General features: G+C 38.1%; 1 protein-coding gene across 1 annotated transcript; it reads right to left on the bottom strand.

Moving 5' to 3' along the window:
- Window positions 1-22,205: 22,205 nt before the first annotated feature.
- On the bottom strand, window positions 22,206-49,684 carry cybb.L (cytochrome b-245, beta polypeptide L homeolog). The gene is given in 13 exon segments (NM_001092455.1): window positions 22,206-22,456; window positions 22,761-22,885; window positions 25,019-25,165; window positions 29,397-29,559; window positions 30,605-30,858; window positions 31,547-31,639; window positions 32,650-32,779; window positions 33,965-34,155; window positions 34,358-34,503; window positions 37,861-37,945; window positions 45,279-45,389; window positions 47,808-47,903; window positions 49,613-49,684. Coding segments are annotated over 13 exon segments (1,713 nt in total). The 5' UTR covers window positions 49,658-49,684; the 3' UTR covers window positions 22,206-22,329.
- Window positions 49,685-72,089: the final 22,405 nt, after the last annotated feature.

Here is a 72,089-nt window from a genome sequence, read left to right as displayed (position 1 = left end):
GTTCTGAAGTAAGGTTTATCTTATAGATACTGTACCTCACATTGAAGAATGCATTATGTCTGTTTCAAATGTGCTTGTGTTCTGAGCTTCTTTTCTTGGTAGAGACACTTTATACATTATGCATTTGTTAATAAATGTCAACTTTTTACAAAAATTGAAGGGATATATGTCCTTTCCTTAACCTTATTGACATACAAAGTTTGCTATTAGTTTTTCTGTATATATTCTCTTTTCATGGATAGTATGCTGAGATGTGTCTCAGCGGATAGTTAGTTATGGTTAAACCTTTAGATTGAAGCAGATTGAGGATTATGACAATGACACAAACAGCTTTGTGGGTGTTTTGTCAAGCAGGCAAACCCTGAAGATAAAAATGATGGAATACTTTAAAATACTGTATAATGGTCAACAGGACCGGAACTAGGGGTAGGCAGAAGAGGCACCTGCCTAGGGTGCAATGATGTAGGCTTGCTGGGCAGGTTCAAAAGTCTTCTGCCTACTCGTAGTCTGGTTGGTTCACTCCCCTGCTGCTCTCGCCTCCCTCCGTCCTTTCTCCTCCCCTCTATCACTCTCTCTCCACCCTCCACCACTCCCTCCCATGTCCTTCCTCTTTGTTACTCTCCCCTCCCTTTTCTTCTTCTGGTGCATGCACACACACACACACACTCGCTCGCATAGGTGCATTCATGAGCGGGAACATGGGGGGGTTCAGGGGTAGTTGACCGGGGTGCCCTGTCCGCTTGGCCCGGCCCTGATGATCAGGGAAGCTTTTAAGCACTGGCCATGTTTGGGGATCACTTTAAAGTAAAGTGATCCCCAAACATGGCCACTAGATGTTGACAGACCTCATCTTTAAGAACAATTGACTGCGACAAAGGATAACATTAGTTTGAAACGCATACGTTAGCCTGTGCACTACAAAATAGCTTACATTATGCAATGTTGTTATTCTTTTTCTCTAATTATGAATTATTATTATTTTGTAGAGTTATCTTTGGGCCCATGGGGAAACAATAAGCATCCAAGATGTGAACCTTGTGATATATTTATTAAATTGGAAACCAAGTGGTCTGCATTCTTGAATAAGAGCTCCTACCTGGTTTAGAGGTACATTGTTCAACATTGAATATAATACTGGCTATCCAACTGGGCCAATTGTACTGCTACCCTGTGCCTCTGCCTTTCCTGGAGCTTCCTCCAACATAAATAACTAAGAGCACTGCCATTACACTTTTATAAGACTGAGTAGTGACCAGGTTAAGGTTTGTTCGTCAAGGCACGAGACTGTCCAAATTTGACAGTACTGAAAATGAAAAAATTATTATACACTACCCTAATATAGTGGTGTGATAGATGTATCCTCTCCAATGTTATCTGAGAAAATGGTTTTATTTGAAATAAGCAGCAGGTAAAATTGATTCTAGCTGTTTTTATACCAGTTTATGATTTTACTGTTTAAATTAAAAAAGCTGACAAAGCTCGAAACTCATATTTTAAATTATCATTCATCAACCTGGATGTCTCACTAACATCACCATTACACCTTAACATTGAGACCTGCATGGCATCTCTTGCATGTGTTTACAATTTGATTTATGGCAAATAACCAAATAAAAAGCAGTCTTAAAATATTTAACAGATATTCTTTGATGAACTCAAAAATGATTTATTACAGAAGAAAGTGAATATTTCTCCCGCTAAAGTAAAATGGTACTTGTATATTTTCGTGCTGTCTCTTAGGTACATGACAATTTCCATAATAAAAACGCCATGGATAAGAACTTCATACAAGCCACATCTGCAAACTGAGGTTTCCCAGGAATTGGGCTCTATCTCTTGTAGAACATGTCCTCGTTTCATTTAGTTGTTTAGTAATGCAAATCAATGTGCCGCTGTCCAGGGGAATAAACTTTTTTTCTTAGGCTAAAAATGAGCAAAGTTTTTTAGACAAATAACTCATTAGGTTGAATTACGGAGGAATGATTCAAATTAACGCATTCACCTGTTTGGAAGACATACAGAGAATAATCTAATATATTGAAATAATGGCGCTAGGTCGCATGTGCTATTTCATACAAGTACATGGACAGTCACGCCACCAGTCTGTGAGCAATATCATGGTGCTCAGTGTGCCACTAGCCTACGCACATCTGGTGGGTGTGGCTATGTTTTTGGTTTCTATGGAGTTTGGGGCTATGCTTTAATGTATGTGGAACACTTGTCTTGCCTTTGAATCTCTGCAGAGTCACAGAGTTACACTTCCCTATGTGGCCAGCTGGAGACGCAGTAAATATTGTAGTACCTGCACAACTGTCACCAGAAAATGCTTCTGTCTTGAAGCAGTTTGTACAGAGAGCCTTACTTGTAGGTCATTGAAGTTTTCCACAATAGGAAGGGATTGGAAAATAGAGCAATAGCTTTGTCAGCAATATGTCTTCTCAAGAAATTACATGATTATAAACACTGATCTCATGGTGTCCCTTTACCCTTACTTGATGCACTGGGGCAAATGTATCTACTCTGTAAATGATACTGTACTTCAAAGAAACTGTAATAAGACAAGAGGCGTAATAGCCAAGTAGTATAAAGCATTCAGTAGGCTCTGGCCTATTTTGTGGAGCTGTCATCTCAAGTAGTGTGCAGTGTACAAAGGCAGAATATAGTAACCTGACACTGCTTTTGCTCTGATGCAGGACTCCTGTTGGTCCCTTTTTGTGCCATCATTATGCCAGATGATTATGGTTAATCATCTGGCATTAATCTGATGGGTGTATGCATCAGGTCCTTTTTACTGGCATATAAACATAATTTTGGGGCAGATTCACTAACCAGCGAAAAGTCGTCAGCGACTTTTCGCTAGTGTTACCTCAGCAGTTCGAACAATTCAAAGCGAAGATCCACTAGTGTTCATTTGTGCCTAGCGCAAATTCGCTAGAGGTCTTGCGCTCAGGTTCATTTGTATACGGCAGGAAATTTAAAGTTGAATGGACGTCTTTATGTTATATGTTGCAGCAAATACATTATGGGGCCGATTCATGAAGCTCGAGTGAAGGATTCGAATTAAAAAAACGTCGAATTTCGAAGTGTTTTTTGGGCTACTTCGACCATCGAATGGGCTACTTCGACCTTCGACTATGACTACGAATCGAACGATTCGAACTAAAAATCGTTCGACTATTCGACCATTCGATAGTCGAAGTACTGCCTCTTTAAAAAAAACTTCGACCCCCTACTTCGGCAGCTAAAAGCTACCGAAGTCAATGTTAGCCTATGGGGAAGGTCCCCATAGGCTTGCCTAAGTTTTTTTGATCAAAGGATATTCCTTCGATCGTTGGATTAAAATCCTTCGATTCGAAGGATTTAATCGTTCGATCGAAGGAATAATCCTTCGATCGTACGATCGTAGGATTTGCGCTTAATCCTTCGACTTCGAATATCGAATTTAGTTCCTAGTCGAATATCGAGGGTTAATTAACCCTCGATATTCGACCCTTAATTACACATGTCCAGGGAACCTTAATAAAGACATTAGAGTTGTTATAATGCCCTACACATAAGGTCACTGTGTAGTTAATATTCCATATGTTAGAAAATGTATGGGGGAAACCGGTTACCCAAAAAAAAATGTTAAGGACTTTTGCAGGCAATCACTTATCCTCATTTTAGTGAATCTGCGGAGTAACGTCCATTCGCCAGATCGAATTGTCACCTGGCGATAGAGTGCGAATCTCTTTCGATACGAATTGGCTCCTGTGCCCATTAGTAAATCGGCAATGTCTCTGCGGGCAGTAACACTGGAGAATTGTCACCAGCATTTGCCACTTCGCCCTTTATTAAATCTGCCCTAGTGATGGTATAAATCTTGCCTTAAAGGAGAACGAAAGCTTACCCAATAATCTTTGCTGAAATAAAAGTTCACAACATAGTGTACTGAGTCGCTAAGTTAATTCAGTGTTAAAGGCATTTGGAGAGTTTAAATCTACACTCCTAAATGTCTTAGTTCCATTTATCATATGGCGACACCAGGGTAACCTGTTGCTCATGCGTGAAAATTCCTCCAACCGTGACTCTTTACAGCAATATCCCCATAGGCTTTCTAACAAATTTTTGGTCGAAGGAAAATCGTTTGATCGATGGATTAAGTTTGAACGAACTGCGGTAAATCCTTTGACTTCGATATTCGAAATCAAAGGATTTAACTTCAACAGTCGAATATCGGGGTTTAATTAACCCTCGATATTCGACCCTAAGTAAATGTGCCCCTTAATATCAACCTTTCCTTGTCGTTTAATGACAACTTCATCAATAGAGTGCCTGACTGCTTGCTGGGATCATGGCTCATGGTTTTAGTGTTTATTAAAAGTAATGTTTATTTTGTTCAATTAACAGTTTGGAAAAGGAGCTAGAATTGTTTAATAAATTGAAAAGTCCCAGGGCTGGCGCTCCTCTTCAGTGAAGTGCACTGGTCCTGGTCATTTTTCTTGGGAGTACTGCACCGCTATTTTGACTCAGCTTCCCATGGATTCCTTCAGGGCCGCATTTGCTATATAGGCAGCTGAATGCTATGGGGTATTTTATTCACTATATAATTTACAGGATATGGTTTGTATTATAGAAATGTAATAAATACAACGTTTGGTGTATTGTGAAAAGGATGGGATAGCTCCCATGGTTAATGTGAGGCACTGATCACTGACAGAATTGACCCCACTGCCAAAGCAATGTAAACTGTTGTCACCTCGTCCCACCTATATTGCCTTTTTATCAAAAAAAATATGATGGGCGGTTGAGTGTTATTGAAGTCAGGCCTGAACTGGCAATCTGTGGGTTCTGGCAAATGCCATAGGGGCTGCTGTAAGGTGCCATAGAAAGTCACTATTTAGTGGGCTGGTGGGGGCTGATTGGGCCTCTGTGTACCTGAAATGCCAGGGCTTATTTTAATTCTCAGTCCAGACCTGATTGAAGTGTTTACGTTGGGATGCTTCACAAGAGCTTTTCACTAATAAACTCGGAGATAAGACCTCATATTATCAAATGTGGTATTGCATGCTCTTTGAAAGGTAAATTCATGAACTGAGTTTAGCTGACATTGGATAACATCGTTTCTTCAGCTTATCGTGAGTCATGGAGCATTTAACACAGAAACCCAAGTGGCTTCATTAGTAACCGTGCAGCTGATGAGCATTGTATGTCACCACAGTGAGTTGTCACTTTGCTGGAGAAGAAGTTATATATCTGATCTTCCTCACAGACAGTTACTATATGATGAAATCCTTCCTTCCTTATCTATAAACTTGAGACAGACAAGTATATTTATGATTGCTAAACACAGCATTTGATGGGTACAGAAATGCACTTTATGTTGAATTGTACTGCACAGAACTTTTAACACTGCTGGCACAACTACACACAAATTCGGGGTACAAACCAGGGCTTGGGAGCTGGGTACGAGTGGCTTATGGGCACAATATTTTTAAATCTGAAAACCACTGTAATATCCTATCCCTTGTATTATATATTGACCTTGAGATCAAATGATTGTTCATTTGTTCACCACTATTGCAGAAGCTACCCACAGAACATTATTATTTTTTGTTTCCTTTGCTGTGTAGATGGCTCAGCCTTTATGTTCATCCAGTAAATTGTGAATGAAAGGTGTCATTTTTTCTTGTAGTTGCGCCAATACTTAATTCAAAATTTTAACGGACAATCCTATTTTCTGTTAATCTATAATAGTAACCACAAAGCAGATTTAAGGCGTGATCAGATCTACTTTCTTTGCTGAAGTGCATACACTATTAATGGAACTAGCGGACAACACAGAGACAGACGCTTGGCCATAAATATCATATCCAACGTTGGCTCTGAACTGGTGGCAGTGGAAGGGCAGCCAAGGATATATCATGTTTTCTGTTATTATCTTCTGGTCACTATAACAAATGTATATGAAAGGTGAGAGTGTTCTCACTAACTGTCTCAGTAGGGTGTAGTTTGTAAATATGACCTATTACCTGTACAAGGCTGATACAATTATTGTGTTTAAAGGGATACTGTCATGGGAAAAATGTTTTATTTCAAAACGCATCAGTTAATAGTGCTGCTCCAGCAGAATTCTGCACTGAATCTGTTTCTCAAAAGAGCAAACAGATTTTTTTATATTTCATTTTAATATCTCACATTGGGCTAGACATTGTCAGTTTCCCAGCTGCCCCCAGTTATGAGACTTGTGCTCTGATAAGCTTCAGTCACTCTTTAGTGCTGTACTGCAAGTTGGAGTGATATCACCCTCTCACTCCCCCCCCCCAGCCTAACAACAGAACAATGGGAAGGTAATAGATAGCAGCTCCCTAACACAAGTTAACAGCTGCCTGGTAGACATTCAGTTACATTGAGTAGGAGAAACAACAGCCTGCCAGGAAGCAGTTCCATCCTAAAGTGCTGGCTCTTTCTGAAAGCACATGACCAGGCAAATGACCTGAGATAGCTGCCTACACACCAATATTACAACTAAAAAAAAAAAAACTTGCTGGTTCAGTATAATTTAGAAATAAAAACTACATCATAAAAATCATGACAAAATCCCTCTAAATAGTAAGAGTAGTAGGTCCTATAATTGGCAATGATGATGCATAAACTAACTAAACTGTTTGTTAAACGCAAGCAATTGCCACAGAGAACAGCGCAGACAACAAACAGTAACAAAAAGACAAAATTATTATTTGCTATAATGATATAGTAAGGAGATGAACCAGTGGTGGAACTAGATGATACTGTGCCCCACAGCAAATTGATTTTAGGGCCCCCATCCTATCCAGAGGTTGACCCGTTTTACCAATATACGTTGAAATTGCTCATTATTTAGGGGCTCATGGGGCCCCCTTTACTTCCTGGACACCCCTGGAGCCACAGGGTCTGCTTCCTCTGTAGTTACACCCCTGAGATGAACAGTAGACAGTAGTAGTGATGTAGATTTGAATAAACTCCCAGGGGAACATCCCAAGCTGAAGCATTATGAGACTGATGCTGTCCAGGGTCCTGCAAATCTCCAATTTGGAGAATATCAGGGATAACAAAAACTATTTATTATTAGGGTTTAGTTTCCAAACTTTTTCCTTCAAAAAAGTATACACAAGTGACCCTTATGTATTCTCTTTAGACACTGGTTCCTAATTCATTTCAAAGTCTTACAAGTCGACTACAGTAGAAGAAATGTGGTGTAACACAATCTGACAAAAAAAGGTAAGGCAGGCACTATTTTTTATTTATTTTTTAGCAGGATTTTTTATTTTATTTTGAAAATATTTTATTTGATTTTCATGTTAAACAAATGATAACAGTATGACAGCAAATATTATGCAGATGAAGAAAGACAAGTTATAATCAATACAATGGCATAGTATTAAGGCAGGCACTCTTATAAAGAAAAATACTTTTTCACAAAAAAACAACTTTTGGAATAGTCCAATACATACCTTAGTAAATTTAGCACACTATGATATTATTCACATTTTTGCACATAGTGTCTGCTTTAACATATTAGCTAATATGCATTGTGAACTCTGTTGGTAGGTATATGCTATTGTTTGTAATGGAGATGTATTGTTGTATACACATTTTATATATATATTAAAGTGTATTTTTAACTTTTGAATATACCATGGTGTGCTACATTTATTATGGTGTGCATTGGGCTATTCCAGAGACAGAGAAACCATTTAGTTATCCACTTGGCACTTGTTAAACCAAGGCTTCACTAAGGCAAGTAAAACTCGCTTTACTTGCCTGTTCCTAGGTATATTTTTAGCTCCTAACTATCTCCTCATCAGCAATATCAGTTTAGCTTTCTCCCCATAGGACAGTGGCTTCCTAAATGTGGGTCTTGCCCCAATAGATGGACCTGAAGCAGTGTTTGGGGGAGTCCACCCTAAAGGGCAGTTAGATTGAGATTTTTAGATGAGAATGCATATTTTCCCTCCTATATAATCAGAAAACCCAGCTATGGTCTTCAGGACTGGAACTAGGGGCAGGCAGAGTAGGCGCCCGCCTAGGGCACAATCATGAGGGGGGGCGCACTTTTAAGGGGATTTTTTTTTAAACTCTGTTTTGCTTGGCATTTAATTGTTTTTCAATTTTATAAACCGCCTGTTCCAACACCCTCCTGTCCGTGATTCGTACTGTGTGAAGAAACACTCCCCACCTCCCTCTTGGCAGCTGCTGACACAGGTACATATTCGTGGACAATATCTTAGCTGCTGCTTGTGCAGGTAAACAGATGATTAGGGCCAATATGATGGATTTTTGGCAGCTGCTGGCATAGGTATGGATTGGGGGTAATATGATGGATTTTTGGCAGCTGCTGGCATAGATATGGATTGGGTGTAATATGATGGATTTTTGGCAGCAGCTGCAGGTACACAGATGTTTAGGACAATATGATGGATTTTTGGCTCCTAATGGCACAGGTACAAATTAGGGGCAATATGATGGATTTTTTTGGCTGCCACTGGCATAGGTGAGAATTAGGGGTAATATGATGGATATTTGTTGTTATGCTGGCACAGATACAGATTTGGAACTTGGTGGCAATTTGAGGGATTGACTGCCTTTGGCACAGGTACAAATGGGGGCAATATAATAGGTGCTGGCACAGTTACATAGGGCAACATGATGGCTGCTGGCACAAGTACAGGGGACAATATGAATAGTAAGGTGGGAAATGGTAACGCAGGACCAGGTGGTGTGGAGCACTGATTGAAGCCCTTGCCTAGGGTGCCTAAATACCTTGGCCCGGCCCTGATGATCTTGATTTACATTCCTTTATGGCATGGCTTCTTGTTTTTTTGGTACTACTGTGATTATTAATTTGCAGGTAGCTCCATTTCCAGGATTTGGTGGATGCTTAAGCTTGAAGTTCAGCAACAGCTGGTTTCAGGTTAGAGATTTGTGCCTTACTTAATAAGAAATACGTTCTCCAGGTCCAGCCCTTCATATTATTAACCAGTTTGGGGTTTCTGCTGCAAGATTGTGACCCAATAGTAACACATAAGACTCTGATCTGAGTTGTAGAGCACGACAAATAAACTAAACTAAAAAAAAACTGTAAAACGATAATTTGTTTCCCCCTAGTGGCAAATATAGTGATTGTATTGACCAGCAGTAGTTATGATGTGCATACAGTATATCTTTTTTACCATGCCTTAATCAATTTCAATTTTATTTGACGTTGCAAAATTCATTAAACTGAAATCTGCAATTGATTAAAGGTTATTATTATTTAACAGGTAGAGGCTACAGATGTCCAGTACCTTACTGCAACTAATTATTTTATGAATCTAACCCCAGATCCTAGATCAGTACAAGCTGACTGGTGATTAGATGATTAACGATTACTGGCCCAGGACTAAACTGTAGTTGCAATACTGTACAAGCATGAAGTACATGTGTGTTGGGACTAAGGACCACTTCATTGTTTTTATGATGATGTAGATTCACACTGATTCCCAGTTACCCTTTCACTGAAATGTAAATTAAAGAGAAACTGTGATTGATACAATACTGAATGGTACTACTATACAATTTCCAGAAAAAATGCAGTTTTAATTTTTTTTGAAAAGGGAACCATTGCTGTTGTAATTACAACATACTGTAAAATGTATAATCTGACCATTTTGTATCTTCTGACGTTCTCCAGGAAAAACTCTCCAGCGTATTTGTTCAGTGGGCTAGTAACCAGCGTGTTCTTTGTTCTTGGCATGCTTTAACCCATGTTTCTTGCTATGGAAAAAGCTATTTAAGGAAAAGAATGTTGCAAATAGCTGACAGATTCTGTCATTCAGTACATCTGATATTTTCTGGACCAGCAGACTAGCACAAAGGGTGCACATGTAAACACCAGTTAGTTTGATATTTGAACAGCTTAATTAGCACATCGTTGAGGACTGATGTACCAATGACAGTGCCGCAGCAGTGGAGTTTCCCACAACAACAAATCAAATCTTTCTTTATATTTAAGGTAGGACTACATGGACACTTTCTGCGCGATCCGATGCACTGCGCAAAAATGCAGGCGTCACGTCGGATGCAACAGAAATAAGGTAAGTAATGGAAATGTCGGATTAAGTTGCAGCGTTGATCCGACGCGACACGACTGTAGGATGTAGACGCAGCGTCCATATAGTCCTACCCTTAACTCGTAGTAGAAAATAAAATACATTTCTAAATAGTTGTTTTGGCTAACTGTACTGGTGCAATGTAAAACCAAATTCTTTTCTTTTTCTTGTACCCTATATCAGGAAATCAGCAGGTAGCATTTCCTAGTCTGTTGTTTGTCAATCTATCAACTAGAACCCCATTGCAAAGTAGCCCCTGTCATTACGAAACTCCATCAGTGTCTTGTATAGTGTGAAAATTCTTAATGCACAGGTTTTAAAAAATTATAACATTTTTAGATGAAATTTCCCAGTAGGTAAATTTATATATAGAGTTACCCCTATGTAATAAAAGCCGCAAAGTTTACCCAGGAGCAGTAACCTATAGCAATCAATCAGTAGGTAGGATTTACAGATCACCTGTTTAAAAACATTTTATTCTTTTCTATAGGTTACTGCACTTAACTTTGTATATTTTATTAAATAAGGAGGTTAAACTTCTGAAGTGTGTGTATATATATTTATATATATATATATATATATATATATATATATATATATATATATATATATATATATATATATATATATATAAAATCCAAAAAGATAAGGTGGTTTCAAATCGAAAATAATGCATTGCACCCCCTAGAAGAGGGGGCGATAGATCCAAAATGCTTCTCCAGAGAGAAGTGTTTTGAATTAAAAAACTGAATACTATGGTACCGACAGGGTTAAATGAGCACTGCTCCTTCTTATGTTTTTTGAAACAAAGATAAAAACAAGATAAGATTAACATTGGTATATGACTTAAGGTTATCCTGCTGATTCTGCAACATCCTTGCTTGTACATTATATGCTACATTTGTTGCAACTATGTAAATAATGATGAAAGTGTTTCTTTATGTTTTCTTCCTTTTTTATATGGTTCAGGTGGTGTTTGGTTTAACCCCCGGCTGGGGTGGAACTTGCATCACATGTCCCATGGGGCTGCACGGGATTGGGTGAGTGTTAATTGGCTTTACTTATTTATGGATACAATGTTTTTAAGTGTGTTATTGGTCTTGATAATGGTCTTAGGAACAGACCGAAACGTTGACCTCTTTTTAACATGTATTTAATAAGATTTACTTCTACAAAGGATCCCAGTGTGCACCTTATCTTTTTGGATTTTGTATGCAGCTGTAATTGGTAGCACCTGGGTCGATTTTCTCTAGTGGTGTGCTGAACTATTTGGATTGTATATATAGTGAATAAAGTACCCCCTCTTGTAAAATATAAGGATATTATAAGTTACCGAGGAGTTTCATGACCATATAAAAACACGAGGCCGAAGGCCGAGTGTTTTTATACAGGTCATGGAACTCCGAGGTAACTTCTAATATCCTCATATTTTGCAACTGGGGGTACTTTATTTATTATAATACACAAATTTTAGTGAGTCATGTGACAGAAATGACATCAGAACTCACCGTTTATAACTGATGACATCAGAACTCACCGTTTATAAGGATATAATTTACAAGATATTCATGGCTTTTGTGTATTATATAGATATATATATAGTGGATAATGTACCCCCTACTGTAATTTATAAAGATATTATGTTACCGAGGAGTTATGTGACCATATAAAAGCACGAGGCCGAAGGCCGAGTGCTTTTATACAGGTCACATAACTCCGAGGTGACTTCTAATATCTTTATAAATTATAGCAGGGGGTACATTATGCATTATAATCTACAATTTCTAGGTGCAGTGTCGTGATTCCTAAAGATGTCTGGCTTTGCTTTATGAACTACAAAATGAGTCTGTTTTGCATCTGTCCCACTTGCTGTTCGACAGTACCTGTAGCTGAATTCCTAGTTTTTTCTCCCCTTGCCTTCTTGCCTGCCATGGGTAACATCATAGGCGTAAGGCCAGGGTTAGGAGGGAGATTGAAGGTGGGAGGGGGAACAAGGGTTGAGAGAGAGACGGGGAGAGAGAGAAGTTATGCAAAAACTGGGAGGGTCGGTGGAAAAGAGGGGAGGCAAGAACAGAGAGAGACCATGTGAGGGGAAGGGAGATCGAAGAGGGGGCCTAGATAGAGTGAAAATGGAAAGGCAGGTAGTGAAACTTGAGACGGGGTGCGAGAGAGATAATGGGAAGGGGAAAGGGAGAGCAGACATGGATGTGCTGGGGGGGGGTGAGATATGACTGAGACCGAAGCAATGAGGGCCAGTATCTGAGGAGTGACAAAGGTTCCATTCCTAGGGGGATAGAGGGCTGAGTTTTGTTCACTTCCATCTATTCTGCGAGATCCCCTCAATCTCAGCCTATCGCAAATGTGCCCAGGAACAACCTCTGCGCTGATCATTCCCCCAATTATTTTCTTTTGGAGCACAAGCCTTTCTGCTGCTGCTCTTAGAGAGCCTGCCCTACCTGCGTTGCCTTTGCATTAGAAGCAGCAGCAGGGCTACTTGGCAGCCCGAGCACTGTGTCAGGCTGCAGCAGTCACTCAGCACTAACAGGAGGGGGAGGGAATCGGTGCCATATAAGGTCAAAACTCCGCCTCCTTAGACGTCACGTCTGACAGTGCAGCTCCCCGTGGCTTAGAGTTTTGTCTCCCAGGAAAGGAGGAGTGTTCCATGCTGCGTGTGCTGCGTAAGGTACATTTAATCATTTAATCTTGGCAGTCAGATGGGCGGAGGGGCAAGAGCAGAGGTAAAGCTGCAGGGAGACGGAAGTACTGAGCAGCGTGGCGGAAGTGCTGACTCAAATAAACGGCGCGTTCTGACGTCAGAACGCGCCGTTTATAGGGATATAATTTACAGTCTGGTCCCATAGGGAAATGACCAGACTGTAGATTATATAGTGAATAAAGTACCCACTCTTGTAAAATATAAGGACATTACAAGTTACATAGGCGTTCCATGACCATATATATATAAAAACATGAGGCCTAACACAGAAATGACATCACTAAGCTCTGATTATAACCAATGACATCACTAAGCACTGTTAATTTATAATAGTCTTTTATTTTACAAAAAGGGGTACTTTTTTCACTATATAACTGTGATGACAATAAAATCAAGCAGTCAGTATTTCTGAATGTAATTATTTGCTAGAGAATAATTTTGTACATGCAAAAATGTAAACATGAATAAAGCACTTGCAGCAATGCGTTATGCACAGAGAGCAGGGTCAACAGGTATAAGGGAGACCTGAATATAACCTGGCACCTAGTGTCCCTTGGCACCCATGCCTATGTGAATACATTTTACATTATATAAAGTAACACTGTAAAACATACCCTCTGCTTGATTGTAATTAAGCTGCATAAATTCATACATAACTAAATCCATAGGTAAAAAAAAACCTATTGGATTTTTTAATGTTTTAGTAGCCCTAAAAGGGTTGTTCACCTTTAAATTAACTTTTAGTATGTTGTAGAGAGTGATATTCTGAGACAATTTGCAATTGGATTTAATTTTTTATTTTTTGTGATTTTTGAGTTATTTAGCTTTTTATTCAGAAGCTCTTCAATTTAATATTTCAACAATCTGGTTGCTAGGGTCCAAATTACCCTTGTGACCATACACTGATTTTAATAAGAGACTGGAATATGAATAGGAGAGGTCCTGGAGAGAAAGATGAGTATAAAAATTTACAATAACAATACATGTGTAACCTCACAGAGCATTTGTTTTAAATGGGGTCAGTGACCCCCATTTGAAAGCTGGAAAGCAGCAGCAGAAGCAGGCAAATAATGCAAAAACTATCAAAAAGAAAAAGTGAAGACCAATTGAAAAAATGCTTAGAATTGGCCATTCTATTTCATACTAAAAGTTAAATTAAAGGTGAACCACCCCTTTAAGATATGGTGCTCCATATATTGGAAAGAAGACATATAGAGAAATCACTCGGTCACAAGTAATCCGAGTAGTGATTTAATACCTGTAGTTGTCGCAATTTAGCTATCAGACCTTAAGGTTATCTTTTATAGAATTTTTTTTACACTTAACTAACTGGTCAGTAATTAAGTACTTGAGTCCCTTTACTGTGAATCTCTACATTTACAGTATGTTGGCTTGACCAGCCATGGTTTTTATATGTATGTTATAGGATGGTTCTTCTTTTTTGATTTTTTATACTTTTTAAATGAATTGCCTTTGTCTTCTGACTCTTTCCAACTTTCAGATGGGGGTCACTGACCCCATCTAAAAACAAATGCTCTGTAAGGCTACAAAATTTATTGTTAGTGCTCATCTTTCTTTTCAGATCCTCTCCTATTCATATCCCAGTCTCTTATTCAAATCAGTTCAAGGCTGCTAGAGTAATTTGGACCCTAGCAAACAGATTGCTGAAATTGCAAGCTTAAAGGAAAATTATACCCCCCCCCAAACAATGTAGGTCTCTATAAAAAGATATTGCATAAAACAGCTCATATGTAAAACCCTGCTTCATGTAAATAAACCATTTTCATAATAATATACTTATGTAGTAGTATGTGCCATTGGGATATCATGAATAGAAAACTGGCATTTTAAAAAATAAGGGCCGCCCCTTGGGATCGTAGGATTCACGGTGCACACAAACAAACCAAACAAACCATACATGTTAGGTCACATGAGCCAATTAACAGACAGAGTTCTGTCTTTTGCTTCCACACTTCTTCCTGTTACAGTTAGAGTTGTAGTATTTCTGGTCAGGTGATCTCTGAGGCAGCACACAGACCATCATGAAATGGTGGTTCAAGGCAACAGATGTAAAAGGGCAATATTTACTTAAATATATATTCCAGTTTGGTAAGACCCATTAATATGCTGCTTAATTTGACAAAAACTCTGTTCCTTAAATATTCATTTTGGGGGTATAGTTTTCCTTTAAGAGAGCTGCTGAATAAAAAGCTAAATAACTCAAGAACCACAAGTAATGAAAAATGAAAACCAATTACAAATTGTCTCACTCTCTTCATCATACTTGGGGGCATATTTATCAAGGGTCGAACATCGAAGTGTAAAAAATTCACTTCGACCCTTAGTAAATGTGCCCCTAAAAGTTAACTCAAAGGTCAACAACCCCTGTAACTGTCGTAATTCAGAATATGCTAAATTCCAAGTGATATTTATAGATTATAGCATGTCCTCCTAAGAAAACAGATTCTCTTATTGAAATTCATGTCATATTTACTGTAAGGAGTTATTTTTCTATTTGGCTTTCAGTTGGGTCACATTAGTCCAGACAATATTTGTAGAGAGCTGGGTGATTGTATCTGGCCTGACTGTGTCTCAATATCAAAGCATGACTCACAGTGTTCAATCATTTTAATTTAGTCGGGTTATATACTCAGGACTAGAAGTGTTCTTCAGCAATAGAACTGCATCTTGTAACCATGGAAACCTTATTTAACCAACTGGAGTGAGTCATCTCGCTCTAGGTTTGAGTAATGGAATCAGTAAAACAGTAAAAACAATGAAACAAAGTTTTATCATGCGATTTATTTTCTTTTATTTCCATTCAATTAATTTCACTTCCTGAAGATGTACAATTGTTTTTTCTCTCCATTTACTAATTTTTCTTTAATGACTATTTTTGTACAATTCTTCGCTGGCTCTCTTTTTCTTTGTAGTATCAAAATTGGACAGATTCATCCTTATTGCGTTTCATGCAGTGCAACCAATAAATGAAAATTATATTCACTGTTCTTTTATTTGTATTTTATAATCTTAAATTATGGGTTGGTACAGTTTAGATATGTACAGTATGTACACTAGGGGGGTTATTTATCAAACTCCGATTTTTATCTCAACATTTTCTGCTACAAACTCCGATCAAATCTACTCTGGTTTTTTACTCTTTTTTATTATTACATTTTCCCGAAAATTTGCTTTGCCTGAAAAAATCTGATTTTCCCGATTTTTTCGGATTTTATGCTTTTTGCCCGAAAACTCAGAAAACTGACTTATATGCAACCTCGACAGGTCTGAGATGCCGGATTTTCTGATATGGACTTATCTATCCTCAGGGTTTAATAAATTAAGAAAAATTTGTGATTTTTTTAAAAGTCAGATTTTATAAAAAAAAATCACAATCTTTTTGGGATTTTTGCATTCGAAGTTCAATAAAAAATTACCCCCTAGGTGAGCATTAACTGCTGGAATGATTAAAATGCAACACATGGGGGCCTATTTATCAACAGTCCTATTTTCATGGATTTTGTGGTTTTTGAAACCACAACTAAACTCACAAACTCTAAAACTAGAATGTCATGCGATTTATTAAAAGATCCGAATATAAAAACTATGAATGGAAAATTATGCTGAACTCTGTGCTAAAAAATACAAATGCCTCAAAAACCTCAAGTTTTACAGACAATTCCATAAAAATGCGAAAACCTCCTGATGGAAATTCTTTCTCCCTACATGCAAGATTCATGCCAAAGTCAGATATTTTAATGGATTTTGTTTGTGCTAGTGTTGGTTATTATTTCTAATTCATCTGCTAGGAAAGGGAATCCTCCAAAATATGCATTAGACCGACTTGACTTCTGCATGAAGAGAGAATGAAGAGACACATGCTAAGCATGAAGAGTAACTTGATTATTTCAGAAACTGCACTGAATTTTTAATAGAATTTATTTAGAAGGTTTTATATTTCCATGAGATAATGTGTAGGCAGATATGGAATCTGTTATCCAGAAACCTCTGATTTATGGGATGGCCATCTCCCGTAGACTCCATTTTAATCAAATAATTCACACTTAAGGTATGGAGATCCAAATTAAGGAAAGACAACTTATCCGGTTAACTCCAAGTCCCAAGTATTCTGGATAACAGGTACCATAGCTGTATTATATGTTCAATTTTGGATAGTTCTCCCTTAAGAAATGTTTCTTTGGTGTTCCTTGCTTTGTATGTCAGTTTTACCCTGTTCATTAGTTTTAACCAGGGTAAAGTAGGTTCTATCAATTAATGATATATAATTTGGGCATAACAATGGATCATTGGTGTGGTACCTTTGGTTGGTATCATGCCAGGCAGATAGAGTGCAGGGGTTAGAGTCTTTGGAAGACCCAAGTTATTGTCTAAAAAGCTCCATAATGAAAAACCAACGTGTGGCTGAATGAGATCCACATCTAGGCGGCTGGATAAGTATGCAGTCTTAAAGGGGTGTGGGATGGCTACCTGCAAATCTTTAAATACTTCTGAAATTAGATTAGTGTGCAGCATGTGTTCAGAAGTGCAATGTTTTGATTTTTGAGTGACCTAATAAACACAAGGAGTTTGTCCCCTGTTTGAAATTTCGAGTACTGGTACCTGCTGTCTTCAAAAGTGAAGATTATGTTATTATATTTAGTTATGAATGAGGGGTTTGAAGCCAGAGTTGATAATATTGATATGGAAGTAGTTTAATGGATTACTATTTTTGTTCCACTAGGGCATATGTTGGGAAAGACAACTCCTGGATTAGATCATCTACACAGTTTATCTCCTACCTACATCAAAAGAAAAACAATTGAATACCTCTGATATTCTAGTAAAGGAATTGCCCAAGGGAAGCAGATATCGAGAGAAATGCAAAGGTTTTCGTTTTAAGAATTTTTAGCTGCCTGGTGCCATACCTAAGGGTAAACATTCTCTTCTTAATTTACTTTTACATAGAGAGGGTATAAGACCCAAGCAGTAGGTGCATGATTGTGCCAAGTTTAACATATTTGATTTTTTTTTTTATTTGCAGTTTTTTTGCCTGAATTGAAAGACTCACTTACCTTTATTAAACCTTACATCAGGGGGCACATTTACTAAGAGTCAAAGTGAATTTTCAAATGTAAAAACTTCGAATTTCGAACTAATTTTTGGGTACTTCCACCATCGAATAGGCCTAAATTCGACTTTGATTCGAAGTGAAAAAGTTAGACTTCGAAAATCGAAGTACTGTCTCTTTAAAAATTTCGACTTCGCCACCTTAAACCTGCCAAATTGCTATGTTAGCCTATGGGGACCTCCTAGAACCTATAGCCAACGTTTGGCTATGTTTTTAGAAGTTGAAGTAAAATCGTTCGATCCAAAGGATTTCATCGTACGATCGAACGATTTTACTTTGACCGAATATGGCCAAATTTGATAAAAACCTTCGACTTCGAATATCGAAGTAATGCCATTCAATGGTCGAATTTTGAGTTTTTTTAGACTACGGGGCAGATTTACTAAGCTCGAGTGAATAATTCGAATGAAAAAATATTCTAATTTTAAAGTAATTTTTTGGGTACTTCGACCATCGAATTGGTCAAATTCAATCGAATGATTCGAACGATTTGAAGTAAAAATCGTTCGACCATGCGATAATCGAAGTACTGTCTCTTTTAAAAAAACTTCGACTTCATACTTCGCCACTTTAAACCTACCAAAGTCCAATGTTAGCCTATGGGGACCTTCCGCAGCACTTTTCTAAGTTTTTTTGGGTCGAATAAAAATCCTTCGCTTAAAATCGTTCGGATCATTTGATCATTCGATATAAGCTTTTGCGCTAAAATCCTTCTAATTCGATATTTGAATTCGAAGGATTTTACTTTGAGGGTTTTTTTCAACCCTCGAAATTCGACCCTTGATAAATCTGCCCCCAGGTATCCAACAAATTTTTTTTTGTACATTCTTCACTCCCTCTTATGTTTATTTGTATTATCATGGGCCTCTATGACCTCTATTGCTTTCATTGTCTTCCATTTTCTCTTTTCCATGCCTTCTATCTTCTCTCCTCTTAAAGTGCTTCTTCTCTCCTTATGTCTTTCATCTCCTCTCCTTTCTCACACTTCTACTATCTTGTTTTCCCCCCCTGACATTTTCTCATTTCCCTTTCTCCTGCTTTCTCTACACATTTTCTCTCTCATACCCAAAGTAATCTCAATAGCACAAGCATACCATACCATGTCATACCATGCAAGCATGCATCAAGGGAATATATTATGGCTTTCATTGCCAATGGTTTGCATTTTGAAACATAAGACCTTGTTGTTTGTACGTGTCTGTTGTACTTTGCACCCCACATTGCCTATAATATATGAGCCCTTGTATTTTTAGTAGTTTATGGGAAGATTATGAATTACTCTTACAAAACTAAGCCATAGTCTAGTTGTTATTTCAGAAAGGAAACATCTGCTACATGTGAATGGGAAGTGGGCCATTACTATTTCTCTGTTTGTGTCAAAACCTCTGTATACAGTCTCACAAAACTACGATACTAGTTAAGCTCAATTCTTTAATGTGGTGTACCACCTTAATGAAGTGAAACCAGCCTGTGTCAAGCGTTGTAAGGGTCTCATTGCTTATGTGAAGGTGTTGCAAAACTTAACTGAAGTTTCTGCTCTTTAGTTTATAAAACCAGCAATACATTTTTCTATTTAATTTTTCCAATCACTATGACTTGTGAATGGATATGAATGTAATACGTCAAGTAAAGTAGATAAAAAGGTATGTCGCTTTTCTAACCTTACTTATAAGGTAGCTACAGTTTTATGTTTAAGCAATAAGTAAAAGGCATTGAAAAAAATGAAACATTGCAGGTGAAAAGATTTCCTGAAAAGAAAAGATGATGTACTGTACTCTACTAAAAGTGAAAAGATTATTATGGTCCTGTTGTTCATTGCTTGGTATCAGTGCTATTAAGTTTCACTTGGCATGTCGGCAAATAAGATTACTCCATGCAGGCTCCAGCAATAAAGAAACTCTTCAGCACTGCAGGCTCTGGCATGTTTTTTGTTTCAGTATTTATGATTAAGAAAGACAATGGTCTTTGAAACATGGGGCAAATGTATTCACGTACAATATAATCAAGTCTTTTAGGGTTTATAAGCACATAATGATTGTTTAAATAAGTACATAATGAAAACATCTACTGTATCTGGATGAAAATATAGATTATCTGCCAGTCATTATGAAAATATTTGAATAATGTAAAGATAAACATCTGCCATTCAATTCCATTTAGTGTTTGTCTTATACATGTTAGTGTATCCGAATAAATTTTAAGATGTGTTTGGCTGTCCTACAATTAAAGGGTATGAGTATATTAGTAACTCCCCCCTCTCCCATCCCAAACATGATACAAATAAATAAGTCAATCTTTGTTTGCAGGCTGTTCTTAAGTTGGGACTTTATAGTATTGATATTGTCTACAATTATTATCTAAAAGCGTCTTTTGGTTGTCTACTGCGGCCTTTCTATCACTGAATATTCAGGACGTAAACTTTTCACAAGTGACTACAGTGTTCTGCCTTGGCTCTAGGGTCTTTATACTAATAGAGCAGAAGGTCTAGTTGCTACCTGGTATTGGGTTTTGGAACTCTATCAAAAGCTCTAGGAGGGGTTGATGTTTGGATGATCATTCCCACAAATGTAAATACCAAATAGCATTTCATGGGTGGGTCTCCCCATACTTCTGGCCTGCACATACATACATACATATATATATATATATATATATATATATATATATATATATATATATATATATATATATATATATATATATATATACACACACACCCAATGGCCCATGTCTAGAGTGGTAGCTTTAGGGGGAGGCCCTTGGGTGCTAATATAGTAGTTATTGTTAAGAAACAATTATCTCCCCAGCTGCCACCGGATTTACAGACAGTCTGTGGGGGGGAAGGAGTTTCCATGTACATTTTTTTTAGCAACATCACATACAAAGAAAGTGATGTCAAATGCAAACCAAGATTCAAATCTTGGGATTCAGGTGTTAATTTCTTTATACATTTCTCAAAAAAGAAATGTGTGTCATCCTGCTGTATTATATATTAATTCAACATTTAATACAACAGGCAAATGAAAAGTAAAACCTATTCTTGTTGTTACAAAATGATTTCCAGAATAAATGTATATAAGTGTATAAGTATATATAGTGAATAAAGTACCCCCTCTTGTAAAATATAAGGATATTATTAGTTACCGAGGAGTTTCATGACCATATAAAAACACGAGGCCGAAGGCCGAGTGTTTTTATACAGGTCATGGAACTCCGAGGTAACTTCTAATATCCTCATATTTTACAACTGGGGGTACTTTATTAATTATAATACACAAATTTTAGTGAGTCATGTGACAGAAATGACATCACTACTCACCGTTTATAACTGATGACATCACTACTCACCGTTTATAAGGATATAATTTACAGGATATTCATGGCTTTTGTGTATTATAAATGTATAAGTGTATAACAATGCAAATTAATCAGTTGTGCTCTAAATTTGTGTAAATGATAGTCTATAATGTTATAGTTTGGGCATTAGACATTTTCTTCAGTTATAATAATGCTGTTTAATTATGTAGAAAATGCTTATATTAAGGCACACAAACTTATTTGACATGATGTTTTGCAAAGAAACAACTTCATAATGTTTCTTCCAGATCATGTCATGAAGGAATTCATATTTCTAAATATATTTCTTTGATTATTTTGTGTGTGTGTCATTCAGTATGGAATCAGTGGCTGGCAAATTTATGGAAGTTCATAAAATAATTTTGACCTCATTTTAGATCTGGTTAAATCATTTCAGTTATCTGTAATTCTTTCTGTATGTGAAAATATGTGTAAATGTATCTGTATGTGTAGATGTTGTTGTTATTTTAGCTGCAGGTTTCTTAGCGACAGACATATGGCATCTCACCAGGAATTGATATTGAAAAGAATAAATGGTAATATCAGTATCTTAAAAAACAATTAGATTTTTTATTCACTGCTTGAGTACAAGATCTCTTTTTCTAAACTGCCACAGGCAGAGGTATCCCTGAACCACAAGGGACATGTTACCCTTTTTATAGCAAAACTGACCTCTTTGTTTGGAATGTAGAAACCTGGTGTTCCATCTTGTTTGCCTGTGTATTGCAGCTCTGTACAACCCTGCAAATCCTTGTGTTCCTTATAAATAAATAATAATAAAAGTAGCTGAACTGCTGTGTTTTGTGTCCACACGTAGACCTGTTTGTTTACAAGCTGTGTTATTTAAGCTAACAATTTTCATTTTGTCAGAAGAGATTTTAACCTAGAAAATGAATAATACATCCAGATCATTTATTTACAAATGGTAAATGTTCAAGAGAAACAACAGGGCAAAGCAAAAACTATGACAAAGCAGAAAATAAATGTGGAATATATATTGAAGTATTTGGTTTCCAAAGTTAGAAGTTCTCTTTGTTGAAGATGAAATGAACTCCTCTGGGGTCCACACTGGAGTTTGCAATAGACTGCTTGCTCAGAGTCTCAGCAAGGCTTTCCGGGCCGCAGAGGAAAACACCGACTCTGGAACTATAAATGTAAGAACGTAAGTAAAAACATAATATGTACAAATTTCAGTATACTGCTAATCCATAACTCCTTGTCTTTAGACTAGAATTTAGCTTCCAAATATGAATATTTATTGAATCAATTAAACAGGCCTCTCAGCTCAATTGAGTATCAGTTCATAAAAAATCCCATCAAATTGAAATCTCTGCAACATTCCCAGATCAAACTTTAATAAATCAGCCCTGAAGACTGGCGGCATTAAATATTTAGGGAACGTATAAGGCAAAATAAAGGCATATTTCCAAGATATTACACACTTGCTTACCTTTGGTGTTGATTAGCAATGGTTTTAAACTCATTTTCCCAGTTTGGTCTGCCATACAAGGTTTTTTGCTTAAGACCTGTAATCACATCTTTCTCTTCGTCATGGTGCAAAGAGAAGGCAGTGGCCTAAAACAAATAGGGTATAAAACATTTACAAACACAGCCAAATTAGGGATTTAGCAAATCTTTTAAACCACCTTTTCTTGTGGATATAGTATATGCACTAAGTATGGGATTGCTCTTATTCCCTGGCTTTACTTGGAGCCTTCCCTCAAGGTGATGGCTAAATGCAATTGCTTGTCTATACTGTAGGTGGAACTGAAGATAAAGCGTGTGGTATATTGTGCTTTGTCAGGCTTTTTTTAACAGATTTATAAACAAGACAAAATAGCAATGATGCACAAGAACTAAATCCTACAGCAGCTGTCTACCATCTTGCATATGTGTTCTGCCACTTTTGTATTCTTCTGTTCCAGCTGCGCCACAGATTGTGTCACACATTACAATAGTTTCTGATAATGAAGAAGGGTGCAACAAGAATTGATTCTACATTAAATCAAATGTTTTCCTCCCTCTGCATACTGAATGCTTATATTCTAATGAAATGAATAATACACCATAATGACATATGATGAGAGAGAGAGAGAGTGAGAGAGAGAGAGAGAGAGAGAGAGAGAGAGAGAGAGAGAAAGAGAGAGAGCATACTACTATGTGATGGAATAAATGTGAATATATTTTCAGAAAGGGAGTGTTGGTCTTGTCACATTGTTTTGCTCTATCTATCTATATATCTGTCTGTCTGTTTGTCTATCTCAATTCCCACAATGCCATCAGAAGTCTTTTAATCAGCTGGTTTCTGCTATATTGTATAATGATCCAACAATGTAGAAACAACTTTCAATTTCAAATATAATTATGGATAATGTTTATGCCATCAAAGGTGTTTTTCACCTTCAAGTTAACTTTTATTATATGCAGAAAATTTACAATTGGTTTTCATATGTTATTATTTGTTGTTTGAGTTATTTAGCTTTTTATTCCACAGCTCTTCAGTTTGCAATCTCGGCAATCCTGTTGCTATGGTCCAAATTATTCTAGCAACCATGAACAGATTTGAATCAGAGACTGGAATATGAATAGGAGAGATGAGTAATAAAAAGTAGCAATAAAAATACATTTGTAGTCTTAAGGTGGCCATAGACTCAAAGATCCGCTCGTTTGGAGACATCGCCAAACGAGCGGATCTTTCCCCGATATGCCACTAACGGCATGGCTATATTGGGGGCAATTCGAACGTTCGGCCGTATGGCCGAACAATCGAATTACGATGCGCCAAGGGGCTCCGATGGGTCGGTTGGTTTAAAATCAAACCTTCCCGATCGATATCGTGGCCAGATATCGATCGGGAAGACCCGTCGGAAGCCCCGTCGGAAGCCCCCATACACGGGCAGATAAGCTGTCAAATCAGTCCAAACGACCGATATCGGCAGCTTTATCTGCCCGTGTATGGCCACCTTTACAGATCTTTTGTTTTTTTAGATGGGGTCAGTGACCCACATTTGAAAGCTGAAAAGAGTCAGAAGAAGAAGGCAAATAATTCAAAAACTATAAAACCAATTGAAAAGTTGCTTAGAACTGGCTATTCTATAACATAATAAAAAGATGGACCACCTCTTTAAAAACTGGTTACAAAATTGGCTCAGAATAACATTTTTGCATTTGCGTTTTATTTTTTGGCCTACAATTTTCTTTTTGGCTTTCAATTTCTTTTTGGGGAAATTACAGAATTGATAGAGTGTTATAGCTACTACTGAACTAACATCCTATAAGATAACACTGATTTTGAAAGCAATTGAGTCATTTCTAACACTTTCAAAAGAGCCAAAAAGGCTTTGACATCAAAGTGTAAAGAATGGTAAAAAAAATGATTTCAGAATTTAATATAATATACAGAGTAAGTTCCTCATCTTTTATGCTATGGTACCTATGATGTTGGTAAACAGTTTTTAACAACAGCTCTTCAACTCTGCAGCCCGGTTTTGTGGATATTCATCAACTATAAATATATTTTTTGCTCAGCAGCTCAAAGTTTGATATAGAAACACATTCAAATTGCTATTTGATTTCCTTGGGTTACCTATATAGCTATGAACATGACAAATAGATGATAGGAGATAGATAATTAGATAAATAGATGATAGATAGACAGACACATAGCTTGCAAACAAATAAGATAATAAAAAATGTGGACTTTCGTGCCTGTGACTCATCCCAGCCAGTGAGGTAGATGTTATAGACAAGGAAATTAGCATTATCTCTCTCTTGCATTTGGGTTTCCAGAGACTGAAGTAAATCCGCAAACCACTCGAAAGCTTGTGTATCTCTGCACAGCCAGTAGAAGTAGATCTGAAACAAGATTGTAAATAAATATAAGTGTATAAAGCAACCTCAATAGCAAGAAATGTCTGAATGGCCATTCATTTGCAGACACATTGGCATTTAAAGCTTTTTCCAGTAGTTTCACATATAAAAGTGGCCAAACATTATAAGATCCACTTGTTTGAAAAGGTCGCCAAACCAGCAGACCTTGATCCGCTAGGGCCAAATGATCTGATTATAACAATGGGAATAGGAACTGTTGGGACAAGGATTCCATCAAAGAGCAGATCCAGCCCTCAATCCAAAGTGAAAATTAAAACTGCTCGGTTGACAGATAGACAAGTGCCTGATTTTGGGCCACATATCAGTCAGGTAATTCCATCAGAGGGCCCTATACACGGGCAGATAAGCTGCTGACTCAGTCTAAAGGACTCAAATCAGCAGTTTAAATCTGCCTGTGTATGGCAGACTTAAGACAGATATAAGCCAGACATAAGACAAACATAAAGACCAAAGCTGTAGAGGTACTTTTGTACAATGCAGATTATTGCTGCAATAAACTAAAGAGGAGGGGTGCAGATACTGACGTTGCATCCTTAGATGGCCATAGATGTAGAGATCCACACGTTGGCGATGTTGCCAAATGAGTGGATCTCTCCACATTGAAGTGGGCGATATCAGCTGATCCCTAGGGCCCAATGATTGGATCATAATGGATCCGATACAAGTGGTCGGATCGCGGGACACTCATCATAGACACACAGATGCGGCCGCAATCCGACAGGATATTTTAACCTGCCCGATCGAGATCTGGCCGACTTCCGGACAGATATCAATCGGGAAAGCCAGACTCGATCTGTTGGCAGCTTTTATTGGACCGTGTATTGGGACCTTAACAGTGTCTCAGCAAATTGGCCTCAGTGTAAGCTGAACCCAGGTTTTCTACACACAATAAACATTATGTTCAGCTCTTTGCACTAGAGTTGGTAATTGCTCTGTAAGGGGTCATTTATTTATCCTGGATGCAATTACAGTATAAGAGACCTAAGGGGTCATGGAAACAGTGCTGCCAAATGCAGGTAGTGTTGTATTCTTTAGAAAATTGCTTTCTTGAACTCCAATCTGGAGAGCAAGTACCCACAACAGGGCAAAGCGTGAATAACATAGTAGCTTAAGCCTGTTTCTTTAACTTTGTGTCTCTGAGCTCTGTAGTAAGCAGTGTCATTTTGCCTTTGTGTAAAATATAAACTTAAAGGGATACTGTCATGGGAAAAAAAATTTTTTTCAAAATGAATCAGTTAATAGTGCTGCTCCAGCAGAATTCTGCACTGAAAACCATTTCTCAAAAGAGCAAACAGATTTTTTTATATTCAATTTTGAAATCTGACATGGGGCTAGACATATTGCCACTTTCCCAGCTGCCCCAAGTCATGTGACTTCTGCTCTGATAAACTTCAATCACTCTTTACTGCTGTACTGCAAGTTGGAGTGATTTCACCCCCCTCCCTTTTCCCCCCCAGCAGCCAAACAAAATAACAATGGGAAGGTAACCAGATAATAGCTCCCTAACACAAGATAACAGCTGCCTGGTAGATCTAAGAACAACACTCAATAGTAAAAACCCATGTCCCACTGAGACACATTCAGTTACATTGATATGGAAAAACAGCAGCCTGCCAGAAAGCATTTGTCTCCTAAAGTGCAGGCACAAGTCACATAACCAGGGGCAGCTGGGAAATTGACAAAATGTCGAGCCCCATGTCAGATTTCAAAATTGAATATAAAAAAATCTGTTTGCTCTTTTGAGAAATGGATTTCAGTGCAGAATTCTGCTGGAGCAGCACTATTAACTGGTTCATTTTGAAAAAAATTTTTCCCCCATGACAGTATCCCTTTAAGAGCCAAAAGACATGACAGATATTTGTACGTTATTTTTCTATATTCTAAATTTACCCATGACTTTTTATGCTATTATTGTCATATATTCAATGTCAAATTACATTTAAATCACTAAATAAACAATGAAAACCTAGAATTGAGGAAGAGGAACTAAAGTTACACGGGTAACTGAAGGTCATGCAACAAAAACTGTTTAAGGAACATCTGCACATGAACACAGATCAATTTGTCAGAATGCTTTTTCTGCTTATTGATCTGTCTCTTTTATATGAGGAACTTGTATTGAAGAGTTAGTCAAAGAGTGGAGCTGGGGACACCTGCTCTCCCGTCTGACCTACATATAGCCTTCTAGACTAAAGTAAGTGAAGTGCACCTTCCACTGTTCAATGGAACAAAATACAATGCCATGTCCATGCCCATTATGTTAAGATCCTGATCCAAAATTATATATTAAATGCATCATGACAGAAAAATCTGCACATTTGTTTTTAGATAAGCATCAAGTAGGTATGGTTACCACAACTGACAGCTCGGAGACAGATAGAAAATTGAGGATAGATAGATAGATAGATAGTCTAGAGTGGCCCAGTGCTCCTATCAGCAGAAAACTGCACCAATCCAGGGTTTTGCCAGCAAGCACCATGGAGATTCTTCATTTTTTCAAATTTATTGGGGCAAACACATGCGCAGTAGACTTTTTCATTAAAGTTCGGCTTTGAACTCTACTGCGAAGAAGAAAGAAGCAGGAATAGGATCGCTCCAAGGTGTTCGCTAGAAGACCCCCGTGCTAGTGCAGTTTTCTGCTGATAGGAGCACCTGCCCAGGTTGCCAGGTAAGTAAATGCGATCACTTGGGGGTGCCTAACTTTTGGCACCCCCAAGCACAAAAAAACATTCTTTCTCCTATAATATTTCCTTCTGTTCCTAAATCCCAGTGCCTAGGTGGGCTATTATTCCTCATTGGCCTAGGGACTTTATGACTACTTCCTGCTACACTTTAATTTAGTGGTTGGGAAGCCCTTGGTCTTCTCTTTGGTCTCTATCTTCGGAACAACGTAGATGTCTGCTGGGGAGCCTGGGATCAACAAGGCCCCAGTAAAGAGTTCAGGCCCTAAGGTTACCAACTCCTTACAGAAGTTGGGGGACAGGGACCCCATGAACAAAGTTTAGACAGCAATAGGAAATCATTGTCATAGCATGTTATAGGATCATGAATTAGACAGTTAAGCCAGTAAGAGCAGCTTTGTGCTCCAATTTAGGACTGGTAGCTGGAGGTAACTCTCCCTTAAGCTTAACTGGCCTTAAAGGGAAGGGACCACAGTAAGAATAGGGATTCAGACTAGTATTTCTGCGGGAGTTGATCTGGACCACTGAATGGTAGTCTTAAAGGTACATCTTGCAACAATTGTACACACTTGTCATGTACAAAGCAGTAGAAGAATAGAATATGCATACAGGTCTTTCATCCCATAAATACAGACAGAGTTCTCTCTTTGAACAATTGCTAGTGCTCCTGGTGCGGACTGACTAAAACTGTTACACAAACACATAATAAGGTTTCAGGGGGATATCTTTCTAGAATAAATAGAAGTTGCTTATGTATCAGGCTGTAAAGACCCATCTAAAAGTATAATTGTATTGCTTTTATTTATACCTTGATCGAGCCCAAAATCTTCATTTATCACATCTTTACCCAAAGTACAGTAAGTATCAAATGGGAAAGATGTTTTGATGTACTATAACTAGTAGCGAAAGAATGCTGAACAATATTTGGCAAAGTATGTGGTGATTGCCATATATTATATCAGAAATAACTAGGGAGCTCACTGTGTGTTATATTCTGTGTTATGTAGTTCAAATGGCCCTGGTAAAACAAATATTTGTAAAGCAGTATGAAACCAATAACACGCTATGAGCAGCAGCGTTCCTAGAGGGGGCGGGCCCTGGTGCGTGACGCACAGCCGGGCCCTGCCCCCCATCGTACGGCGCGCTGACAGGGTGATAACAGTGGCGTTCGGCACTGCCGGGGGGCCCTAAGGGGGTGCCACTCGCACCCCCTGCTCCCCCGGTAGTTCCGCCACTGGCTATGAGCAGTTTTACATTATGCTCAGAACCTGCATTTTGGTACGGTCTTATGTGTATTTGAAATATATAATGATACTGTGTTCTGATCTACAGTTTAGATGCTAAACTCATTACTTAGTCTATATAGTAAATAATAGAACTTAGTAAATGTCTTTTTACCACTCCATTTTAAGCATTTTATTACCCTTAACACATTCATTTCATTGATGAAAAAAAAACGGTATGAGGTTGGCATCTTCCTCTTTTATTTGTGTCATTGAATATATTGTACCTACCTTTTTCAGCCTGAGGGTTGACGCGTCATTGACATATTTATACCAGACTGACTTCAGAACAGAAGCAAAGGGAGTAACTCCAATACCAGCTCCCACCAGCATTGCAACCTCATAGCTAAAAACATCCTCACTGGCAGTTCCAAAGGGACCATCAACTGCAATCCTTACAAATAACAAAATCATTTTTAGGTCACACAAAACAACTGTTTATTTTATCTATAGAATAATAGTCATTTTTATATAGTCACAACAAAAAATAATCAAAGTCAATTCGACATAACGCTACCATTAAAGACACACAATATTTTTGAATGTAATAAAAAATGCAGTGCAAATAGGGGTGTGCACTAAAATATTAATTTAAGACAAATTATTTACTGTTTCATAGCATATTTATCTGTATATTCTTTATCAAAAAGGGAGGGTGCTTCACCCCAAGGGTGAAACTATCCTGGCCCACATAAAATGTTTTATCAACCCTTGTGCAATACCCGCTCTCCCTAACTGCTCTACCCAGTGCCTTTAAGCATAGAAGGAGTTAAGGGCAGCATCCTATGGGAAGTGCTGTCAAGAGGAGATTCAACATTAATAGAAAGAGCAGGAAGTAGGTAGAGGAAAATAAAGTAAAATTTATTTTTAAAATGAGGAAGCAATAAATAGATAATAAATTGAAAGCAAATGCATCATATAAACATTTTCTCCACTGAAGGTTTCCTGATAACAAGTTTTTCACATATTTTGGTTTTTTGCTTTTGTCACATATTGTATGAACAATCTTCATCAGTCCATCAGACTGCATTTTACTTTTTTAATCTCCCTGCCATGTTTTCCCAAACTGACTATGAAATCAAGGAGTAATATATTGAAGATTTTGTAAGGAATTATACTTGGCCAGTCTTTCTAACTTCCCTGCCCTCTGTTCTCCTTACTTGCAGTTTACATAGGTTGTGATATGAATAAAGGTGCCTTTAACCTGCTTACCAAATACTGTACATTTATTCACTTCAGTAGTGTTGAACCAGGCCCGGACTGGCAATCTGTGGGTTCTGGCAAATGCCAGAGGGGCTGCTGTCTGGTTCCATAGAAAGTTACCATATAGTGGGCTGGTAGGAGACTGTTTTGGGCTGGTAGGGGGCTGTTTGGGCCTCTGTGTACTTGGAATGGCAGGGCCTATTTTGACTCCCAGTCCAGGCCTGTGTTGAACTTACTTTGGCATTTTCCATGCGTCTTGAAATTCAGTCTTGTCACATCCACAGGCTTTAAACAAACCTTCTGTCCAGTCTCCAACTATTCTAATGTGGATGCTGAAAAAATCTTCTTCTGGGGCAGAAGTCAAAGTAAAAGGATGCCATTCCAATCTGGACACTGCTGGACACTGGACAGAGATATACTGTCCAACTTCCATTTTGAACCCCTTCATTTTCATTTGCAATTCAATGGTTTTGAATGGGTGTGTTACAACCTTATATTAAAACAAAAATACGTTATATAATATATATAAATATATATATATATATATATATATATATATATATATATATATATATATATATATATATATATCAGTACAATCTATGTAAAGTGCATAGGTAAACTAGAATCACTAGAACACAAATATAAGCATACCAGGAAATGATAGACCATATTCTTTTATTCACTTACAAAGCACTCACCAATGTCACACCACCATACATCACTTCCATAATTACCAAGTACACCCCAGACATAACCTTAGGTCTGCACATGACCTTGTTCTCTCTCTCTCCTCCTCACTCTTCTCACTCGCCTCACTCGCTTTTCCAGTCACTTGCTGCACCCATTCTCTAGAACTCTCTGCTCAATCCCATTAGGACCTCCAGGCTTTCAATCAATCATTTGAGACCCACCTTTTTAATTTAAGATTACAACCTAAACTCCCCACAACTTTGCTCACACACACTATTAGTATTCATCCCTCACTCTGCACTTACCATCATCCTAACCAATATAAACTCTACAACCACGCTGGTCAACCTCCCCTTATGTCTCATCTACAGTTGGCATTGTAGGTAGTCTTGAAATCAATGTGTTTAGGGGAAATACAGACAGACAACATCAAACTCAACAGGCCTACTTACAGTATGTGTCACAAACCAAGGAAAATCTTATACCTTTGTGATGACAACTTTCTGCTGAGATCTCCAAAATCGGACCAATCTTTCAAACACATACAGGACCATGGGAGCTATCACCCATTGCCATGTCTGTAAGAGAAGAAAGAGAATAAAGGAAGGAAGTAAAGACACATAAAAGCCACATTGTAAAGCAAGAACAAAAAGAAATGACTGAATTTTACATTGCCTTAAAAAGTGGAAATTTGAGGTTTTAATACTGTATGTGCAATTCTGGACACTATGGACGTTTTCAAGTTTCTCTATTTTTTAATACATTACATGCCACGGAGGGTTTCCCAAAACCTGGAAATCTGATTATAAATTTAGATTGAAATTTAGAGCAATAAACAAATTATGCATTGTGCTTCACCTCTAAGCACAGTTTAACCATACTAGTCAATCAACAATTAGTTATAATCAATGTACTACAAATTCGAAAATTAATTTAAGGCGCCACTCAGGTCCGGACTGAGAATTAAAATAGGCCCTGGCATTTCAGTTACACAGAGGCCCAAACAGCCCCCACCAGCCCACTAAATACTGACTTTCTATGGCAACTTATAGCAGCCCTCTGGCCTGGCGCTACTCATTCCTTCCTGTCTTCCTTTCCAAATCAGGTGCTGCTGCGCTTGTTGATGCAGTTGAACCCTGAAGTTACAAGCACCTCCTGACCAGGCAGTATCTCCAGGGTTCTCACATCGCAATGGCTGCAGCTCAGTTATGCCAAAAAAATTGGGCACACACATCACTTGCATGCCAAACACCTGATAAAACGCAATATTCAGCACACATGCACCCAATTTGTGACAAAGTGAATGTGCAGTGCAATGGCATCACATTCAAACCCCCTGGTGGCTACAATGAAGCTGTAATTTTGGGGATAACGTTGCATTGTGGGGAGAAAAATGACAATTGCACTTTGCTCACTGCACTTGTGGATGTAATTGAGTCTTTTATAAAAACATACATAATTAGTAGATTTGTATATGGGCTGACATTATTTGATGGAACCATACATTATTACATGTCATAAAGGTTGAGAAAATAGTCATTCAAAAAGTACCTCTTAACACATAAAGTTTTGTATAAAAATGTCTCACCCCTGGTGGATTTCCTGCAAACTGGGGGATAGGACACGAGGTATTGTTGCCCCACTCAGTGAAATTATATTCACAATCTCTTGGATTATGCTTCTCTCGACTGGCAGCTGTTTGGCCTCGCACTATTCGCCTAAAAATGGAAAATGATAAATTCAGTCCCAGTATACAAATCAAAAGTTTACATTTTGAATGTATGGAAAAATAACTTTACTAAAGCATCTAGTGCATAAAGAAAACTTCTGTAGGCAAACAAACCCCTCAACATTGCCTTTTTAATGGGAAATGTACTTTGCACAGCATTTCTCTCACAGAGGAATATGTTTAAGTATTTCCCTTTTTAGCAGCATGTTACATTATAGTTCTATTAGTGACAGTTTAAAGGGGACTGCTTGGAATAAGGGTAAAGGCAAAAATCAGGGTCTACTTCATCTATTGTACATATATTGTAAATACACACACACACACACACATTATAGAATACACAGTGTCCAAATTAGTTGAATCTAGTTTCCTAGATAATTACATAACTGTGAAATTTTGTAAAAGAAAGGTTTGGTATTTTCCAGTGATCTGTGTTTTATAATCTAAATTGATATGATTATGTATTTAATGGGGAACTATCACCAAAATGAAAATGTAATATAAGCTTCATCATACTGAAATAAGACATTTTCTAAATATAATCAATTAAAAAAGATGTTGTACCATTTTTGAAATAATCAACTTAATCTTCTTTATCCCTCACTTGGAATCTGTCTCTCTTCATTCGGTTTTCCTGCAGGAGTCAGATTTTGATTGCCAGTCTAATATAGCCTTTGATGGTGGGCTCCCTTTTTAATTGATTATATTTAGAAAATGTCTCACTTCAGTATGATGAAACGTATTAGATTTCATTTTTCACAATAGTTCCCCTTTAAGGGCTCTTACACATGGGCGGTTCCCCTGCGTTTTCGCTTTCTTCTGTTCAGCTGCAGGGGAGCGCAGGAGTAGACGTACTCAATCATTGTGAAGGGGGTTGTACTCACACAGATGCATGTTGATGCTGAACGCAGGAAAAATGCAACATGCTGAATCCCATCCTGCGTTTGGCGCTAACATGCGTCTGTGTGAGTACAGCCCCCTTCACAATGATTGAGTGCATCTCCTCTCAATACACCAGCTTTGTATCAGATTCCTTAGAAAAACATGTTCCAATAGAAATTGGAAAACCTATTAAAACAATTAAAAAGGAGTCTGCAATTTCTGAGGGTTGCTTCTGCCAAAAGTCAAATGAAAGCGTTACCAATATATATATATATTATAATATTATACATACCCAACACCATGTATGACTAGACCAATGAAGAAGACAACAAACAGGTGATGTGTATACCAGAATACTTCAAAATATGATCTGCGAATAGTCTTTGTCGAGGATGTAATTATTAAGATCAGTGCAAGAGTTATCACAACCCCAGTGAGCCCAGCCAGAAAGGTGAAAGCCACATTAATTCCTCCTATTGGGTTCTGTTAGAGGCAAAATACAAGATCATACAGGTTAAATGATCAATTAGTTATTGCTTTAGAGTAATACTGCAAATGCACAGGGCTGGAAACAGAGGTTTGCAAACTACCCTCCAACTATTGTTTAACTACTACTACTAGTACTTTCAGCATCTGTTCCTGCATAAAGATTTTTAGCATAAAAAGAAGACAATATGGCACTTACTGGTACTCTAGATCGAACAAAATTTAGGTATGATTCTCCATCTCTGTCACCGAGCGATGTGAGAGCTGCCTGGATGGTTCCGTTTGCCTCCACACGTGCGTCCACCAGTCTTTCCACATTAAACAAGTGCGCCCCTGTATGGATAGCTAAGGAGTGCAAAACTGCTTGTTTACAACATTTTACATATTTCTATAGAATAGGAAAAAAACTGTACTCCCTGCAGTTATTAGAAGGCTGTTTTCTTAAAACAGGGTTATTTAAAGGAAAACGATACTTCTGCATAAAAAAGCTCATATGTAAAATCCTGCTTTATTTACCCCGTATATACTCGAGTCTAAGCTGACCCGAGTATTAGCCGAGGTACCTAAGCAGCGCACATTCCGCCAAAGCGACCCCCCCAGCGATCAACCGGACTTCTTTGCAAAGTTGATGTTGACAGAGAATTGCCAAACGGATTACTGTGTGCATTGTCCCACTGTCCCACTACCATGTGCAGAGGGTGCTGTGTGATATTGCCATTACTGTTAATCTTTCGTATAACCAACAGAGGGGGCTGTGTGATATTGCAGTCACTGTTAATCTTTCATATAACCAACAGAGGGCGCTGTGTGATATTGCAGTCACTGTTAATCTTTCATATAACCAACAGAGGGTGCTGTGTGATATTGCAGTCACTGTTATTCTTTCATATAACCAACAGATGGCGCTGTGTGATATTGCAGTCACTGTTATTCTTTCATATAACCAACAGAGGGCGCTGTGTGATATTGCAGTCTCTCCCCAAGCAAACTGTTGGTATAGGAATGATTAAAAGTGACTGCAATCTCAGCTACTGCCCACTGACTCGAGTATAAGCCGAAGTAGACTTTTTCAGCACATTTTGGATGCTGAAAAACTCGGCTTATACTCGAGTATATACAGTATATAAACCATTTCCATAATAATATACTTTTTTTTAGTAGTAGGTGCTATTGGGTAAGAATTAATAAAATATTTGCATTTTAAGAACTAATGGCTGCTCCCTGGGATCCTATGATTCATGGCGCACACAAACAAACCAAGGGCACACATGCATGTTAGGTCACATGAGCCACACTTCTTCCTGTTACAGTAAGTGTTGTACTATTTCAGGTCAGGTCAGGTCTGAGGCAGCACACAGACCATCACAAAATGGTGGCTCAAGGTAAGAGATGTAAAAGGGCAATGTTTACTGATATCTATATTCTTCAGTCAAAGTAATTGTCAGAAAAGCTCAAACGCAGATAATTGCTGCAAATTCAGGGTGCTTTTAATAACACAATATTGGGCATATTTATCAAGGGTCGAATTTAGAGTTCATGGGATTTTATAAAAAGTCCCATAAACTTGAAATTCAATCGAAATTCATTAAAAACATTCTAATTTTTTAAACTTGGGTGAATAGGATCGACCTGCAAGCTTGAATCAAATTCGATTCGAATTCGAAAAAATGTAAAAAAAAAAAAAAAAAAATTAGATTTTAAAAAAAACTTTTATTTTTCAAAAGTCCACCAAACGACTCCAAATTGATTCCCCCTTAAGCTACAACACCTATTTGGCAGGTTTTAGATGGTGAATAGTCGAAATCGAATTCTTAAAGGAACAGTACATTTTCAAAATTCTAATTTTTCAAATTTTCAAATTTGTACTATTCCCTGGTATCCTATTCGATGGTTGAAGTATTCAAAAAATTACTTTGAATTTTTTAACTTCAAAAATTCCCTCGAATTCACTTAACCCTTGCTAAATCTGCCCCTAAATGTCTGATGCAGCTTTGTGTGCTAATAGGCAGGACTTGTGTGTGCTAGTTAGATTACATACAGTACATTTATTATGCTGTGTAAAATTAAATTCGCTGGAATAATGGTGTAAAAAGGTGTGTAAAAATCAAGGTGTGTTTTGTTTTAGGACTTGCGAACACCAGATTTGCTGCCATCATTTTCACTTCTTCAGACCTTCATAAGTATGTTCCGGCATAAGTTGACAAAAGAAAAAGCGAGTAAAAAAATGACGCCATTTTTATGGCATATTTTACACAGCGATGTCTGGCGAATTATTCTGCCCTTTTTTACACCACATAATAAATCTGCTCCTTAGTAAATGAATTAGTGGACTGGTCTGGGATAGCACCCTTTGAGGCAAGGGGCAATGTAATAATGGTTTCATTTTCTCTTTTAGATATTTCTAGAAAGAAGTATTTGTTTAAGCTCTGTAACAAGTGCAAAGAAGTCAAAATGGGAAGATTTAGCGCGATGTGGTGAAATATGGTCTCACAAGGAGAAGTAGCTTCACAGGTTTCACTATTGTACAATATTCATCAAGATAGCGCCATTGCTGAACAACTCTCCCCCAGTACTGCTGACTTTGTCTTCTTGCAGCTTTTCAAGATTTATCAAGATTTAACTAGTGGAAGTAACAGTACCAAGAGAAATCTACTGTATCTCTCAGCATAAAGAATTGTTGTTTCACAAGAACCCAGGAGTTCAATGTGTCAGCGTCACATTCATTTCCCAGCCCTCGTGAATAAAAAGAAGCTGTAGAGCTTGCAAAGCTCATTGCAATATAACATTTATAGATCTGATATAATATAAATGTTAAGCCTGAAATCTGATTTATCCTTATGCATCATGTTATGGTACATGTGAAAAAATACAAATATCTGGATTATGTGCAAGTAGGTTTAGCATAGAATTATACTGAATTGTGCATAGGATATGTAATCATTATATATATTATAAGTTGCAGCATTTAAGGCACATAATCCAGTGCATAACAGTCTATTTCTTTACATAGAGCATGTGGTATTTATTTCATGTTTTAGTGTTAGTTGTAGTGTTACACTTCCCAATTATATGATTCCTAGAAACTGAAAAACAAATCTGCTCTTGATTTTAGCATGTAGGCAAAACGCGCTGATCACATACATGCCACTATTTATATAGCTATTCCACGAATGGGAAATGGGTGATGATTCATTCAGGTCCTTTATGCAACACAATGCTCCCAACTTTGGCCCTGCCCACATCTGCTCATGTTACACCCTGTTAACAATAAATCAGATAATATTATGTTCACAAATGGGCACTGCCAGACAACCACCAAACATGTTACAAACACCTTAACCTTTTTAATAAGGTGCATTTCAGAAGTCACAAGTTCAAGCCCACTTTGTTATCCATCATTTGTTCACGATTACAGATAAACAAGACATTGTTATAGTTCGAAGAACATGAATGAGCAAATATATGTGAACACTAAATTTCTTCCTGACTGATCTTAAGGGCTGACTCCAGATTTTGGGAACTACTGATTTATGTTTCCCTTCAATCTACACATTACCTGTACATATACTGTACATATCCCCACCCACAGTGTGCTTACACTTTTATTTATATTAAGCTAGATGCCACCTTGCATTTGTTCTATTTCAGCAATCAAAGGGCTGAGTTGGAAACACTATTAAACAAGTTTATTCAGTGACTGACCTGTGTGAAGTGCAATCATCCAAGCCACCATCTTATGAAAGGTAAGGTTTCTATCCAGCTGGCGTCTAAGGCTTCTACCACAACACTGCAAAGAGAGGGACAAAACAATATATACACTGCCAGTTTTTTTTCTACGAGGAGTTAACTCCTCCAGGGTTGATGAAAAGCATAATATATTAAAATTTCAGGTGTGGTTGATCAGTGATGGAACCACCTCACTTAATTTAAAGGGGCGGTTCACCTTTAAGGTAACTTTTATTATGTTACAGAACTAAGCAACTTTTCAATTGGTTTTCATTATTTTATTTTTATAGTTTTATAGTTATTTGCCCTTTTCTTCTGACTCTTTGCAGCTTTCAAATGGGCGTCGCTGACTCACTTCTAAAAAACAAATGCTCTGTAAGGCTACATGTATTGTTATTGTTACTTTTTATTACTCATCTTTCTATTCAGACCCTCTCCTATTCATATTCCAGTCTCTTATTCAAATCAATGCATGGTTGCTAGGGTAATAGTTACCAGATTGGTTAAGATGCAAATTGAAGAGCTGCTGAATAAAAATCTAAATAACTCAAAAACCTTCAATAATAAAAAATGAAAACAAATTGCAAATTGTCTCAGAATATCACTCTCTACGTCATACTAAAAGTTATCTCAAAGGTGAACAACCCCCTTTAACATTTTCATTTTATTACATCATGTACAGTACTGATGTGACAAGTCCAGTCCCCTCCTCCACAACCCACCAGTTCATCTCATCTGATTAGTCTATATATTCTTGGTAATAAAGGAGTGGATTCACTATGACTTTTACTTCTCCATCTTAGCTTCCCCTCCAGAACAGATGGTACTTATTATGGCCATGTGGTTCATGCTTTGTCCATTAATTCATGACGATTATCTTTGCAATTGTAGGAACTTAAATCATGCCATGTTAAATGTAACCTGTCATTGTAATCGGGAAATTCAAGTTTATTCTGCCATGCCACGTCTCCCTAGAGACGGCTGTTCTGTACCCAACAATGATACTATTCTACTGTTTTCCCTTGGCTCCCCCTAAGAGTGAGTAGGTTCAGCCAAGGCCTCTCCCAATACCAGTGCTGGTGGCAACAGATGGACCTATAGTCCCAAGTACAGAGGGCAAAATCATATGCCATATGTGTTGTTGTTTTTTTTTAAACAGCAATTCTACAAAATCCAGGACAAAAAAATTAAAGGAAGAATATATTTTGTTCTGTGATGGGTGTGTAAGTATTGACTGTCCTAGCCAACATAACTTTTCCGGCACATTTCAGTTTGCACTATAGGTTTCCAATATTGATCCAAGATATTGAGTAAGACCGGAAGACTAACTCACAATGTTCTTATCCAGGATCTCCAGAATAACATTCAACCTAATTAGTTTTACAAATCAATCTCCCCATTATTTATCCAGCAGTTAATCTTCTTAGAGTTAATGTTAAATACAATAGGATTATGGCAACAATTGTTTGGGCTGTGAATAATTTACTTTTGATTTACAGGCCTAGACTATTATTTCATTCCTTTAATATATAGTGTACACAGTATGCAGGCAAATGTAATGCACAAAAATGTATAGAAACAACACATTCCTAAAACTATTTTCCTAAAACTATGATTATTCTTGATTTTTGTTTTTCAAAATAGCAGCAACTATAACAAAACAGATCAGTAATCTGTTGTAATGTACTGTAAAATACTAATTCTGCTCTTGAGTATACTTATCCCCATATCGAAATGAAATAGTCTATCAACATAAAGATAATTGAGATCTAGGATGCGACTCATGCTCATGTGGCGTTTCCTACATTCATTCTTATTTCTTTCTGAATACAGAACAACTTCCACATTTTGGAGAACTTCCTATTTATTTAGCCACATTCACGTGGTTTTATCATCTACACCAGCAGAAATCAATATCTGCTAATTCTGCCAAAAGCAACAATAATAACCTTGAGAAGTTTGGAAGTTCCACAGTTATCTGCACTTAGTTCCTGTACATCACCCAATATGCAGGCAATAATGTTAACGAATGTGTATAAACAACATATTCCTAAAATTAGTCTGGTTTATTGGAGCTTCTTTTCAGCTTAATTTCCGACCAAAGGCCTTTGTTCCTGAATTTTTTTTTTAAATCAGAGCAGCAACTATAACAAAACAGATCAGTAAGCTGTTATAAATTATTTTAAAGAAATGTTAACGTTAAAAATGTCCCTGTATCCTTTTTGCAGGACACTTGGGTTATGTAATAAAAGGCACTAAGTTTGCCCAGGAGCAGTAACCCATAACAACCAATCAGAAGGTAGAATTTACTGGTCACCTATTTAAAAGCAAAATCTATTGGTTACTATGGGTTATTGCAAACCTAATGCCCTTTATTGCATTTGGGGGTAAATATGAATTGGATATAAATCAAGTGCAAATTTATAAATGTATGCAGAGGTTAGGTTTACTAATTAACATCAGTATCATTCCCTGGCATGAGTTTTAGCATTGTGGGCGTTCCCTACCGGGAAGATATACAGTTACATATTTAAGACTTTTACAAGTTACTGGGAAATTCCTCGTTATATTTATTTTGCTTGATCTGACTTTTACTATGTGTTTTTTTTTTATTACTGTCCTGTGAAAACAGAATATATTACTGTGTAGTCTCATTAGTAATGTCAATCATTAAAGAACACAGCACTGGAGTTGTGCATCAGTTTTTGTACTCTATACCAGTAACATAGCAATATGGGGGGAGGCAGTCTGGAGAGAGGGCTTGCTGAGGACCCATTAATAAAATCTTTTTGACAGCCATTCAGATAGACAAATGCACTGAAAGGGGGGCAGCTTAATCTCAGTTCATGACCAGGAGAGATTGCTTTCACGATTGGCACCCTAAATTCAGAACCAATGCTAAGCACCCTGTTCTTGGCTCTTGCTTCCGCCTTTAACAGCCACCTTTCACCTCGGGAGGAGCCCTCGGCTAATCGGATACCGCCAGGTCTTATTATGAGAGGTGCCAAGCGAAAGGGTTGTATATATGTCGGCAGCGCACACTACTATTTAAAATTATAGAAGCTTACAAAGCCATATACGGCGGTGCGTAAGATAAACATAATTAGTTGCAACAAAAAAAAGGGTTTTTAAAGATCTTATTTTCGCACACTGTAGATTGCTTCATGTAATATATTAATCAAAATTAATAAATCCTCAGAGAACCCAAAAATTGTTGATTTGATTTTTTGAGGTTTTTTAATTCCAAGTACAAAAACAGTGAAAATTGCTGTACAGATATCAATTTAATAAATACAATTAATTATACCACAATTCATGTATATAAAGCACCATATATGGTTTGCACAATATTTTTAAAAGAATAATTTAACTGCTAATCTTAGATTATGCAGATAATGAGGCTTGGAGGAGACGTTTTAAAAACGCATCATTTGGATCAGCATTCCTTGTTTGTCAAATTGACTTATGTCCATGGTATTGACCTGCTTAAGTAAAAGTCACAATGAAGCACTTGTTAGAGGTTTTAAACATTGTATGCAGGACATATTCACTTTGTTGCTGATAATGAGAAACAATGTAGCAGAGTGTGGAAATATATTCAAAACACTTGCAGCCGTAGATACGAAGAGCTGTGCCTTTTGAAATACTGCGCTGAAAATCCAGATAGATAAGTAGTATGACCGGCTCACATAAATTTCAGGTAGTAAGTATAGGGTTGACTGTCAGTCGGCTACACGCCAAGTATACATTACCACCTTATCGGTGTAGTCTCTGTGGCGGTTACGTTGCTCGCAGAGCTGTCCTAGCTTGCACTTCCAGAGCCGATCTGAAGAGCCAAAGGTCCCAGTCACTCCTCGTTCCACGTATCTGATTTCCAGATTGTTAAATGTACTCAAATGATGGCGTTTCTCTCCTCCACATGGCCAACGCGCGTTTCACCTTGAGCGGCTTCGTCAGGGCTTAGTGATGTCATATTACCTCGCCTCTTATAGCCCTTCTTGTGGTGAGAATTAACAAAAAGGGTTGAATCTTACAATTAACCCTACTATTGCTGTTTTTTCATATAGTGCTACACAATGGTGCCATTCATTTCTATACATATATACATACATTTAAATCGTATTCCTCGCATTTTAACATTTTATTTATTTGTTAACACATGTATTTTTATCAATGTTTTCTGGTTCACAACTCGAGTGGTTCTATCATGCCTATTATTAGTTTTATAGTTTCTTAAGATTATTCCTAACAATTAAAGAATTAAATTATTAAACATTTGCAAATATCACAAAAAAACTCCAAATTTACTATCATCGTTTAAACCATTAGGCCAAAGTGTGTTTAATTCATACATCCACCTTAATTCCTTTTGAAGCAGTTTTTTATCAATTTCACCTCCCCGGATCCCCAGGGAAACGTGTTCAATTCCAAACATCTTTAGATTTTTTAATACTCCACCATGCACGTTTCTAAAATGTCTTGCCACCGAGCTTTTTTGTACATTACAATTAATGTCACTGATATGTTCCAGGATACGTCTACCCAAAGGCCTAAATGTTTTCCCAACATATCGCATAGGACAATTGCATTCTATGACGTACACCACAGCAGTGGTTTGGCAATTTATAAAGTTATTTATCTTATAAATTTTTTTATTTTTTAAATGGGTAAAATCCCTACATTTTTTTACATATTTGCAGCATTTACAATGCCCGCATTTGTGCATCCCTTTTTCCGGTTCTGGTAGCCATGTTAAGGCTTTTCCATGACTGCTGTTGACAAAATGACTACTAGTTAGCTTGTCCTTTAAAGATGGCGCTCTTCTTGCGGTCATTCTAGGAAAAGGACTTAAAAAGCTTTTTAACTCAGGATCAGCTAGTAGAATATCCCAATTTCTTTTTAACACCTGCTGGATATCATACCATTGACTGTTATACTCTGTTATAAATCTCATCTCTGAACTTGTTTGTTTTTGTTTATTTTTGAAAATTAATTCTGTTCGATTTGAAGTTTTGGCCTTTTGATATCCTCTACTTATTGTCTGCTTGCTATAACCCCTATTTGTCAGTCTCTGCGTTAGTTCTTCAGCTTGCTGATCAAAATCAAAATCTTGAGTACAATTTCTCCGTACTCGCAGAAACTGACCAATGGGGATTCCTCTTATCAATGATTGGGGATGGTGGCTTTCGGCTCTCAGTAAAGTGTTTGTAGCTGTTTCTTTTCTATATGTTCGAGTACTTAGTACTCCATTGTTTTTAAAAATCATCAAATCCAAAAAAGCTATTTCTTGCCTATGATAATTTAATGTTAATTTAATATTTTTGTCATTATTATTTAGCTTTTCCACTAATTGAAGTAGCTGTTGCTGCTCACCTTCCCATAATATCAAAATATCATCCACGTAACGCAACCAGAGGAGCACGTGCGGTCCTGCCCAATCGTCAAAAATCTTCTGGACTTCTGTATCTTCCCATAGTCCTAGATGTAGGCAGGCATAGGTAGGAGCGCACGTTGCCCCCATGGCTGTCCCGCGAATCTGCCTGTAGTGTTTCCCATCAAATACAAAGCAATTGTTATTAAGTACATATGTCAAACAGTCAATGACAAAATTTGAGTGGATGTCATATTTTTTGCCCCTACTATCTAAATATTTTTTACAAGCACTGATACCTACGTTATGTGGGATGGAGGAATATAGTCCTTCAACATCCAAAGTGACCAATAGCACTTCATCGGAAATTGGTAAATGATCAATCTTCCTAATCACATCCGCAGTATCTAATACAAATGATGATAGTGTTGGTAGAAATGATCTCAAATTTTCATCGACATACCTACTTAGCGGCTCCATAACACTACCTATGCCCGACACAATCGGGCGTCCTGGAGGATTCTCTAGATTTTTATGGATCTTCGGTATTATATAAAAAGTTGGGGTCACCGGATTTTTAACATTCAAATACTCAAATTCTCTTTCTGAAATTATCCTATTCATTTTGAATATATTTCCACACTCTGCTACATTGTTTCTCATTATCAGCAACAAAGTGAATATGTCCTGCATACAATGTTTAAAACCTCTAACAAGTGCTTCATTGTGACTTTTACTTAAGCAGGTCAATACCATGGACATAAGTCAATTTGACAAACAAGGAATGCTGATCCAAATGATGCGTTTTTAAAACGTCTCCTCCAAGCCTCATTATCTGCATAATCTAAGATTAGCAGTTAAATTATTCTTTTAAAAATATTGTGCAAACCATATATGGTGCTTTATATACATGAATTGTGGTATAATTAATTGTATTTATTAAATTGATATCTGTACAGCAATTTTCACTGTTTTTGTACTTGGAATTAAAAAACCTCAAAAAATCAAATCAACAATTTTTGGGTTCTCTGAGGATTTATTAATTTTGATTAATATATTACATGAAGCAATCTACAGTGTGCGAAAATAAGATCTTTAAAAACCTTTTTTTTGTGCCAAGCGAAAGGTTCTGAACGAGCAAAGGGGCACGACGGTAATGCAAAGTCTTTTGGGCAGAAGATAACGGTAAAAAGCGTAGGCAGAAAGCGTAGTCAAATCAAGCCGGGTCAGGGCAGGCAAGGGTCAAATCAGGAGATAAATCAGAAGGGATACGGAATAATCGGAGTCGGTTACCAGACAAGGGTCAGGATACAGAAGTCAGAATCATCCAAAAACAGGAAACAGATCACAGAAGCTATACAGCACAGAGGCACCAGGAAACTCACGAGGAACAAGTCTTATAACGGGCAAGGATTACACACACTGATTCCCCTTTTAGGACATTTGAATTTTGATCTCTAGTGCGCTCTTGACGGAGACACCGCCACGCCAGTCTTCATCCTCTCATCGGATCTCTAGTGCGCAGGCGCCTTTAAGTCTAGCAGAGGGGCGCACGTACTAGAGATCCTGTACATGAGAGGAGGAAGACCAGCGTGGCAGGTGTTCCCGCCAAGAGCGCAGCGTGTTTCCCCGCTGGCCCACTAGACCACCAGGTAGAGTAGCCCTCACAATTGCTTAGAATTATTGTGCACAACATTGCAAACATTGTGTACATCATGTACTTTCTGCACCATCTAAAAAAAAGTTGTACAGTTTACTCTCTTGAAGCATTTTCTGAATATCCCGGAGCCATTGGTGAGCATATACACCAGTTACAGTGTGAAGTTAAAAAAATGTAACACTCCCACAGTATGTTGTTACAAGCTGTTTGGCCAATAAACTGACATTTACAGTATATGTGTGCAATCTTCTTTCCATAGAATGTAACCTCAACTTCTTTGCCTGTTGCAGCATTTGGAAATAATAAAAGATTCTGCTAATTTCTTTCCTGACTTGAGTAAGAGGATTCTTGCTCTATCCTTACCGCACTTGACCCTCTCAGAAAAGAGAGTAGATTTCGACACACTGGTAGAAGGATAAGCAGGCAGTTGAAGTTCAGGCAGGCTGCTGGAGCTCTTGCCCAGGCAAGGGCGGACTGCAACAAAAGTATTAAATTAATGTTAATTATTTATAGAGATGTTAAAATATAAAACAAAATGTTAATATGCAATTCTGTAAATGACGACTTTCTGGCCTATCCAAAGTACTGCTTAGCTCTCTTACCAATGCTTTGCTAGGACTAGCTCTGAAAATACAGTAGATATAACACATTGTCTTACATCTGTTCTGAACTACTACTCCCTGCTCTGTGTGGTTGTACATTCACAGTATTGTTCCTAATCTAATGATGTACAAGAAGCAAAAATTACAAAAAAAAAATAGATTCAGATAGATTCAGAATTGAGTGAGTAGGGGACAAAAATTACTAAAAATAAAACACCGATGTGTTGTGATCCACTAAGCCGAGTCCCTTGTATGCCATTACTTGCATTATTACAATTATTACATTAGGTATATGCTGGACTAGGGTTGCACCTCCTGATCACTGCACTGAGCGCTGGATCAAATATCTTGTGCTCTAGGGCAAGCAGTAAGGACGGAACCCCAATGTAGGTCATGTCTCATGATGCGGGGGGGGGCACCTATGTGTCTTACCCCTGCCTGCCACTCTTAGATCGAGTAACAGTCAGTGCTTAATCCATGGGACATGCCACAGCAAGTTACACAACGCAGGATGCAGCCTGCAAAGTGAAAAAAAAATGGCTGGTTCTGGCCTTTTTTTGCACTTTGTGCAAGGAATCCTGCATTGTTAATGAGGCTCTCCCAAAGCTCTCCCAAAATTAAATTATACTTGTGCACTCCTGTGCAGGAATGCTTACTCACTGATTTACTGCATGGCACACATCCATTTAGATCTTACATTTAAATTCTAAAATCCTATACTTCTCCCTGCAGAGCCCAGCAGTCATGCACAAGGCAGCCTATACTTCACAGAATTGTTGTCATATTGCATAATCATGAACTATAAGGGGCTGCTTTGTAGCAGTGAAGGCCACTCTAGATGATCCAGTATTGCACAGGGCTCACTTTGCATACAAAAGTGACAGATACACTATAATGCATTAATTAAGTAGATTCAGATACACACTTAAAAGCTAAAAATTTTTTTTTTACAGAACAGAGCTGCCAATAACTAGATTACCTGCCTAAAGGCATATAATGAATTTACATATTTTGTTTTACTGCCACTTTAAAATAGTAAAAGCGACTAAACCTCACAGCTTTAGCATAACAGATGACATGATGAACCCACTGTTCTGGTTTCAGATTCAGTAGGGAACCTTTCAGTTTACCCTCATTTTCAGCTGACCAGAACTCTACAGACATAAAGTATGTGCTAAAGAACTAAGGGGAACAATATCATGTTCCTTAGTGCTCATTCAAAAAGCATCTGGGGTCATGCTGAACTATGAACCTCTGCAGAAGTGCCTCCCCTTGTGGATACAGCACTACCAAATGCAGGTAGGTCTTTATTCTTGAACCTGTGCCTATGGGCATTAACCTATGGGGAAGGATACAAAATGCAGAAAACATGAAAGCTTGTGCCTGTTTTTTCTGTACTTTGCACCTTGCACCATGAGTGATAAATAATCCCTTATCTATAGTAAGGACAAGAACTCAATTTTTACTCCATGACTGCATGCTGTTTTTAAAAAAGGCATGGCATTGTGAGAGGACTACTATTATCCTCATACTGTTTTTTAAAATAGGGCACAAAAATCACTGAGCAAACTCTATAATAAACTAGTTTACAGGTAATTGATGGCTTTTGTGTATTAGAAGTAGGATAATTTACAATCCAACTGTAATTTATAAGGTCACTGATAGCAGCGCTGAAAGACAACAACACAGACTCTCTGCCTGTAAGTATATATATTTTACAGTATGAGTCATTATAACATTCCATTACTGTACTTTATCCACTATATTATACAATTTGTTATCCGTATATCAAAACTGTCCTGGATAAAACTGGAAGTCATGCACTGTTACACACAGAATTGCATATGTGGCTTCCTCTGTAGTTTTGTAAGCCCCTGTTATTGCACAATATCTTTTATTCAACTTGGTTTATGCAACAGTTCTACATTCTTTGTAACCAGTTCTGGTTTTTAAACTTGCTATCCAACTCTATTGCAAACAAAAATCCCTAACCCTAACATCAGGTTCATTGAAAATTTTCCAAAAACAAAGAAATCATAAATGTAATGCATTTAAATTCTATCTATCTATCTATCTATCTATCTATCTATCTATCTATCTATCTATCTATCTATCTATCTATCTATCTATGGTATGATAATATGTACAGGGTAATACAAAGAGTAACATAGTAAAAATCCTTTATTAATAGCAACAACAATATATAAACAGATAAAGGATGATGATAGGTAGAGAGAGACACAGTTATTATGCACAACAAGCAGTCACATAAAGTATGAAAGGTTATTACCCCATAAAGTTTTCTAGAATAGAAGTATGCTTCGCCCTCGTCATAGACAAGGTAAAAATTCCAAAACAGGTAACCATTTAGGGCAAGCCAGACAATCTGAAAGAGATTAGATCACTAATAAACACAGTAAATACAAACAATAGTTAACCATTAAATACCCGTATTTCATATTCACTTATTTATGATCTTCTAAAATTCTTGTTGTTCAGGTTTCAGTTCAAATTACATTTCTTAAAAAAAAAAAATGCAGAAGAAGAAGCAAAAGATGAATTGCTTTATGGAAGAACATCTCAAGGAAAACCTTCCTGTCTACCCAAGAACGTCAGCAATGTGTAAATCACTATTATACTGTCAAATATCTGAAAGTATCAATAAAAGTGTTTCTGTTTCCCACAGCAAATATTCTGGTTTATTGCTTGTTTTCTCACAGCTGAATTGATATGTGCTGCAGATCAAAAAAAAACTAACCAGAGAAGTATTTTATATTGTATGTTCTGGATTTTGCAACTTTGCAATTTGCAATGGATAAATAGAATAATGCCAGCCATTGGCAGAAAAGATGCAACTCCTACATGGAGCCGACTGCAGCATCCATATAGCACTGAAGTCTTTCCCAGAAATTTCAATGTTCAGTTAGAAACAATTCAGCTGGTACATATCCCTTGTAGAGGTTTTGCTTATATTCCAAGCTTGGTGCACATGTATTATCTCCATATATTTCCAAATGGGACAGGCCATATAAGTATGCTATTTTTAAGTATGCTCTTTTTAATTGCAACAACAATGGTTGTATAGATTCATTGAAAAGTGATTAAAAATTCCCAAATGCATCAATATAGGTAACACTGTTAAATTCAGGAGAAACCCCATATTTTGCATGGGTATATCCAGGGTCGTTCCTGCCATGAGGCAAGGTGAGCACCTTGCCTCAGGCGGCAGTGAACGGCCAGTTACAAGGGGCGGCAAAAAGCCGCCTCCTGTAACTTTAAGAGCCAAATTTCCAGTTTTTAAACCCGGAAATTTGGCTCTGCTAGTGCAGAAAGCGCAGTACACGCTCGCTGCACTAGCGATGCAGCCCCCTTTGACCCGCTCTGACGCTAAACTTTTAAGCGCGGAGCGGGAGAGGGGGGCGGCATTGGGGATGCTGCCTCAGGCGGCAGCAGCCTGCGAATCGGCCCTGGGTATATGATTTTCAAGGTATACAATGATTATATTTATTGGGGTTGTTCACCTTTAAATTAACTTTAAGTACAGAGTGATATTCTGAGACAATTTACATTAGGTTTTCATGTTTTATTAATTGTGGTTTTTGAGTTATTTAGCAGGTCTCCTAGCATCTGGATGCTAGTGGTCCAAATTACCCTAGCAACCTTGCATTGATTTGATGAGAGCCTTGGATTATGAATAGGAGAGGGCCTTCATAGAAAGATGAGCAATAAAAAGTAGCAAAACCAATAATTCTCTAGCATTACAGAGCATTTCATTTTAAGATGGGGACAGTGACCCCCATTTGAAAGCTGGAATGAGTCAGAAGAAAAAGGCAAATAAATCAAAAAACCATGAAAAATAAAAAAGAAAGCCAATTGAAAAGATGCTTAGAATAAGACAGTCTTTGGCATACTAAATATATTTAACATCTACTGTATCTGTATATATTTCAAAGATTTATTTGCGATAATGTTTTGCCTGTTTACTATTAGATTCTTTAAAATATTATTTAATGCATTATACACACACATAAATCGTGCATAGCATATACTCTAAAGCAGGTATATAGTGCAGACAATAATAAAAACAGTACTTACAATAACAGCGATGGAGAGGCCTTCATTTACAATCCAGTTGCCCATGTTGGAGACCTGCTGTATGCAAGTGACACTGCTACTGCTCTGGCAATATTGCACAGCTGCAAAGAAATATATCACTTTGAGGAAGTGAAAATAGCTATTTAATTAAGCAAGAGATTTCCCTTTTTTTAGGCATCCTGTCCATGTCAATACAAAGACACAAACACATACCATTACCCAGCATCATGTATATAAAACTGCAATAAACATTTATATACAGTAGTATGTATATAGTATTGTTAAAGGGCAACTCAACCCCAATATAAAAACATGCCTAATAAAAGAAAATGTAATTCTAATCAACTTTCCAATATACCTTTATTCAAAATGTTCAGTTCTTTTAAAATCATTTATAAAAACAGTTGCTATTGAATGCAGTGTTTGCCTCTTGTTTATTACTTTTTAAACCATGTTGCAAAAGTCTTAGTTCCCCAGCAAAGTAAGGTCTGTTAATCAGATGGCTTTTTTTATATTGTATCAACAGTCTGACCCATCAGGGCAGAGAATAGAAAGGGACAGACACTGCTTTCAATAGTATTACAGATAGAAATAACATTTTTTAATGAATGTATATTGCAGAGTTGCATAGAATTATGTTTTCTTTTAGTAGGCAAAAAAAAAAATTGGGGGGGTTAACGTTCCCTTTTAGCAATACGGAACTTGCTGATCCCTTGGGTCAAATGAAAGCAAATGCAGTGTTTGTGTAGAAATGGGGAAAAATAAAAAAAACATATAAATAGGGGGATTTATTTACTTCTTTCCTCATATTATAATATTGCTGGGCCCTGAGATTTGTAATTATAATACAGGGAGGCATATATATTTATTTTGGACTTCCTCTGAGGGGCCTGTTCCCAGGCTTTTCATGATTGAGATTCTTTCCCTAAATCAGTAGCATACGTGCGTAAAAACTTGAATCTGGAAAACTCAAACTTGTTCATAAAACTATAAAATTCTAGAATGTGTTTTTTTATTGCTGTGATTTTAATAGGAGACCCTTGTTGTTCTGTACTCTATCTGGGTTTAATAAGGCCTTTTTTTTGCTACTGAATATTAAATGTTTCCATTCTGTTTCATGGTGCTGGCATGAATGTACTGCAGTATCATATAAGCATCATTTTATATGATTTCATTGCAGCACAATGATTATATATGTACTCAGCTTAGCTGTAGAGTGACCCCTCTCCCATCCTAGGAAGCTAGCAACACTCCAGAGTTGGGGGTTCATAATAATAGCAAAACTCCTAGGTTCATGTCTCTTCATCTTAATACCTGCTCTAACAACAATACCTCCACCTGTCACACTGTTCTGGAGCTGGGCAGACTCTTACAGATTCAAGAATATATTCCGTCCATTTGCATGCAAGAAAATATCACATTAAACTGCACTTTTAAGAAATAACACTTTTTATATGCTGCTGATAGCATTGTGGTGCTATGCTATTAAGACTATGCAAGAGACCATCATATGTTGTACTATGTTAACTAGTGACAGGAACAGGAAAAAGTCCAATTAAGTCATATTAATGGATAACTTTTGTTAGCTGACGAAATAGATTTTAATTGCAAACATTCCAAACTAAATTATTTGTCAACTATTCCAAAAATTTTCATTGGTATAGATTTTTAAAGTCGATTTTTATTATGCCCTTTAATTGCAGCTTACTCATTATTATGCCCTTTAATCACAGCTTACACAGAAATGATTATAATGGTTTTAATTCAATAACAATGAATTGCTGAAGGATTGAGACAAAGTGAGGATCACTAATATACTTTTGTGCATACAATATAATAGGGCTCATTTACAACCATTAAGTGCAGTTGCGGCAGCACAAAATTTGCAGCAGGGTTTCCAGTATCAATGGACCCAGCATAATTACACCTAAATCTTGTGCAGATGTCATTTGAATGCTGGCAATTAAACATTTCCTAGCAGTTGCATCGCATACATGTTAAAGTGCACACTCAACTGCACGCATTTTGGCATAAACTGCATCATGCACATTTCCACTATACAGCCACAATCCCGCTGGAATTGTGAAGGACAACACTAAATCGTGGGCAAAAAAACTGCTCTCATAAATCGGCCATATTGTGTTTTTTATGTAACAAATTGTTTCTCCTTTCCTAGATCTCTAAGTGCTATATAAAGCTGAAGTTACATTTTTTTCTGAAATGAGCACTGTACAATGTTCCTTATTTTCAGAATACAGTTATTTCGCAATTTGTACTTTCTCTTATTATCTTGCAGTGTTTTCTGCTTATTGTACAGGGCTAACATTTATTTTGATGGACAAACAGTTGTGCCAGTTTTGCTGAAGGACAAACATACTTTGTAAAGGAAGTTCAGCCATTTCACATTATTTTCACTGTATTTTACATATCTCTCCCTCCATTACCTCTCATGTTTGCCTTGTCATTTCATTAGGAGGCCCTCGTGGGAGGAGTTCCCTTCACCATTTATTCTGGTCTGTATTGGTACTCATGGCTGTATTTGCCCTATGCTTGTGGATGAGATACTATATGGAAGTCACAAGCTAAATAAATTCTATGCTATTAACAAAATTTAGTTGGTTGGCAAATTGGCTTTTTGGCATCCATTAAGCCACTTGGGTACCACTGAGCCATTGCCAATCAATTTTTAAAATGTACATTGCATTTAATTGCCTCTGGAATGACAGCCATGGTGAAAATAGCTATAGTTTAAGAAAAGTCTATAAAAACCTAAAGAAGACATAGGGGCACATTTACTAAGCTCGAGTGAAGGATTCAAAGTAAAAAAAACTTTGAATTTCGAAGTATTTTTTTCGGTACTTCGACCATCAAATAGGCTACTACGACCTTCGACTTCGACTAAAAATCGTTCGACTATTCGACCATTCGATAGTCGAAGTACTGTCTCTTTATAAAAAACTTTGACTACATACTTTGACAGTTTAAACCTACCGAGGTACAATATTAGGATTTCATCGTTCGAACTAACGATTTTTCCTTCAATCGATCGTAGGATTTGCGGTAAATCCTTCAAATTCGATATCCGAATTCGTAGGATTTTACTTCGAGGGTTGAATTTGAGGGTTTATTAACCCTCAATATTCGACCCTTAGTAAATGTGCCCCATAATGTTAGTTCAGAGAAATGTATCACCAAACACTACTCAAGCTTATTTAACTTTGTTTAAATTAGCATATATATAATTTTAGCTCTGCTGAGAGATATTGAGTGCACTTGCAGAAAAATCTAACAGTCCCTGTATTCCTAAATACAAGAAAGTCTTCAGCAAGAAGGGAATGTGTTGGAATAAACTTCCCCTACTGTGTAAGTGTAATCTATCCCCTCCACTCAAAGGAAATGTGCTGGAGAGCCTGGGGTAGGAGGCATTAGTAAAGAAAAGCCAGGACTGTATGGTCGGCCAAGCAAAATGAAAGTAAGGGAAAGGGTCCCCGTGAATGAGGGATTTAGTAAGTGGCAAGGTAGTTCTGTTATGGCATACAGTAGGAGTATGAGACAGACAGTGTGAGTTAGTAAGAGCAGCTCTGGGTCCCATCAAATAGGCTGGGTGTGGGGTAATTCCCCAAAGAAACAGACAGTCAACAGTGTTTAGGACCCAGGTTAGTGTTCTGATTAAAAACTTAGGCAACACTGAGAAACCCCAGTGCACTGGGAGAAGAGATCTGGTGGTGTGAGTAATACCCATGTGAAACCAATGTTATGTTATGTTATGACATTCCTTGAATATTTAGTATACCGAGTGAAGCACCTCCCTTTAACTTCCGAAATCTATTCGGAGAAATTTAGCATAAATTTAAATGCAGGTGTTAAATCTCCTATCTGCCAGTACCCCAACAGTAAAAGATGAGCTATGGACACAGATTTCAATTTGTTTAGCTCAAGTCTGTCATTGCACTGATAATAGCCAACAGAATCCTTAGTATTATCAGATTTTAACTGTTTTCCAATATTCTATATACTTTTTCTGGTTACATTGATTGTGACAATTGGGTGTCTAAAGTCTTCCTCCCTTTCTACATTTGAGTATTGTCACATAAATTGTGATCATACACATTACATTAATTGCATAGTAGAAAGTCATTACTGTTGCTACAACAGGTTAAAACAAATAATATTTCTAAAGAAAATACCATACAAATAAGCCTGGAGGGAGAATTCAGTATTTCAGTTCAGTTCTTTCAAGGAACATTATTAGACAAATCTAAAACGTACTGAGGGTTATACTGACTTGCTATATCTGTTTCATCTATATTCAAGTCCATGGACGTAACAGAGGAAGCAGACTCTGGGGTTGCATCGGGGCCCAGGGGTGTAGAGGGCACAGTAAGGCCCTAAATAATGAGCAGTTTCAATATATACGTATCTTGGACAAATTTGCTGCGGGGCCAGTAACATTCAGTTATGCCACTGCTCCAGCCATAATATTTAGTATAATTTTCTTAATAGTTTTATAAAAAAGTTGCCCATGCAGAACTTATAGAAGAAGAACTGCATCAAGTATAAAGTAAAGAAGTGTCAGTATTGGGGAAGGTATTAATGAGATGAGCTTTAGACATTGTACTGAGGCCCATGAGCTTCATATCACATCATTGTTACTGGCAGGTCTTGCACTTCTTGGACAATTTTCTAAACAAATAAATAGTGAGATGTTTGAAAATAGTTATGTAAAATAGTGAGATGTTTGAAAAAAAAAAAAAATGATAGTCACCAGCCTTCTGTTTCCTTGGCTTAAACTTAACAATACTACATGTTAAAAAAGAGATCTTTATCTCATGTCATTTTGCCTTGTTTCATCTCTCTCAATCAACTTGTCAAGGGCAAACACTTACTGCACATCATTTACATGTACAATACCCAAAATCTCGGTGTATCTTCTCAGTGCACAATTAATAAATCTTCTCTTGGAAATTGGTTCTATTGCTTTTAGAATGTATGTTCTTTTGGGCATTGAGAGTATTGTAATATTTAGTGAGGATGGTGTGGTAAAGTGTTGCTCATACCACTTTATTCCATCAATAACAAGCATCACTTTCAAGCTACTCAGGCATCTTATGACCATTCTACACATGTTACAAAGAATATCCCCTGCACCAGCCAAGAACCCAGAACCCTTCATATTGTAAAACAGATTGCAATGCATCACAATGGCTAGCTTAAGCAGGAAAATAAAGTGTGTGTGTACAGTTGCTCACTAGCTCATATTTTGAAATGACTCGCAGGAACATGGTGACAGTATTGGTAAAAGTATTATGGCATGCCTTACTGACCTGCAGATGTTAACAGACTATAAACTGACCTCTGTTTAAAAAACACAAAAAAAAAATCTAAATCCTAAATGTGCAAATTTCCAACAGTGTAAAATTGTATGTGTCTATGCAAAGACATACCCTGATGATCAGTTGTCATATTCTTCTCTAAACGCTGCATACTCTCACATGCTATGAAAATATATAAATATGTGAAACCAGTTAAAAATATAAACAAATGTGTATATTTACCATAGAAATGTTTGTGTTTTTCCTGAGCACAGGGACATACATCCTAACTTGCAGAACCTCTCAATGCATGAAAGACTTAGATACACTAACTATTGTTTTCATTCCCTGTACCTTAGTGTTAAATTACCCAGGCCACCCCCATTCATTACCTCGGGCAAGAGGAGTGACCATAGCTAAAGCACGTCAGGAATGTTTAATTTAGGACTTGTCGTAAACTACAGTTTCTTATACCAATTTCTTAAATGGGCTAAGAACACCCCAGTATTTAATTAACAGTGCAACTTCATAACACATCCATGTAGTCACGGCTGATGCCAAATATCATGTACAAACCATTAGTCAGTTTTCAGTGGTTAACTGATAAAGTATTAAAAGGTCTCCTCTAACTTATAGCAAATAATATAGGTATTAAGCAAAAAATACATATTGTCCCTGCCCTTAAACTAACACAGGTAAAGAACATTTTGGGGCACATTTACTTAGCTCGAGTGAAGGATTAGAATAAAAAATACTTCGAATTTCGAAGTATTTTTTGGCTACTTCGACCATCGAATTGGCTACTTCGACCTTCGACTACGACTTGCTGTTAATCCTTCGATTTCTATATTCGAAGGATTTTACTTCGACGGTCAAATATCAAGGGTTAAATAACCCTCGATATTCGACCAATAGTAAATATGCCCCTTTATGTTTGGTTTTGATATCTAAATAAGAAACTACAGGCTTTATGCTCTATTCTTAATGGCTATAGATGCAGGGTTTTGCACTTCATTTTGCAAAGACCTGGGTTGCAGCACGTAGATATCCCCTACCCCGCACCCTTTGCACCACCTATATAGCAAATCATTTAGATATACAAATCAGGTTGTAGTGGGACCCTGCACTTATTGCCCCCCTATGGGAGGAGTAACTTACTGATATCTCCTGCTGCAAGTGAAACTAGATTTCATTGAGAATGACCCCTGGTGCAAATTTATGATATAAGCAGTGTAAAACTGCTGCTGGTATAAAAACTAAAAACATCAGCAAGGTAGCAATCCATGTTTACCACATACAAAAAGAGAATTGGAATAAACTTACAAATATGCATATCTCAGCTGTTAGATGAATGCTCGGGACTTGGGGTATGCCAGATAATGGGTCTTTCCATAATTTGGATCTTCATACCTTAAAGGGGTTGTTCACCTTTGCGTTAACTTTTAGTATGTTGTAGAGAGTGATATTCTGAGTCAATTTGCAATTGCTTTTAATGTTTTATTTTTTGTGTTTTTTTTTAGTTATTTGGCTTTTTATTGAGCAGCTCTCCAGTTGGCAATTTCAGCAATCTGGTTGCTAGGGACCAAATGACGATAGCAACAATGCATTGATTTGAATAAGAGACTGGAATATGAATAGGAGAGGACCTTACTAGAAAGATGAGAAATAGAAAATAGCAAAAAGTCAGAAGAAAAAGGCAAATAATTATAAAACTATAAAAAATAAATAATGAAAACCAAAGGAAAAGTAACTTAGAATTGGCCATTCTATTCCATACTAAAAGTTTACTTAAAGGTGAACCACCCCTGTAAGTCTACTAGAAAATCATGTAAATATTAAATAAACCCAATAAGATGGTTTTGTTCCAATAAGGATTAGTTTATAAAAATTGGGTCTATGGGAGGCAGGCTTTCTGTAATTCAGAGTTTTCTTGATAACGGGTTTCCATATACAGTATCCAATACCTGTACATAATAATTGCACTAATATGCACCTAGACAATTGGAAAAAGCATACCAGTGGCACATATTTTTAACTACATTTATTACTGCCAGTCAGTATTTTTTAAGTCCAAGAATGTGATAGTATCCCTTTAAGTAATGTACTAAAATGCAAACCCATCAATAGAATGACGTTCTATTGTGGAGGATAAACTGTTCAAGATCATTTCTATAAACAGTAATAATATCCCATTCTGAACACAATGAATAGGACTGGGTCCACTTCCTGTAAATGTTCTCTTTTTATTTTCAGCAATAAATAGCAGTTTCTCCCATTTGTATATGATCAGTAAATAGCAACCAGGGTTGCAGTGAAATAACGGAGTACTGGGAAAATCCCTGGTGGGCCTTTGTCTGGGCGAGCTCTTCCCCATTTCTGGAGCAGAGAACATTAACTCTTCACTATTTTTAACTACCATTAATTCCCAACAGAATTCCTAGTTTGTGAATGATAAAACCTCTGTGGATCTCACACTGGGGCTCATTTATTAAAGCAGCGCAGCGCATAAGTGGACGCAAAAGGTTGTCTGCGCCATCACAAGCGTGATCGCTAATATATTTGCGTGATATTGCGCATAACACAGAGCTTTTGCGATGGTTTTGTTTATGCGCATTGCGCAAAAGATTGGGCATTTATGTCGCAAACGATGCCGTGGTTGTTAGGGGCGTGGCTGTGGGCGTGGCAACAGCACCACAATTTTTACGCCTGCCTCTTCGTGGCGTAATAGTAACGCTCTTCAAAATGCGCATTCCTGCCCAGCTGCGCTAGTATATTCAAGATGAACAACCCTTGTAAAGTGCATATTAACCACGCCTTCCACCCAACATGTTTATATTGACCAAGGTTCCTTTAAGGGTATCAGGTAGGCTAAACACCTTTGCAACCAAACAAATATTAGCACAGAAACAAATGCAGATGCGTCTAAGTGAACGCAATATGCGCAATATGTGACGCAACTAATTAAAGCAGCGCATTCATACATGAGCACAACTAATCCTTACCTTTGCGGTATCTTCCTGTGCGCACAATTTATTATAAGCACTGCGACAGCTGATACGCAGTTTCACACGTCGCACCTGTCTTGTGTCTACATTAGCGCACAAATCGCACTGTTAAGGTATCGTGCGCTACATTATTAAATACTCGCATGCGCTGGGCAAATGTCTGGCCACTGCGCTCTTTTTAGCGCTGCGCTGCGTTAATAAATGAGCCCCACTGTTTCTTCATAATGAAATGTTTGATGCAAGGTGCCTGGGGGAAGCAAGATCGTTAGAGGAAACCATTCAAGAAGGATAGTAAAAGGTTAATTTAGGTATCTGTAATGGGGTCAGGGAAAAGTGAGATTTCAACTATATTGTCCCAGATAAGCAGGGGAATACTTCCTAATTATGCTAATTACATAGGAATGGCAGGGAGATTTTCTCAGGAGGAAGTCGCACAAATTTAATGTAAATGGGAGAGCAAGACCTAATGCATTCAGTAGGATGTACAACTATGTAATCTGAACTGAAAAGAGAAATAGACAACATTGTCATTAGTGGGCAGTGGCGTAACTTCTAATAGCCGGACCCCCTCCCTCCCCGCGGGCCCAATGCAAGCAGTTTCTCTTTCCCCCCACCCCAACCACTTCTCCCTGATCACTGCCTCATACTACAAACAAAAGTGGCTGGGGAGTATGACTACCATCCAACAGACACTGTGGTCCACCCTGCATGGGTGCAGGATTGGCTGTGTGGTAGTTAACGCCACTGTTGGTGTGTTACTTAAGACGCAAAGATTTTTCTTGCTGAACAACCGATTTTAGCAAAGTCTGACCAATCCTTTGAAATTATTGTGCGGTTAGTGGGATTCGAACGATCGAACATCTCACGATTTTTTGGCCGACATCGGTCAGAAAATTGATCGGGCAGGTTAAAAAATCTTTATCGGTCCCAGTGCAATCTATCAATGTTTGCAGGGCCAAGCAGGCAGCTCCCCTTTGTTTTCCTGGCAAATTGGTCTTTTTAGTTGATGGACAATTCGTACGATCGTTTCGAGATAATCGTGGTCTCACGATGACGATCGGATCTTTTAAAAATCTATGGCCAGCTTAAGCCAATCATAAGAAATGTGTAACAGTATTACTCTCTAAATGGGGAATGTGTCTATACTCTGCTTACTGAAGTGGAAATTAGGTCATAGACCAATAGCCACAGGAGCAGAAAAACTGTAATCACAAATATCAGCTTTTTGTTATCAAGATCCAATAGGAACATCTGTTTCAATAGAAGGTTAATGTTAAGTAACAGAGAAGAATGGGGGGCTATCATTTCTAAGGGATGCTTTAGTCAAAATGTATAGCAGGTGACAGTTGTGAATGTTGTCCTGGTGGGCCCTGGGCAAATGTAGAGACGTAGTGCACAATGTCTGTCTGTGAACTCTCTGTGTACCCAGTGTATTGCTCTCTGCTCTCACACAGTTGGTACTAGCAAATGGGGCACAATGCAACAAACAGAATACCCAGGAAAACAGCTTCCCATATAGCATTAGTCAGGAACCTGTTTTTGTAAGAGCTGCCACTCCAGTTGCTGTGATACCTTTATGTATAAAATAAGTCTCATAGACTTCCCTGAACTGACATCCTCTAGTACAGTGGGAAATTAGTGCCTAATTGAATTTAATGAGCAATAAAGTGTGAGCAACAAATTCCCCATACATAGAACTGTAGTGTTTTTGCCAACATGAACACAATGTTTTATGGCTCTGTAATGATCGATGGGCCTTTGCTATCAGGATCATGGTGCCCCAGTCTGACTCAGACACAAAAGAGATTAGATTCTGAAACTTTTGTGACCCAAAACACCTAAGCGTTACTGCAATTTCCATCCAGAGATCTGTGCCTAGATTTCTAAGCAGTTTTGCTGTATGATGGTGAGATGGGTTTTGTGTAAAGGAGGTAAGTAGCAGCTACTGTTGCCACCTTTCTACCAGGCCCAGTAGCGGTGAGTAAATCTGCTCTATTTTGCTTTGTGAAACTTTTGAATAATTCGCAAAACAGCAAAACATTTGCGAAATGCATTAAAGTCTATTGCGGACTCATTTTTGTTGTGGCAACTTTTTTGTAGCAAGATATATTAAAGTCTATAGGTGACTTTTTTTCTCACTCCAATTACATTAAGATCAAAGGAAGTTTTCTTTCTCACTCCATTAAAGTGCATGTGCGGTTTTTCCTGCATTTTTTTTTCTCTGCATTATTTTTCGCTGTGAAGTTTTGTTGCCGATGGCGGAATTCAGAATTTTGCTGCAAATCCATGCATGGCAAAAAACTACTAACCAGCCTATGATGTAGGAAAGGGGGTGAGGTTGAGAGGGACTGCACAAAGACAGAATAAGTAAGCATTACAAATTAACTGGTAAATACATGCTGGTAACAGAGGCATAATTGCACCCTTGGGGCCCACTGAAGCCACAATAAGGATCATCGCATGGCACGGAAGTCTTTGCAGGCTTGCACAGGCCAGGGGAGTGCAAATCCAGAGGAAGGTGGGCCCAGATGTACATCCTAAATACCGGCACAGTTGCCTGGCTGGTAAATTTGTATTTCTGGCTGGAACTTTATTGGCTAGGAACTACCAGCTAGGAGACAAATTGAATGTACACTAGTAACAGCTTAGTAGGGCTCATACAAAATGTGCATACTTTTTAGTGGTACAATAATTAGTATTTGTACACATTTATTGTAGGCCTCCAGAATCCAAGACAAAATGTAGCATATAGTTGATTAAATATTTCTTTCTTTGTCTTTTCCACTTTCCCTTTAATGTGTCCAAGTTTGCATTATTACAGCCCTGTGGAAACATTGACAGTTGCTATTTGTTTGACTAGTATTGCTCCATATTGTTGCTTCAAGTCTTGACTCTTCCACATCTTCTTATTTGTGCTTTTAACTTCCTCTTTTTAAACTACTGTATAACTGCACGTCCTCATATTCCATTGTACTGATTTCTGCAATAGAATGTTTCCTAACACCTCTTAGGCCAATTCCTATTTTTCTCCTTCCCTCTTTACTTTCAACCAAAATTATCATTTATTGAACTCCCTGCTGTTTGCTAATGATGTTAAGGGTAAGGCCACACAAGCAGATTCGAGGAGATTAGGCAACTTCGGACGACTTCGGAAAACGAAGCGCTGCATGTGCATTGCCGCAGGCGATTTTCATTTTAACCGGCGGAGGGCAGTGGGAAGGCAGTTCAGGGAGATTGTCGCACTGAAGAAGAGGAGATTTCTTGCTGGGGGCGACTAATATCCCCGAATCTGCTCGTGTGGCCAGACCCTAAAGGTCCCCATAGATGCAAAGATTTTTCTTTGCCGAACGACCAATTTGAGCGAAGTCCGACCAATCCGTCTAATTATCATGAAGTTAGTGGGATTTGAACGAACGTACATCTTTTGAAAATTGATCAGAAAAATTGATCGGCCAGGTTAAAAAATCTTTATCAGTCTACTGTGATAAGGTAGGGAATTACCTTGTTAGCAAATTGTATCACAACATATTTAGTGTATTAACTCTAAGTTTACTAAAAGGCCTTGATCCGGGCAGGCACACTAAAAAAACATCAGACATCAGAATTTTAACCTGTCAAAAAATCTGGCAGGACTTTATTGCACACAACTTGTGACTTGCCATGACAGACACTCCAGAGAAAACTCTAGGATGCATTCATTACCTTGACCTCAGTGAGCAAAGTGCAATCACCATGTTTTTCCCACAATGCAGCATTTTCCCCCAGCATTCTAGTGCCATTGTTTGCTCAACTGAGCTGCAATTAGGCCAAAGTCTGCTCTGATAGTTTAGGCACACGTGTGCTGTGCCTATTGCTACAGGGTGCAAAGGGAACACTGGCGCTACTGCTTGGTCAGCAGGTGCCGGTAATTGCAGGGTTCCCCTGCATCAATAAACACAGCAGTGTCCAATGCGGAGGGGAATGCAGGAAGGACTGAGCAGTGCAGAGCAAGTGGTACAGATGTATGAGTAGTGTATTTAATAAAGGTGGTTTTGGATGAAAATGACCAAATTGAATCAAGCAAAGTGTATCAATAATTGTTATAAACAAGGGATATATGGATTGGAGTGTCCATAAACAAACCAATTTTAAATATATACAAAAAATGTTTTTGGGTGAACCACACTGCAGCGAAAAGCATGCATTTTGTCGCGATGTGACGCGATGCGACAAAGCGCATGCGACCAAAATTCGGTAAGAGATAGAATTGTCACATGGTGCCGCAGCGTTCATCCGACGCGATACGACTGTCGGATTAGCTTACCTTATTTTTGTTGCATGCGTTTTGTCGCAGAGCGTCGTATCGCGACAAAATCGCTTGTGGAGTCCTACCATAAAGCAATGAAAGTGGCTGTAAGCCAGTGGGTGCAAGCTGTTTAAATGGTTGGTAAAATCGACAGTGCCTGCAAACAAATGAAAAAGAAGAATGTGCTCCCCTGGTGTAATACTACACACAACTTGTTATTCCATGAATAAAATTGCACTAAGAATTGAATTGAAGTTTGCTCATTAGTAATTGAAGCAATAAAGTGATACTGACACTAAAAAAATTATTTTCAAAATATGAATCTACTTTAAAAGTTACCTATAGGTCATGCTGATCATTTTTCACAGATCGTTCTGCCTTTGTAAGTAATTGTTACTTGAAGTTCCTAAACCTGACTGTTTTACCAACCTGTCAGTTAGAGATTCTAATACTAATGGATTACTGCTGCACAAATATGGCAGCCTCCTCATAGAGGAACATGGGGGTAAACTGAACAACAGCTGCTAGCCCCATCACAATATGCTAATATTCAAGATATCTCAGCAAAAAACAAACATGAATTAGAAATAACCACTGTAAAAGAGAACAAACTATCAGAGTTTCAAGGCTGCCTATCACAAGACTGACTTTATCTTAAGTCAAAGTGTTTGTAAACTGATGAGTGGATGTACCTTCTTATTTACCAACTATGGAGCAGATTTATTGTGTGGTGTACAAAATGGCAGAATAATTCTGCATTCATCGCCAGGCGTTGCTGGGTAAAAACTGCAAAATGTTTTATGCATTTTTTCTTTGACCAACTACCACAGAACTTACTGAACAGTGTAAAATAAGGTTGGCATCCAAATGACGTTAAATTTCGCGCAACTTGATAAGTTCACCATTTATTTTGCACTCTTTTTACGCTGTTTTTTCTGAGAATTTTGTTTAAACAACAGCATAATAAATAGACCCCTTAGTGTTTTAACAAATAATAAAAAAATTACTTACAGTATAGCCATACTTTGTTAATTTTTTAAAAGGGTTGTTCGCCTTCCAAAACTTTTTTCAGTTCAGTTGTTTTCTGACTGTTCACTAGAAATAAAGGGGCAAATTTACTAAAGGGCGAAGTGGCTAACGCTAACAAAAATTCCCCAGCGTGACGTCATTTTGCCACTTCGCAGACTAGTGCTACTTCGCACCCTTACACCAGACGAAGTTGCGCTCTGCCGAAGGGACGTAACTACGCTAATTCACTAACTTGCAGATTTTACTGAACATTACCTCTTGCGCCAGACTTTACTTCGCCAGCTCAGACCAGGCGAAGTTCAATAGAGTAGATAGGAGTTTGTCAAAAAAAGGATGAGAATTTTTGTAAGTCCCAAAAAACACTGGCATTTTTTACTTTTTACTGGGTGATAGGCTGAAAAAGATTGTAAATTTTTTTTGGGGTACCCTCCTTTCCGCTTACATTTGGCACCTAAGCTATACAGTGGACACATGTGTAGGGCAATATAAGACCTCTATTTAATTTTATTACGTTTCCCTGGCCTTGTGTAGTGTAATGTAGTTGCTACAGCATACACGTCCATTGTACTTTAACTGCACGCCATATGCTAATTAGGCATCGCTAGCGTAACTTCGGACTGCTTATCGTATTATCGCTAAATTTGCAACAGTTCGGTAACCTGTGCGCAACTTTGGATCTTCGTGAATTTGAGCAGCCCTGGCTAAACTACGCCTGGCGAAGTGTGGCGAAGTGTGGCGAAGCCGTCGCTAGCGCATTTTAGACGCATAGTGAATTTGCCCCCAAAGACTTCTAGCAAAAGCTTTCACTTTTTTTCTTACCATTTCTTAAAAAAAAATATGTTTACTGTTCCTGTCTGGTTTTTCAGTCTGGCAGTTTAATAATCCAGGTGCAGATTCTGATCTGTTATGCTACATTAGTTGAAACATTTCTCAGCAACATCTGTAGAATATTAGCAACTATTGAATCAGTTATAAAAGCTGCCTTTAATGAAACTCAGGGATTCTGCTCAGCAGGGCTAAAGATAAAGTATCAACTAATGTATTAATTTAGAACAGGTTAAAGAGCCCTCCCCCCTCCAAGAGCTGCTTTAGAAAGACATTGGGAGGTGAAAAATGACACTTTACACTTCAATATTAGAAATAGAAAATAATTGAAAAAAAAAAAGTCTTTATTTCTGGAGAACTATCTGAAAACAACAGAACTAAATAAAAGTGTTGGAAGGTTAACAACCCCTGTAAAACAGATACACTGAGCAAGTACTGTGTCTCAGGCAATGCTTAACTTAAGTAGAACTCAGTGCCCAGAGCACCATAAGAAATGTACCAACTAATGTAGCAGATTGTATCAGTCCAGAATCTGCTGGTGAATTAATGAGCTGCCAGACTGAAACAACAGAGACAGGAACATTACACTTTATCCTTGGGTAAAAAAATAAAAAAGTGCAAAGTAATTAAAAAAAACACCTATATTTATTGTGAACAGAAAACATCTAAACTGAAAACAGCCCCTTTAATATTAATATGAATATTTCATGAATTCTTTGAGACTTACATGCAATTCTGTGTGGAAATAAACTGCCTATTACAGAAAAAAAATGAAGCAAAGTAGAATTGCTTAATTAGTATCTGCAATAAAGAAAATTGTTTTTCAAGCAAACTCTGCACAAAATCTTAGCCTACAAGAAATTAGAGGGTGAATGTTAGGCAGGGCTGGAATTAGGGGCAGGCAGAGTAGGCACCCACCTTTTTTTTTACTTTTTTTTAACTCTGGTTTGCTTGGCCTTTAATAGTTTTTCAATTTTATAAACCCCCTGTTCCAACCCCCTCCTGACCATGATTGTAAAACACTCCCCACCTCCCTCTTGGCAGCTGCTGACACAGATATATATCTGTGGGCAATATCTTAGCTGCTGCTAATGATAGGTGCTGGCACAGTTACATAGGGCAACATGATGGCTGCTGGCACAGGTACAGGGGACAATATGAATGGTAAGGTGGAAAATGGTAACGCAGGACCAGGTGGTGGGGGGCACTGATTGAAGCCCTTGCCTAGGGTTCCTGAATATCTTGGCTCGGCCCTAGTGTTAGGTCCAGGCTACACTACCTTGGATCAGATTTGTAAATGTAAATCTTTATCCTACATTAATTTTGCTCCCCAAACCCATATTCTTGGCTTTCAGGAGAGAACAATAGTTGTACATAGCCGGGAGCATGATCTTGAGTTAATAATATCAAAGGCAACACACTTGGCCCTTTCTGAAATAGATTGTTCTGGTGAGGAGTAAGCTGCTTTAGCAGGCTGCTGTTTCATAGTAGTTCAACTGGAGCTCTGTGGTTTTGAAAGCTAAATACATCCAGGACATCAAATAAAGTCAGTACTCAAAGGTTGGGACTCACTGCTATATGACTTGTGGCTATATGACCATATTTACATACACAGCACAATGCCCAAACTGGAAATGGTGAATGTAAATCTGCATGATTTTTTACCCTCAATGCATTTTTCCCAGCATAATAGTGGGCACACACTAAAGCTGGCCATACATCCGACAGTACGAATCCTCGATTCGTACAATTTTCGGACTATGTGTGGGCAGTCCTGACATCTTTCGTCCCATGTAGATCGGACATTTGGTCGATCGGACAGGTTAAAAGATTTGTTGGCTGCCAATAATATCTCTGCATGTATTGCCGATCTTACGATTTTCAGTGGGAGACTGTCACCATAAACTTTCGTACGATTGCTCTCAGGGCAGAACATTGTCTGATCTGTTCTATTGCAGGTAAATCTGCAAGTCTATGGCCCACTTTAGTTGTGTCCACCCCTGCTAGTACACAGTTTACAAAAGCAGACACAAATTTGCATCTATTTTGGTAAGTGCCATTCAAGTTCTGGTGCTCACTATTCCCCCACCATGTGTTAGAACAACATCACTTCTGGCACACAGCATTAATAATCCCATTAGCTATCAGTAGAAGACAGCTGAAAACCGGTGAAAAAGCATACAAGTATTGTGGGATAAGAGTCTTCACTGAAGGACAGCTGGCTTTTGCTACATTGTTTTAAGAGTCAGAACCAGCAGTGTAGAACACTTTGAACTTAGATTACAGCAATTGGTACAATGTATGCATTGAACAAGACACAAGAGCATTATGTACAGTATAGAATGCAAATGTTTTTGGGCCTAGTGCAACAATGAAAAATAAGGCCCAACACACTGCAAGGTAACAACAAAATGTTAAACCGCTTTGTATCAGTTAGATGGCTGTAACATTATAGTGAAGAGGCATATTTTTTAGGTTTCTAGTCCTTCTATTAGCATTAGGCATTAGGTATCCAAAAAAAGATCTGTGAACTGTCCCCAAATGCCAATTAATATTGGTATCTAATGCTTCATAATCAATTGATGACCATGGGCATCAATAAGTCATTGGGTGCCACAGCAAAAGCCTCTACCCTTTGTAAAGAGGATAACTAACACAAACATATAATTACAGTATATTGCACATCGGTTAAGACCTCCTGGGCCAAAACAGCTGCTGGGCTGCCAGGGGCAACACAAACCCTTGGATCTCTCTCCCTGAGTGCTTCTGGGCATACCCAGTGCACAGTTTTGTTGGCTTCACAGAGAAGAGCCTTATAGAAAGGAAACACACCTGGAAAGCTGAAAAGTACATTTTGGGCAACACAGGGGCACAGGAACAAAGTACCAGTGGTAAGGGGGCAGCCTGAACAAGGACTTGTACTTGCTGCACAATTACCCACAGACTGGAAGGTAGAGACACTTTTGCAAGAAGTTACACTTAATAGAGCATAAACGTTATACAGTCCTTTATACTGATAATGGAGAACATGAAAGATTGTGTTGCAGTTTGTAGCTGGAAACCAAAAAAATAGGGGCATACACAGGACTAAATATACACATTTTTTTTTTTACAAATTTACAATTTTTTATTATGTCATTTATTTTAGTATGTCATTTTTGTTATTAAGCTTTTTTCAGCAGCTCTCCAGTTTGCAATTTTAGCAAACTGTAGGCTAGGGTCCAAATTACCCTAGCAACCATGCATTGATTTGAATGGAAACTGGAATATGAATAGGAGAGTCCTGAATAAAAAGATGAATAATAAAAAGTACCAATAACCATACATTTTTAGCCTTACAGAGCATTTGTTTTTAGATGGTTTCATTGAAAGCTGGAAAAAGTCAGAAGATGAAGGCAAATAATTAAAAAAAACTATAAAAAAGAAAAAAAGACCAATTGAAAAACTGCTTAGAATTTAGCCATTTTATAACATACTAAAGCTAAACCACCTATTTAAAGTAACAGAAGGCCTAGGGCAAAGATCACTTCGGTGGGCACCCACTGACCCAAGAAATTTGTGCTTACAGAGGTTGATCCCCAGTTGTACTACCTTGGACCAGCAGCCATAAGATCAGATAAAGCATAATTACAAAATGATAATGCCACAATGAAAAAATCCCCAAATATACCAGCAAAATCTATATGCTTCAATAGAAAGTTATCGGAAAAATTAATAAAAGATCATAGTCATTCTGTTATTAACCTGATTTCTGTCTGCATTAATCAATTCAGATAACTGGCTTGTACAACTCTGTCAGTAAATCAGGGTGCAAATGATATCTGGAGACTGTGTAATTGGGGGAAAGGGAGGGCAGTGGAATACTGGGGAATAAAACAGAGATGTTTAAGATAAGGGGGTTCCTGTATGAGTCCCACCTTCTTCTTCACCTGCACTGAAATATCAACATATCCACTTTTTTATGACTTTTTCTGTATTTACAAGATTCAATTTATTATCAATGTATCTAACATGTTTGCAGGCCTAATCCTGTAACCGTTTTCAAAATAGTTATGCCTGGGGATATATGAAGGCAAGCAAGCAAGGCCTTGAACAACAAAGGCTTAGAAGAACTGTTTTCAGGGGAGTAAGTACCGGGGGTGCAGTGGGTGCACACGAGCCCTCACCCCCTCGAGGCCCTCCAGACACTCGTGCTGATGCAAAGGCACACAGAAAACTGCATCTGGAGTGGAGTGGGGTGGGGCTGCCAGGCTGCACAGCCTGCACCTGGGCCAGACTGTCCATAGTTACGTTACTGACTGTTTTATATGTTTTAAATGTTCCATACTCTGTTCATAGTTTGTGATGGCAGATTGCTCGCTATGCTTTCCCTGGCCAACTCCATGTCATACTTTGCAGGATAGCCCCACCCTCCTCAAAAGACCAACCCATTCCCAAACTGGTGCCTTTTTGTCCTTCTGCTTCAGTTTATTTTTGCTCCTATTGGAAGCAAGTTTTTCTTTTTTTGCCTTGGGAAAGCATTACAAGATACAAGATTCCTTTATTTGTCAATACAGACCATATACAGTTATACAGCATTATATTATTGTGCTAAGGACTCTAATTGCTTGTGGGAAGAAAACTTCTTTGTTTCCATTGGATGTGGTATTTCTCCCTCAATTTTTGTAACCTTTATGGTCAGTTCCTGTACCTCGTCCTTGGTACTAGCATTCAATTTTGACAAAGGGCATTTTTGCTCGAAACATGTTGTGTGAATAAAAGGATTTTTTGCAGCAAAGTTCTGCGTCTACCTTGGTCTGTTCCACCAACTACACTTTCAATTGAATGCTTGTGGGAAGAAGCTTTTGCAGTGTCTAGTGGTTTTAGTTTGAATACTGAGGAACCTTCTTCCAGATGGCAAGTTCCAGCTTCTTTACCAGTTGCTGCGGTATAACAGTGTTGAATGCTGAGCTGAAATCAATAAATAGCATTCTGACATATGTGTCCTTTTCATCAAGGTGAGAGAGGGTGAGATGAAGGGCAGTTGAAATTGCTTAATCTGTGGAGTGATTTGGGTGGTAGGCAAACAGCAGCGGGTCTAGGTTCTTGTTTTCATATTTTAAAGCACAAGCTTTTCAAAGCACTTTGAGATGATAGGAGTGACCGCTATAGTCCGATAGTCGTTGAGGCAAGACACGGTAGACTTTTTTGGCACAGGGATGATTTTGGTGGTTTTTAGGCATGCTGGAACAACAGCTGAGCTCAGGGATAAATTGAAGATGTCAGTGAAAATGTCTGCATGCACATTCCGGTAGCACCCAACCTAGGATGTTGTCAGGTCCTGCTGCCTTCCATGGGTTTATTCTGTGGAGGGTCATCTTGACTTCCTTGCTGGTAAAACAGAGAGCCTGGTCATTCTGGAAGGAGGTCATTTTCCTTGTGGGTTTCCTGTTTTCGGTTTCCAAATGTGCAAAGAAGTTGTTCAGTTCATTCGGCAAGGTTGCCTCTTTGCTGCTTATTTGATATGAAAATTTGTCCTGTAATGGCTTGAATGCCTTGGCTTATACGTCATGTGTCTCTAGACAGTAGAAAGAGTTGTTAATCATCTTTGCATTTGCTTGTTTTGCCTCTTTAATAGCCCATGATAGATTAGCTCTAGTTGCTGTGTATGCCTCTCTGTCTTTTGACTTGAAGGCAAGATCTCTGATCTTTACTAGGTTGTGAAGAAAACCAGGGTTTGTGATTTGCCCGGATTATGACATTTTTGGTGACAGCAACATCTTCAATGCACTTCCCGATGTAGCCAGTCACTGAGTCTTTGTACTCGTCCAAGTCTGTTTCAAGTTCAAAGGTAGCGGCATCTCTGAACATTTCCCAGTCTGTGCATTGAAAACAATCTTGTAGAGTAAGTATGGCATCTTGTGGCCAAGTTTTCACTACTCTTGAGATTGGTCTGGATTGTTTATGAATGGGTCAGCACGTAAACAAACTAACCCATCTAGCTGTACCGTAGAGTCAGCAATACCTGCATGCAACCATGTTTCTGTAAAGATCAGTGCACAGCAGTGTTTTAGCTCTTTACGGGAGGACAAAAGCAGCTTTTGACAGTCCATTTTATTGTCTATAGAGTGCATGTTGGAGAGGAAAAGAGAAGGTAGCGCTGGTTGGCTGTAGTTCTTCTTCAGCCTAGTATTAATACCAGCTTTGAAAGCTTTGGGGGGGGGGTCGGATGGGCACACAGGGGTGGGCTATCCATTTAAGTATGAAATGGGAGTTGTCCAGGAAAGGAGAATCGCAGTAAGTATGATACAATTTTCCCTTTTCTGAGGTGTACTTATTTATAAAAAAAAAGCTAACAGCACCATCTACTGGATTTTAGAATGCAATGAATGCAGTGGTGGGATTTCTTCTTCTTTTTGCCTTCTCAGCCCCAACCTTTGTATTTTCCTTTTAGAATGCAATTAAAACTGTAGACTGGATTATTAATGACCAACCGCCTTAGATTACCAGAGCACAGGTAATACCCCTGCATAATGAACTGGTAAAATAATTACTTACCTCTCAAAAACCTCAAACATGGAGTAGCTTTAATTTCCCTGGAAAGTCCCTCTTTCTCTGCACTGAACAGCCAGAAAAAGAAACAAAGTTTCTCACTTAATTGGCTTTTAGCAGAGAGCCCAGAACACCTAACAGGTGCAAATAAGATACTTTGTAACAATTTTAAGACACAAAAACACAGTTTAGATAAGGAGAAATATTTTCAAACTTTCATAACCTGCCAAATTTTGTAAAACAAACATGGTAATTAGGGGGTGTGGCCACAGAAAGTGGTGTGGTCACAAAAATTGCTGCGCTACGTGCGGGAAAAATTTTTTTGTCCCTCTTTTTACTTCCAAAATGTTGGGAGGTATGAGCTGGATCCCTGTAGTCAAGGGAACATTTCAGCAGTAGTTAAACAGCAATTGAGACGGTACACCTGTGCCCTAAGTGGAACCCAGGGGAATCTCTACATCCCTAAATCTATGCACTTAGTCCCTACTTCTGGGTTATTAGTACCCGGGATCTTAATCCCTCTGACTCTCCTCGTCAGAGCCTTAAGCTGCTCAACTAAATAACCTATCACTCCTAGAGTGATCTATGAAAGAGTATAGCATCCACTTTACTAGGACCGAAGCACCTAGGTTCCACTACCCATTTTCCTTCCTGCCTGCTTGGTAAGGGCTAAAGCAATGGACCCAGAGCACATGGTTACCTAGACCTTTATACTATAGCACAGTGCCATCTACAGTACACTGTGAGAACAACAGTGGGCTTATCTTAAAGGGGTTGTTCGCCTTCATATAACATTCAAAAATGTAACAGGTCATGTAAAAATATCAAGCTTTGCCATATAAATGTTTAACAAAAAATGTGCAGTTGATGAGATATTCACCTCAGATGGATCCATTTGCAGATGGGGCCCTTTCATCATGGGCCCCCTATTGGGGGGGTCGCCGACCCCCAAAAACACTACAGTGACTGTTATACTTCCTTATTTTACATCATACACACTCCTGGCAGAGGCAGGAAGTGCACACATGCAGCAGTTTCTGAAGCTTAACTCTGATTGGCTGATTCTCCTGTCAGTCTCCTTCTCATCCCTAGTCAGTGTCGTTAATTTGCATACACACTGCTCTGTAGGGCGGGGCTGGGCCAGTATGTGAGGTGGGACTCGGTGTGGTATGCACAGAGAAGTTTCTTATGTGAACGGGCTGACTTGAAGGAGGTGAATGTTAAGCTATGTGTGTGTTAGGAGGACAGCGTGTCATATTCACAGGGGGGAAGAGGAGTGAGCGGGGGGCACAGGCTTGTGTGGGGTTGAAGGAGGGAGGAGGGAGCTGCTGTGTGAAGGGACAAGTGATCTGTGACTGATCCACACAGAGGGAGGAGGGGTAAATGGAGTGTCTGTGTGTGAGGGAATGTAAAGTCAGTGCTGGGTGGAAGGTCTGTCACTTGTGGGGACATGTGAGAACTCTGTCTTTTGTGTGTGTGGAGGGTGACTG

This window comes from Xenopus laevis, chromosome 2L, assembly GCF_017654675.1.
Source record: "Xenopus laevis strain J_2021 chromosome 2L, Xenopus_laevis_v10.1, whole genome shotgun sequence".
NCBI lineage: Eukaryota > Metazoa > Chordata > Amphibia > Anura > Pipidae > Xenopus > Xenopus laevis.
This window is presented reverse-complemented; position numbering and strand designations above follow the sequence as displayed.